Source organism: Ptychodera flava, chromosome 20 (assembly GCF_041260155.1).
Source record: "Ptychodera flava strain L36383 chromosome 20, AS_Pfla_20210202, whole genome shotgun sequence".
NCBI classification, from domain to species: Eukaryota; Metazoa; Hemichordata; class Enteropneusta; family Ptychoderidae; genus Ptychodera; species Ptychodera flava.
In genome coordinates, this window is record NC_091947.1 from 35,845,897 (window position 1) to 35,917,985 (window position 72,089).

Below are 72,089 nucleotides of genomic sequence, written 5' to 3' on the forward strand. Positions count from 1 at the left end.
GGTTACTGTTAATTTTAACCCTAGCATTGACATGACACAGTTTACGAAGATAAGACTGCTAGAGTGTGGACTATATAATTCATGGCATAACATAACGAGGGCGAATAATGTACTAAAATATCAAGAAGGTGACCAACCGAAGAAGACTAAATCAATACGTCCAGGTAACTACAATATCGATACGTTAAACAAAGCAATCGGGTTGAAGCAAAAAATTAATTTTGAAAAACATCTGCCGACAAACCATGTTTATCTAACTTTGGCTAAAGATATTAAAGTCTATTTCAATGCCACAGGTAGCTTCGCCAACGTCGTCGGCTTTTCAGATAAGCCAGAGGACAACCCCGTGAAAAAAAGTACTATGAGTTCAGGTCGAGCGGATTTCTTAACAGTTACTAAATACATAGTTCATTCAGATGTCGTTGATGTTACTGGAAATTATGTTTCATTTGGCTCTGGTGAATACATACAGGGAAAATTATCGGACTGTTTACAATAACTTCCCGTCAGGATACAAAAGAAATAGTGAAAGGTCACCTATGATTTTAAAAACGGGGCACTTTCCATGCCATTGAGAAAAGGTTCAGACCATATGAGTTCAATGCGTATTTGGATAACAGATCAGGATGGAAACATAGTCAATTTCAATAACTGGCCAACTAGCTTTTGTATTGAATTGCTGTAGTCGTTCCGAAGGATCCTACCGGTGCGTTCCGAAGGAACCCTATCGGAAGATAAACCATCCCACGACCAATCCTCCAGCAATATAGATCATCTCATATTTCTTTTGCTCAGGACTGGGCTGATAATAATCTGAGAATTGAACTGCTTCGCTTGACGTAGAGTTGCTTTGCACCGCTTCTGCTTCTTCCAGGATTTCTGCATCTGTATCTCTTAACTCTGCCGCAGCATGTGCATCCTTTGCCTGATTTTCTCTTTCCCAGTCAGCCTGTAGTAATCTTTTTTCTGACCAGACGTTGCGATCATGTTCAAATTTTTCTAATGCTTTATCATGTCGAACTTTCTCTTCAATAAGAGCGTCACCATTACCAGAAAGCTTTTGTCCGATAATATTTCCTCCTGTGAATGCCGTTGCATTTAATACAGCACCGAGAACTGTCATTCCTATAGCTGAAGCCATGGTTGTATGTTATTACAAGGTATTATTTTAATTTTCACTGTATATAGGTCCCTACGGAGTATGTCTGGCCCAAGTAACTTCGGTCTAGGTGCAATTCATGTACAAAATCTCGAACTCGAAGATCTGAGTGATGTTAAAGTTAACAATAATACTAAGATAGCGCTAATCATAATAAGGATTACGTCCTTCGTTATAAAGACCGCGAAAAATATTTCGTTTTAGCCAATGCCGCGGTGCAATCCCACGAGCATGCTGTAGAATTTTCTGACTGAAAGACATTGATGAGTCCATAATAGATGCTACAAAGGCTTCGAATGATCCTACTCCTTTTGCTCTGACGTGGGATGGGGATAGTCAGAAATTCATGCCTTATAATGTACCGCGTAACATCTTAGATATATTAGATAGTGAAATTAGTGGTGGAGTTACTGAACTGCCAGGAACTCCAAATGTTATTTATTTTGATAGCAATGTTAACAAGTACAAGTTGTTAGATTTTCGTAGTTGGCTTACTCCTACGAATCCATACATTGCACTTCTTGGTATACCGATTCACCTTAAAATTAGTCCTCTTAATACAATAATGTCTTCAGATAATACACTAAGAAGGTGGATAAACGAGGGGGAGAATTATTGCTCATACAATGCTAGCGGGGTTCCAGTAAGATTATTTTGGGACACAACTTTAAAGAAACTGGGCTTGAAAAGTGACGGTGATGATGAGCAGCTGAATTAACTTTACAGACTGTAAATCAACAGATGACTGATAATATGAAAATACTTCAACATGGTACAGTTCTCATTAGATGTGTAAAGTTAGCTACAGGAGACGAGTTTGACGATTTGGTTGGATATTATGCTATGAAAACAGATAACAGAACAACTTGTGATATTATTATAAGTATCGATAAAGATCGCAATGAAATGAGTATTGAATGTTTTGTTGGTGGGAATAGAGTAGAGAACGACTTAGGAACTACATTTGTACGTAGAGATAAAAGAGTGAACACTTTAGATATCAGTGTTATTCATCTGAAACGTCTCATTTTATTTGAAGTAATGGTCTTCCGTCACATTTTAAGTTCAGAGGAAATTACTAAAATTTTATCTATCGGGTGAACAAGTTCGCACCGATAGGTAGCCATATCAATAACAAAGCCCGTTCTGGCTCCAGGGTTACCGCATATTGGAGCAACGAGTAGTTCTGGGGAGGGAGGTGTGAGGGAATTTTGTAGCTTTTTTAGGTAAGTGGCTCAGATATAAAGTTATCCTTACTACTACCCACAGGCTGTTTCAAGGAAAGACACTTATTTTTTTTATCCACTTGCCCTTCGGGCAAGTGGAGGGTTCGGTTCACTTGCCCAAATTGGAAAACGACTTGCCCAGTATAATTTACGTGTTTGAAAACAGCTAAAACATTGGTTTTTCATTTCACGCACTTAATTATGAAAATTATCATGTTATCATGAGAAAATGTCAGACATTCTCATAGGGTTCTCCTCACACTTCTAGGAGTGCTGGATGGCTCATTTATATTAAATTAATTATTAAAGCCCCACTAGCTGTATCATTTAGCATTCTTTATGTGATTTTACTTCTGAATTAAGACAAGTTTTCGGGAATGTGCTCTTTGAGGGGTTGGAATACAAGTATTGTTAACTGCCCAGTGAGACTGCATGTGCAATTTTGAACAAGAAAAATAATAAATGTGTGCCCCAAACGTAAAATGGCACCCATGCAAATATAGAAAAAACAGCGTACACCGTACATATATGCATTTGAATATTCACGGAAACAACAGAGTAGTCTAATGTAATGCATAGTGTTGGATGTTTTCAACTGGGACAAAAACGCTTTGTTTTCTTTGAAGTATGGTGGGAAATCAAAATGATGGTTAAAATGTAAATTTACTTTTCCAATTTTTCACTAAAGAATGTTTTGTAAATCTGTAAAAGACTATATCCTGTAAATGGGTAGAGTTTAAAGAAAACCAGAGAAAATAGGAAGCCTTCTTTAGGTCCACAAATTTCAAGATTTACAGCAAGTGGGGCTTTCATATTCATAGAAAAAATTCTAAAAATTCATATGTTTGTATGTTTACTTTCTTGGGGCTTAATGTACAAATAATAACATTCATTTTAATTGTACCTTCAAGGTATTTTTGCAGTTAAAAGTTTTATCTTATCTATACAGAAAGAAAAAAATCTGTAGCTATAAAGGAATGTTTTGAAGCTTCTGAAAAATAATGTACTTCTTTGTCATGTATTTACTGCGCTGATATCATACACAAGCCCTATGAAGCTTGGATTACCATTGCACTATACCAGTATCCTATGTATTTCTAATAACCTCGGTGGTCTTTTTAATGCTCATGCGCAGACAAAATAGAATTTAAACCGACAACCTAAGGCGTCGGTCGTTTTCAATGTGTCTTGAAAGCTGAATTTCTCGATGTCAAACTCGCTCCAATTGCTTCTTGACAGTCATTTTAGAATGGGAAAGTTCACAAACAGAGAGGTTGGTCGCCACGGACAAGTAACTTTTGGCTTATTGACCTGAGAATTAAGTAAGTGTTCATTGAAAATTCAAAGACTGGACCCATTAACACAAAAGCTTGCTCATGACTTTCATTGCTAGTCCAGTCAAAATAGGGCTAGACCCACCACAAATTGCAGCAGAATTTTTTTCTTCAGAATGCATTTTGGAGAGGTACCCAGAACAACCTATCAAAAGTTTACTCGAATCTACCTCGGGGAAATATGTCAAATTTGCATAAATCAAATATGGCTGCCAGCCGTCCTACAAAATAACATAATTGGTCATATATCACACGTTAAAAAAGCTATTTCAGTGATTTCAAAGTCTGACACTACCTATTTGGCACGGGTGATCATTTTGGAGATATAATGTTGTGTATAGGCAGTTCGTTAATTTGCATAATTCCAATATGGCGGCTTACATTCCTAAAAAATACATTTTTGGTCCTATAGCACGTATTAAACAAGCTATTTAAGTGATTTTAAAGTTAAAAGTATATTTATTTGGCATGGACAAACAGTTTTGGATATACGATGTTCTAGACAGGCACTTTGTTAATTTGCATAAATCCAATATGGCGGCCAACATTTATACAAAGTACACTTGAGTTCATACACCACGTATTAAATAAGCTATTTCAGTGATTTTAAAGTCTAAATATATTTCTTGGACATGAAGAAACAATTTTTCGCGATTCGTCGTTTTGAAAGATTGTTTGACAATTTGCATAAATTAAATATGGCTGCCAAATTGATGCCCAATTGCCTAATAGCTTTTAATATAAGTAAGGTTCTGGTATAGTTTATAGCACTAGGAACCTATCAAAAAGAAACTGTAAAGTCCTTGGACATTTTTGATTAGTTAAAATGGTGTTCTTTCTATATATATGACGACTGTTAATGATTTTTAACCGACTGAATGATACTTTTCCTGAATAACATAGAATTCACCTGTATACGACATTATTTGTAAGTTGTATGGGTGTTTAACACTATAGAGTGTTAAAACACGTAATCTGTTATGTTAACTGTTTTAAGAAAAGACCTTTACTAAATGTTTAGTTTTTAAATTAGACCGGACCTCCTTCTTATGGACGAGTTCATGTGGAAGTACATCTGGAAAAATGACACTTCTGTGTATTATGTCACTTAAATAAACGGTCTGATAGTAATTTTGTTTGTTCATTTTATATTAAGTTAAGGCATTCGGAGGGATTGTGAGTTCTGGTGATTTCTGAGTGTATTGTCTGTATTATAATTAGTTGTTTTGGAAATAGATTCTTTAAACTTTCTTAACTTTTTCTTAAATTCAAACCACTTTTCAGCCAGGGCTTGTTTGATCCTCTTAGTTCTGATGTATGGACTTCATTGTTGTTCAAAAAAGACTCTCTTCTTCGGTTTCATTTGATTCTTTTCGGTCGACTTGCTTTCTTGCTTAATGCACTTTTCCTCCGATGACATGTTCTATTTTCCGTTTTTCGTTGTGTCGGTCTTGTCCGTTTTTCACTACAGTATGTCACTTTCTGTGTAAGGCATTTTTGTTTTTGCATGTTCTAATGTTCCCCAATGTTTCACTTTTAATGAGGCCCTTCAATATTGTCCTAGCGTGATATGGATTTCTGTGTTATAACTGGATTGTATCAGTTGCTTTTGTGTATTCCGCTCGCGAGAATTTTCTTTGTTGTGTCGGTGACCTTTATAATAGACAATTTGGCCCGAATATGTTATTTCTTGATAATACGGCTAGTTTTCAATCGGGTTCGAACCCACAACATACGGCATCAGTCGCCTAGCGGAGAGGCCACAGAGATAAGATTTACAACCGAAAGTTTAACAGTTGATGCATTTTGTTGAAGATGTTCAATTTAAATCCATTGAGCTTGTGTTGCATTCGAATAAAGAAATATTCCATCTCAGAATGTGAGCTAAAAGATATTTGTTACGTATTTTGCTGTATTATTCTTATTTCTGTATCGCGAAATGCGATATCAGCTATATATCCTGTAAAACTGGAGATCCCATACAGCACCGTCCCAAATATTTTTTTTCCAGAATTCATTGTTAAATTCAAACCTGTTGTTTCTATAATTTATTTCCAGCATGATCATGCAATCGTTTCGTAACGTTAATGCCCTGTTGACTGAGTCAAATGCTTCATTATGTGATGTACTAGTACTTCCATTTACTCTTCGTCTAATGTTACCAAACTCGCATTGCTTAGAACTTTGATTTTCTCAATTTTCTGTCTAAATATATTTGTGTATGTTATGTATTTTGTTGTTTCTAAATGTGTAAAGTTAAGACTTCAGAGTCCACTTATCGAGCGTTGTTTGAACTTTATGCCTCGTGATCGAGTTTTGTGTATTTTTGGCAGGAAGTATGAAATTGGTGTCTGTATTTACTGTTTAATAGACTAAGATATTTAGGTGATAATCGATGTGTTTTTTATCGTACATTTTGTTGTAGGTTGTTTATTTCTTCTATTGTTCGTTTTGTGCCTTCTGTTGTTAACTTTGTGTAGTATCGCTGCTCTTCCAGTTGTTGCTGACATTTCCTTATGTTATCATCAGCATTTAGAGCTGCTGTTCTCCTATGTGTATCAAATGTTTAATTGCTATCTTCTTATTCTCAGGTAGAATTTTCAATGCCTTGCGTTCTGTAAATATCATGTGATCTTCACAAATGTCAGAAACTCAGCTTTCAAGTAGTTTTCTAAACACTATGTTTTCTCTTGTCCTGCAGTGTGAGGTTCATTTTGATTTCAGTATGAATGGGAATTTCATGATTTGTTTAAGTCTCATAATATACCGAAGTGTCATTTTCAGATGTACATGTTTGCATCGCGTAACGGTTGGATTTTGTTGGACTGAATAGGTGTTTGAATGAATTTTAAGCCTTTGCTAAACATGCAGTTTTCATTTTTTTAAGTTTGTGAATTGATAAGAATTTTATGAGTCTGAAATTGTTTGCAACAATGCTAAGTTTAAATTGTGTGTATTGTGGCCTTTGTTATTTTTGATCAAATTATTTTTGTATATGCATTTTTATTAGCGCTATCTTGTTTATTGTAGTTTTGCTATTATATGCGATGACTCCTTGCCTATCATCTAGGGGGTCTTCTAAAGATGCACTCGTCCATAAGGAGTTCAGTATAAATAAAAAACTAAAGATTTGCAAACGTCTTTGTAAATAAAAACCCAGTAAACATTATATACAGATTGCATGTTTTGACAAAGTACAATATTAAACATCCATACAAATTACAAATAATGCCGCACACAGATGAATCCAATGTTACTTTCAGTAACAGAGTATATTCGGACGACTAACAATCATTTACTGTTTCCATATACAGAAAAATCACAAAATTATTAAATCTCATGACTTTCTGTCAACTCAATTGTAAAAGCGCATCAGCATATTCTTATGTAAATCAATTTTAAGTCATAAAAGTAAGTCTGCAAATTGGCTTTCACGTTTTTTTTTCAAAATACAGTATATTTATGGAGTATTTTAACACATTCAGGTACCACAAAACACCTATTACAATAAACTTTAATTCTCAAATTGATCGTTATTATAACTTAATTTATGGCATACTTTTCACATTTTTTAAAAATAAATGTCTGAGGACTTAACAGTTCCTTCTTTATAGATTCGCAGTGCTGAAAATTATACCAAAATCTTATTTATATTAAAACCTATTAAACAATGGGACATTAATTTGGCAGCCATATTGGATTTATGCAAATTACCAAAGTGCCTACTCAAACCATTGTATCTCCAAAATTGTTTGTCCGTGCCAAAAAAATATACTTTTAACCTTGAAATCACTGAAATAGCTTGTTTAATCAGTGCTATAGGACCAAAAATGTATTTTTTAGGAATGTTAGCCGCCATATTGGAATTATGCAAATTAACGAACTGCCTATACACAACATTATATCTCCAAAATGATCCCCCGTGCCAAATAGGTAGTGTCAGACTTTGAAATCACTGAAATAGCTTTTTTAACGTGTGATACATGGCCAATTATGTTATTTTGTAGGTCGGCTGGCAGCCATATTTGATTTATGTAAATTAAACATATTTCTCCAAGGTAGATTCGAGTAAACTTTTGATATGTCATTCTGGGTACCTCTTCAAAATGCATTCTGAAGAAAAAAAATTCTGTTGCAATTTGTGGTGGGTTGGTTGCCAAAATCTCGTAGATTGACTGGACTATGCATGCGGTCTTGCCACGATGCCACTCACTGTCACTCAACAAGTTTACATTGAAGAGTACAAAAGTCCCTTTTTGTGGTGATTTTTCACCACTGGACTTTATTTTTACACCATTATAAACGTTTATACATAGCACATAAAACGCTATCTGTTTCTTTTTTTTACCGTATCGACATATTGTGAGACACCGTAACCTCACAGTCAATGCAATGAACTTTGGTGAACGTACGCTCCACCAGCTGAACAGCTTTTTCATATGCAAAATCAGCGAACGGTATTTAACCGGTGGTATTGTTTGAACTGCATTTTATTGAAAGCGATTACATGATTCTTTTCGTCAACTCTTCATGCAATTTTATGAAAAATCTTATGGAAATGTTCACAATGACATAATATGATTATTTTTTGTTGTGTAAGTCCGTGTTCCCTCACCAGAAAATCGCTCTTGTAAATTCGATTTCTGGGTATTATTTTTTTCACTTATCCCGTCGGGCAAGTGGCATCGGAGGTGCACTTGCCCAAACGCGACTTTCACTTGCCCTGGGCAATCGGGCAACCCTTAGTGTCTTTCCCTGTTTTTCTGAACCACACCTTTGATGATGGTTCGTATTTGCACAGGGGTTGCAGGTAGACTCCTTTCTTTTTCCCTTAAGGTAATGATATGCACCTCGAAAGTGAAAGACTTAAACTTTTGCTCAAACTTTCCTCAGTGAAACTTTCAAGCATTCTCTTACCAAAGCATGAATAAAATCAGGGGTCACCGTGCAAACTTTGGTACTAGAGAGACAAATAACTTGCGATTTCTCGATATTTGAAATTCAAAATGGCCGCCATCCCTGTGTTAACTCTATGGGAAAGAAAAATTTCTATTTTCGAAAAACTAAGACGGTGAAAACTTTTCTTTTGTCAAGAGCTTCAAAATGAGTACCCACAAGTGGTAGGTCAGAAGAAAATTGATAAAATTTGAAGGCCCGAATTTCTGTCCCCGAGGCGCGTTCTACCTTAAGGTGGACACGGCGAAACTTTTTTATATAGCAAACATGACATCTCGCTGGATTATCGGTATTTAGTATACATAATGTTTCACTTCCTTGCGACGTACTTTCATGTGTTTCAGTACGCCTAGATTGCTCTTTGACATGTCTTCGATGTATCTGTGTATATACGGAGTGTCGCTATCAGGTTCATGCAAAGTAATCGGAGGTTGGTCAAAGCGAAGCGCTCCGTGTTCCTGTCCACTTCCGAGGACAATTTTTTCCCATTCAAGAATACCATTGTGCGAACAAGAACTCCAGGCGAATGGTCACCTTGTAGTTTCATTTTCCACAGTATATCGATTTGCTCAGTTGATATTGCCTCCCAAGCCTGTTTCTGTGTTCTTTGTATTTGTCGGCAAGAAAGTTTATCCGGGAGTGTCTTATGAAACAAACAATGAGAGTAAAGTTTTTGGTGGGTGCGGGTGCCCGTTGACTTTCCTCACTTCCAGAACGAACTTGCCCATCCAATAATGCAAATCGTCTGTTGCCATCGTTTCTATACTATGGCTAGTTATCATAAGTCCGTACCGCCCTCATATTACGGCGTTGAATATTCCTGGGAAAGGAATTTTTGCAACTTTCTGTACGCAGAAGTCCGACACTGGGTCAGCAAACCGCCCTCTCGGGACATCCTTCAATGAAATAAAACAAATATTCAATATACATTCTTACTTGCATGTTCAATGACAAGGTACGTATAAAAAGGTGGAAAAGGCGGAAATTACTAATTAATGACTCACCGAAGGGATGCTGGTCACTGCTACATCAATAGTTTCGAAGCCAAGCTCGTTCAGATATGCTTGCTTGTGAGGCTTCACGTAACTCTTCATCAGAGATATCAGAAAAATCTGGATACACTTCCTATGCCATGCTGCCACTATAACACGATGATCAAAACATAATTGTGCCTCTTGGCCGTGCATTTACATCAGTCCACATGTCACTATACACGTGTAAAACATAGGGCCTACACAGCAAATAAAATTGGAAAGTAATATTGCGCATGAGCTCATTACTGAGCAATAATTAGTGGCGTTTAGTAATATATACATCCCAGGTGCAAAACGTTGAATAATCAATACTTCTGCAAGTAGGATCACACCATTTTGAAAGTTAGGCAGATATCAACCGCTTCGGGTGTGCACGAAAGATTTTCAAACACTGTACTGTCGTTTAGCCTAATTGACGTTTAGATGTAGAGGGGTTTGCACCACTCACTCGTTATGTCAAATATCGTATGACTACCTCGGTGATGCCTGTGTTATTACACCTCACTCATTCAGCGTGCACTGCCATTGGTTAAACATGACTCACGTGACATGTAAAAGAACGTGATGATATAATATTTAAAGCCCAATCACTCCGCTCATGAATATAGCCTATTGTTAAGGATTGGGGGATGCGGGTATTGTGGAGGCTACATCCATGCGAAGATTAAACCATCTTAAGGGCGGGTGGGTGGGCAGCACATCTTTATCTCTTGCTTGTACCTTTACTGCTCTGTCGTCGTATACGTTATTATACCATTCCTGCAGCAGCCTGGCCCTTATCTGTGCGAGGAATGACACATGTCTTGGTACTTCTTCTTTCTTTTATACTTCTCTCCATTTGATGAATATTCATGGAACTTAACACCTGGCGTAATTATATCGCTGTGTGATTGGGCTTTGAATAATATAATATTTAAAGCCCAATCACTCCGCTCATGAATATAGCCTATTGTTAAGGATTGGGGGATGCGGGTATTGTTCCGGCCGTCCATTTTCACACATTAACCATGTATATAATTATATATCCCCCTCACTACTTAACCCCATTCCTATAAACCCTTGCCTATAACTCTCCTCTTCCTCATCCAAACCCCCACTCATACATGCGTGCTACAACCATCAGTTATTCATGAAACCAGTTTTCCTATCAAAACAGGACATAAGATAAACTATGCCAATTGTTTTTCTCTTCTTTAATATTTATACAACGGTTATTAATCGACACTTCACATATGCACATACTATGGCTCAAAGGCTATCGTAAAACTCGTTCATAACTTTGCAAGGTGTCTAGATTTTCATTCACAGCTTCAACAAACTAATGTGCTGGGTCCTGACTGACATCATATATGACAATTGTGTATAATAATTGACCATCTCTTCCGACCGCCAACCAAGGTGACGCACCAGGCTTTTGATATCCGTATCTGCCATGGCTAATGTTACAGCGCATGCGCTTCTACAACTGTGAGGAGTATCCATGTCTAATTCTTTGAGGTAGTTTAGGCGCTGATAAGAAACTTGTGATGCTAGAGGGCGTTGTTCAATGTCTCCACTTGAGGTTGTCGGTCGGAAGAGATGCCCTCTCCTCAGATCCATACCTAAATCCTTTGCTAAACAAATATATTGTTCTACGGTGTTCACCGGACATAAAAACTTGTATTCACATCTTTTAATCGCAAACAAATTAGATGAGCCTCCCCTCAGTGTCTTTTCCCAAAAGTGTGATTAAACAAAAAACCGGAGTTGGCTGGAAAACTATATCTCTTGTGTTTCTACATTTCCCAAACCCCCAGCCCTATCACCCGAGAAGTAAATCACCTTAAAAAATGCTGGATCCCTTGCCAGAATGTATATGTGTGGGGACTTTGCGACACCAATCTTCTGCATGATATGAAATAAAAATTTCATTAATTTTGTATAAAGAGTAGAGGGCTTGTTTGGGTTACATGTGCTTTTACTGCCCCTCAGACAATTTTTTTTTCATGTATCTGACCACAATGTATGCTTCTACTGGTTTTGTCTTGAAATAGAGCGTTCCTTGTATACAATGCGATAAAATGTTTTTAATTTGGATACCATATTTATTAGCGTAGCAGCTTTTTAAACGTTTTGGACACTGGCAGGGAGACACCGGAATGCCCAAATACTGACACGTATCAGTGTGAACATGGGTTTTTGTGTCCGTATCTTTAAATAAAAACCGTACAATGCCTTCTGAGTTCGCCATTGTTAAATCTATTGGGACAGGTAGTGAAGCTAGAAATTTCTCGAGCTGCTGAACAAGCCAATCTTTTTGTCTCTCGTATGCGGATTTCTCTCCCAACAGTTGATGCATACGTTGATGGATATCTTCAAATATTTGGTGGTAATTTTCTCTGAGTGGGTTCTGCCGTCTCTCATCCGGCTTCACGAGTTTTGTGTTACACATTCGACAGTGGTGCATTCACTGTCATAGGAACAACCACAGATCCAACTGTTCACTGTCATAGGAACAACCACAGATCCAACTGAGAGTGCCTAGGGGGAGAAGACAGGAGTTTCTGCAATCGCTCCGCGAGGTGGATTTTTTTTGGTCATGTCTGTTATGAAAATGTGTTTGTCTTGTGTTTGTGTGTGCGTGTCATTGGGTTTAAATTGCACCTACTCTGGCGTTCTTTGTCATGTTCTTTTAAGCGAGCAGGGTCCAATATAGTGCTTCGGGTTCCTTGACTACGATATGCTCCTGTTGCCAAGTATTTTCTCACATGTCACCTATCACTTCAACATCGTCGCGACCTTATGCTAAGGGTCGCCCATCTGAAAGAGCTAGAGTCCGTATGGATACGTAACCTGATATGATACTCTAGAAGCCAACACAACATGCCTGCTAAATCACATTGTTTCATATCTTTTGTTTTTGGAAATGACCTAGTAACAGTATTTGCTGTAAAACAGAGCATCACAATGGATGTTACGGGATTAGAATACTTTTCTCGAGAGCAATAAAATATCCAGCGTCAATACATAATTTGGCTAGTATGAAAGCAGCAAACTCTGCCAATTCTTGACGACTAAACAGCGGGCTTGCTAGTTTTTTAATGTCGCAGTTGGCCACCATGTCCGTCATCGATATATTGTATACATGGGACGCCAAGGGATCTAGCATAGCTGGTGATACAATACCCAATTTGTGATACACGTATGCTGAAGGTTTCCAACTATAAGGCAAAGTATTACATAACACGTACCACACCCAGCCCAATGAAACCCCAGAAAGCCCCTGTCGCGTTTAGACATTTTCACGTGGTCGTAACCACTTTTATCATCATACTTGACTTGTAAATCCCCCTGATCAAGATATCGACAGACTTCCACAAAGTGATCTAACTTAAAATTTACGTTCCAAATCCAAAGATTCATATAACGCATATCAATAATGCACAATCTAGGCTTCTTTGGTTCAATTGTGATGGGCATCACTAATTTTGAAGGGGGGTCAATACCCACTTTTCCCCATACAGAAATCGCCCCAGATTCTAATTTACTTTCCGGTGTGGAGGATATAAAACTCTCCAAACTGTTGACAAGAGGGTGATTTTTGAAGACCGTAATAGTATTGGCGGGACTTATGGTCGTACACAAAATCTTTAAACTCTCCCTAGAAATGCCTTATAGGCCTATACGGAGAAATACTGACACCAATGGTAATCCATTCCATGATTAATTTTTGTTGTCAAGTGGGTCTGTGACAATTTTCCAAAAATCAAGATGGTTGTGAATTTCCCCACTATAAAGGTCTTAGGATTTATAAAAGCTGGATGTGCAGGGGAGGCCATTATCGTCCCTTGAGCCATCGTGGATACACTCGAGTAAGGGCAGGACCATGTCTGGGGGTGCCCTCTAAGGACATCCAAGATAAAGTTTGCAGGCCTTGATGTCTGTATTGACTTGGTGTTCAAAGTCCCAATGATGGGTAATACGCTGAAGAGAAATGTACATTCCTGAAGAGGGCACCCCCAGACAGGACCTGCAAGGCAGGCAGCCATAACGGCAAAGGGCTTTGATGATCGCCCTCCCCGTCTAGGAGTACAGTGTCGCAACATAACAGGAACACATTACATATATGTATGCAAATAATATCTCTTGAATTCATTTTATCATATTCGTATATACATGGGCTTCAACAATATTGCCATCTGGCAACTTCGGGTGCGCCATGTTGGTTACTCTGTCCACCAATATTCTGAGTGCATCGAGTAGCTGTGGTCTGGAATTCCACGATGCGTTGTTGGCCATTTCGATCACTTTTTACAGAGCCTCCTCTTTAATCGATGCATTGCCAGCCGACTTCTCGAGCATGTCAAACTTCTTATGTAACTCTGCCAATTGTTTTTGCATCTGTAATGCAATGAAACACCGTATTACTACCTCTAGTGTAGCCAATCCGTTTTCTGTAATTAACAGTGTCGCTTACACAATCACCTGCTCACCACGACCCCTCATCCACCCACGCACCCGCACTCATATACGATACCCGTACTCGCATGTGACCACGGGCCGCGCAGGTGAAGAGCAGAAAACAAGCGAACAAGTGACAGTGTCCCTCATAGACATCACATCATCACACATTTCATTGTGTATACAAATATTGCATACTCCCACCAGAACAACACACGTAACAACTGAAATTGCATATGCATAATTCTCATAAGCCCCCGCATGGGCGACTGTGTAGCAACTCAACTCAAATCGCGTGTATATTGATACTCGTACGCTCCACATGGGCAACATAATGTAACGCCTCGACGCCCTTATACATACTACTAATATTCCCCCTCATGGGCAACACAACATAACGCCTTGACTCGCGTATACGTAGTTCTCATAAGCCCCACATGGGCAACACAACGCCTTGACTCGCGTATACGTAATTCTCATGAGCCCCACATGGGCAACACAACGTAACGCCTTGACTCGCGTATACGTAATTTTCATAAGCCCCACATGGGCAACACAACGTAACGCCTTGACTCGCGTATACGTAATTCTCATAAGCCCCGCATGGGCAACAACGTAACGCCTTGACTCGCGTATACGTAATTCTCATAAGCCCCGCATGGGCAACAACGTAACGCCTTGACTCGCGTATACGTAATTCTCATAAGCCCCGCATGGGCAACACAACGTAACGCCTTGACTCGCGTATACGTAGTTCTCATAAGCCCCGCATGGGCAACACGACGTAACGCCTTGACTCGCGTATACGTAATTCTCATAAGCCCCGCATGGGCAACAACGTAACGCCTTGACTCGCGTATACGTAATTCTCATAAGCCCCGCATGGGCAACAACGTAACGCCTTGACTCGCGTATATGTAATTCTCATAAGTACCGCATGGGCAACAACGTAACGCCTTGACTCGCGTATACGTAATTCTCATAAGCCCCACATGGCAACAACGTAACGCCTTGACTCGCGTATACGTAATTCTCATAAGCCCCACATGGGCAACACAACGTAACGCCTTGACTCGCGTATACGTAATTCTCATAAGCCCCGCATGGGCAACAACGTAACGCCTTGACTCGCGTATACGTAATTCTCATAAGCCCCACATGGGCAACACAACGTAACGCCTTGACTCGCGTATACGTAATTCTCATAAGCCCCGCATGGGCAACACAACGTAACGCCTTGACTCGCGTATACGTAATTCTCATAAGCCCCGCATGGGCAACAACGTAACGCCTTGATTCGCGTATACGTAATTCTCATAAGCCCCGTATGGGTAACACAACGTAACGCCTTGACTCTCGTATACATAATACTCTGTATCCCGTGTGGGTAACAACGTAATGCCTTGACTCGCGTATACGTGAATCTGTACACAAATACTTGGTGCTGAATACAAGGAGGCCCTATCTAAGAACTTCTTGTCACTGTTAACGTTGTGCTAAATACTCCTCTAAAACCCCTAGGAGGGCTACATGAAATACGGGACAGTAGCACGGAGGGAAGCGAAACATGAAACAAAGTGATGAAAAACAAATTCGTTTGCCTCGAAAAATAATACAAGCGACAGCAGCATACCATGTGTATCTCATATTTCCCCAGAAAAAGCTTCAGTGTTGCACACTTACAACGAATTCAAACGCCCTGCATCACACGTAACTTGCAAAGTATCAACACGAGAAATGGAAACGGTGAAACTATCGATTTGGTAGACTGAACCACGGCCCTCCACAGAACTGAACGTGCACACACAGTACAAAATATCAAACTACCAAAGTACTAGCCAGCAAAGGTGAAAAATACATTCAGAATAAAGTGATGAGCTACATACGCAGTGGGCTTGAATTCGTACTTTTCCATTGAAAACGGAAATGTGTTACGTACACAAGGGGAATGGCACAAACGAATCTGCTCAACATACCTCATTGTGCCCCATTGTTTTTGGTGTAGACTGGGCGTTGGTTGCGGCACTGCTGGTTCCCGCCACTCCTTCAGTCGGTTGTTGAGCAACGCTGGCGAGTACTGGGCGAGTGACTGCGATGGGCTGGCCATCCTAGGCGATGAGCTTCCACGAAATTTCGAAGTCATTGTAGTATCATTCGTCGCAGAAACCGTCTGAGCAACAGCGTGGGGATGAGCCACTGAAGAAGTTTCAGTGGAGATGGTAGCGGTAGTGGGTGTAGAGGTGGAAGCCAACGTGAATCTGCCAAGACTGCGTTGCACAGGGCCCGGTCTGTGCGAGGAATGACACATGTCTTGGTACTTCTTCTTTCTTTTATACTTCTCTCCATTTGATGAATATTCATGGACCTTAACACCTGGCGTAATTATATCGCTGTGTGATTGGGCTTTGAATAATGCCCTCTGCAAACGTGATAATGCCCTCTGCGAACTTGATGATGCCCTCTGCATTTGATATTACATGGATGACGTCATTTTACCTACTGCGCGTCCTTTCTGCGCATAACAAATTGTCGTTCGCTTGTAAGCAGTCAGCAACTATGGCTGCGAAACGTCATGCACAGCTGTCACCGGCACAGTTAGACGATATTTTGATGCGAGTAAACAGCAAACGAACGAAAATGGCAACAAGGAATGCAATTTCTGTGTTCAGCGACTATGCAAGCCACAAATGTGGATACGCCACCGAGGAGATCGGCAAACTTTCAGCGGCAACCCTGTACCTGGCAACCCTAGACTCGGCACTGACAACATTTTACGCTGAGGTCCGGACTCAGAAAGGCGAACTGTACTCGACGAAGTCTTTGCATGTTTGCTTGTTCGGTGTAATAAAATTAATAACACACGCCAGCACGGGCAAGATCACGATTTGTTGCCCGCCCTCGGGCTGGTGCTCATGACGGTAATATTGATGATACCCTCGCCTTCGGCTCGGGCATCATCAATATTACCGTCATGAGCACCATCCCTTGGGCGGGCAACAAATCGTGATCTTGCCCTTGCTGGCGTGTGTTATTATTTAAATATCAACCGGACAAAGTCCGAGGTTGATATCACAGACATCGCCGAGGTAGTCATACGATATTTATACTTATATCATATCAGTATATTGATGTTCCAAATACAGCGATCTGATTGGTCGAGACGCGAAAAGAACCGTGGTATATTGGCGATATACCACGGCCGGCATACGCTCGAGCTCTCAGCTTGAGCAAAAATCCGTTTATGACGTTCCAGGGCAGAATTTCAATATACTGTTATGATATAATAGCAATAAATCACACCTAGCGACGGTATACCACTCGATTTTGACCAGTTCACTTCATATATGCACTCGCGTGTAAAAAAATCGCTCGTGCAATGTCGTGAACTGATCAAAATCTCGTGGTATACTGTCGCTGGGTCTACTTTATTGCTTACGGCGATACCGAAGGATTCAAATTGCTATGCAACGGTTGCTAAGGGTAAATTTCCAACATCAATCAAAATGCAGTTTTCATGGTTTTCTTTTCATAATAAAGATTTATAGAACCATACAATTCCAAAAGACGCAGGTTTGTCTCGCGATTGATCAGTGACGTCACTCATATACAAATTTTCACAGCTCTATTTTAAAACGTTTCAGCTCCTACAAATTTGCACCAAATTTTTCAAAATTTCAGAATGTAACACATGAGATACCTGTTTAGAGTCCCTAGCGTGGATTAGGTTATCTGTTCAGGTACAAATGAATTTTGAACAGGAAAATATCTACTGTGTCATTTTGTGAAATTTTGAAGGGTTTTACGGTGATATCTCATAGGGCCTAAACTGTCCGGAATTTTTAGAAACGCATGCTTATCTATATTCTCACCCATGACTTCAATAATCCTACAAAAAATCAGCTTAATTGGTTTACAATTGAGAGAGTTGAAAGATTTTGAGCATTTTCAAAATACCAGGAGTCGAATATCCATAGAAAACAACACAACGGTAAGATTTTGCACGTGCAAAAGTGCGCGTTCACAAAACGATTGCTACGCCCAAGTCACCCAAGGGTGTTGGTGTAAATGTTTATTAGGAATAGCCTATAACAGTCAAAATTATAAAACAAGAATTTGAAAAATAAAAACAAGCATCGAGAAACTCATGCTGACAGAGACCCGGTACCCGCCTTCCCACAAACTCCGGGTGTGGACCTGTTCGCTATAAAAAGAATATCGCAACTTCGACGCTCATGGCGTACTTCATGCGAGACTGCGCGAGAACCGACGGTATTTATCGTCTTCGAGTATACCACCGTTGTATGACTTCACCGAACTTTCCAGTACTTTCCGCTGATATCCGAAAATTTGTGCCGTGCACTTTCTGAAGAGTGCTGCTATTTAATTTTTGACATGTATTTATCCCTAAATAAAGCAATTTTTTTATATGGATGGATACCACACGCCTTTCGTCCGGCGCTACCGACCTAGATCCGTCTCGGACTAAGCTTGCTGCGAATCCGTAGCCTCTACCACTCGGGTAGGTTGGTCATGGCCCAACTCCCAACAGAACACGTCAAGGAGTGGAAGGGCTCGTTTTCGCAGCAAGGACTAAGCATGAATCATCTGTGTTCAAGGAATGGATCTCTACAGGGCCAGGGCAGGGTACCTAGAAGTCGTGTCTCGGTAAGTTTTGCATCCAACCTACAGTTTTGATAATACGGCATACCTTCTCTTGAAAACATTCATGGGTAGCTCTATCTGTCGCTCCTCCTAAACTGAGGCTGTCGTCGGAACTACGCGTGTGGGACTTTCTTGTATATATACAAACAATGGACCCTTGCAGGCGGCAGAAGTTGCAATTGAAAAATGACCTGAGGGCATGCGCGCTGCCCTCTGGGCAGTTCAGTGAGGCGACAAGATATGGTATGCTTTCGTCAACGACCAGGCTAACATTTTTATCTCGCATTTGGTATATGTATATATACCGAAGAGAGGTTATCAAGAAGTGACAGTGGGAACTTTAGGTACTGAAGCATCAGAAATATGGGCTACTATGCATGTTGTACACACGTATACACAGCTGCTTGTAAGAATGCAGGTGGATACACAGACCAACCAAATGCCAGACAGATGCAAAAGCAAACACACACACATACACAAACACACATCCTTTAATTTGGCATTGTTTGCCACTGGGTCCAAAGAATACTTTCCAGCATATGGTATATTATGTTGAGATACCATTTTCATATTTATTGAGTGGTACAATAGTCTGTGTTTCAATATCATACACTAGGTGGTACTTGAATGTATTCACAGCTTTTCTAAAATTGCTGAAATAATCATCTGGAATCTTGAGCTGGCGTCTCAAATAATAACACACCCTTTGGATAGCCTGTGTGAAAATAAAAATATTTTGAGTGTGATAGGATAGTCTTAATTGACAGATAAAACAAGTGTTGGTCAAAAACAATAGTCGGTGAACATTTCAAATGTCACAATATTCGTTGCCAAAGACAGAAATTAGTACATTATTACTACAGCATACATTCAAACAAACACCATATAGTGAGCAGAAGTGGGAATCTCATTTGTAAGTTTTCGGTCATTTATGAACTACCTTTTGAGAAGAACAATAAAGTATGGAACTTAAATGTTCTAATAATGTCTTCAAGTGACCTCAGAGGACCTCAATCATATGTTTCCTATCAACTGTCAACTGAGACGAATGTAAATAGGAAAAAAAGCCTCTACCTGAAAGATGTCTTCTTCTTTAATAATTTTGACAAAGTCCACAGCTCATTTTATTCCAATGCCATGAATAGATGGTAATCACATCCTGCTATGATACATATGTACATGAACTTCAAAAAAGACCAATTATCCAAACCAAAGCAGAGGTGAAACTCATTTGCCTCAACCAAAAATGCTCTACCATCATACTGGTATTCCTAAGAATCTGAACAAAAATTCTTCAGAAAATTAATGATGATTAATGGTTGTTTGCAATATCAAAACAACTGAGTAAGTAGGTGGACTGCAAACTATTGTCTACTCCCTATAGCATCCTCAAATCCCTGTAGTGTTCTGCTTGTCTGTACAGCCTGTATACATGCTTGATGAACATTTCATTATTGCCAATTGAATTCTAGTCCAGACTTGAATTCACTTTTCAGGAATATTAGCTGATTGTACCCATACAGGTTGTGTTGATAAGCCAAATACTGGGTATTTCATCATGCTTCAGGTATTCAAACTAGAAACTAAAGTTGATAACCAAAAAAACCCAAAAATATTGAAAAAATAACTAAAGTTACAGATAATGGGGCTTTAACTCAGCATGGTATATGAATATTACACAATACATAGAATAGCAAAAGCCAAAAATGTGTTTCCATCAATTCAGCCTTGCCAAAGACTGTACTCCACTGCAACAAATGAACCATTTTGTTGCAAGAAACTACACTTCTACAACATGATAATTTTTTTCAGATATTGTTAATGAGACAATTCCAATGTATTACAATACCACACACCAATACCACAACAATCACAGACTTCAGTACCTTTGCAACTGCTTGAATCATTTCTTCTGTTATGTTCACTCCTGCCATAAAATGTACCATGGCTTCCTTGTACTTTTACTGTGACCACAGAGCAATTCCCCTTTCAACATGTATGGTCCATTGCCAAACATATACAAAAAGTTACATGTTTTGCATTGGTCAATTGCCTCTACTTGTATATCTCTTGTCATACTTTGCACCTGGAGTCTTTGAATTCATTTATGTTTCATACAAAGTCAAATACAAGCATCAAAATATCAAAAGTGAATGTCGTCATATGGAAAGCTAGTTAGGGCCGAACCGTCATTCACAGTAATTTTATTTAAGCATTATCTATAGTTTCGCTCTTTTTGAAGTCAATAAAATGAGGAGAAACTATACAATGGATTACGTAGTAAGCCAAGGGTACATACTTTGGATACATCATGCAATCGAAGTAAAAATTGTCGGATTTCTTACCTTTAAGAACGGTAAATGAGCGTATCACCATCACGCTCCGCATCGATGGGAACCTGTTGACTGCACAACTGAAAATTTTGTGTGAAGACAGCACCAAAAATTATCCAATCTGCTTTGCCTGGTGTCTTCCTAGGCCCCCCCCCCCCCTTCAGTAGGAACCAGCGCAGCGCGACTTGGTAGAGATCTAAAACTTTCAACGAATCAGTACGAAGCTGACAATACAGGACGCGTCGATTTTCTTACGAGGACAGCCGGCATCGACTATCAGCATGCCCTGGATAAATCCTGCCCACCTCCACCCCCAAACGGCGAACTACATGTAGTCCAGTGATCCGAGAATACACAAAAACCATATACCTTCTTTCAAAAATATTGAATTTGGAAAAAGGAAGGATTTGACACGGTTCTACCCTCTGGCACACCATATTCCATACAGTATGAATTTCACGGTCATAATACTTACTCCTAATCAATAGGCGACCAAAATTGTGACCTTTATAATATTGAAAAATTACTCTAGCCATGTCTTCAGCCCCGGTCTTACATGTACGGTAATCGAAGTTCATGTCATTCATTTCGTGTTCACTCATTACACAGCCGTGCAATATATGTCCAGCGGAATTGTTCAGAGTTCAGAATCGGCGACGGTCCTGTTGCTATCGTTGCAAATTCCATTGGTAACAGTAATAGCTGCAGTTACTGTCGTCTGTAGGCCGTGACCCAGCTTTTTCTGCCGTGTTCGCTGTGTAGCGCCGGACGGTGGTTGTGTAGCGCTGTACGGGCCGGCGCTGCGCTACACAGCCAACAAGGCTCGAAAAAAGCCGGCGCACAGCCCGTCGGCTACAACTATTGCAGCTTCATGTAACTTTAACCGATCCGACCGTGAAAATCAAACACACAACTTCGTCAGACAGTCCTCCCTTGGGATTGCGCCGGGCTTCCGGCTTCTCAGAGGACGCTTTCTTAACCCCAGTCGCGGTCTTACCGTAAAAAGTGTATTATACCAACGATGCTATATTTCGAGTGGTTATAATTTCAGTTATTTAAACGTACCAGGTGGTGATATACCTAATTCTTAGTTTATATGATATTGTATCATATGCCAAGCTACCGTTTAGAATTCAAGTTTCATTATTCTAAACGTTTCTTGAATACACAAATATTTATTTGCATCTCAAAAATAGGCGTTGTATGGTCCTCATCAAATAATGAAAAGTCCACAGCACAACATGATGAACCCACATCACAATATAAAGAATGCCCATCACCATATAAAGAATGGTCATCATAATATAACGATGGCGCATCACAATATAAAGAATGCGCGTCACAACATAAGGAATGGCCATCACAATATGAGGAATACACAGCACAATATGAGGAATGCACATTACAATATAACAAATGCCAGTCGCAAAATAAAAAATGTCCATTCTAATTTTAAAAATGCCTATCACAATATAACAAATACTCATTATAATATTACAAGTACCCATCATTATATCACAAATGTGCATCATCGTACAACAAATGTGCATCACTATGTAACAAACTCGCATCACCGCTTAAAAAATGCGGATTACCATATAACAAATAACCATCACTATATAACAAATGCAAATCACTATATAACAAGAGCACATCACCATATAACAAATGCTCATCACCATATAACGAATGTGTATCACCATATAAAAATGCGCATCACCATATAACAAATGTGCATCACAATATAACAAATGTACATCACTATATAACAAATCGGCATCACAATATAACAAATGTGCATCACTATATAACAAATGCGCATCTCAATATAACAAGTGTGCATAACCATATAACAAATGGGCATCACTGTATAACAAATGTGCATCACCATATAACAAATGTGGCATCACCATATAACAAATGGGCATCACTATATAACAAATGGGCATCACTATATAACAAATGTGCATCACTATATAACAAGTGCACATCACAATATAATGAATGCTCATCACCATATAACAAATGCTAATCACCATATAACGAATGCGCATCACCATATAACAATGTGCACCACCATATAAAGAATGTGCATCACTATAGAAGAAATGTGCATCACTATGAATGTGCATCACTATAGAACAAATGCACATCACCATATAACAAATGCACATCACTATATAACAAGTGCACATCACCTTATAACGAATGCTCATCACTACATAACAAATGGGCATCACTTTATAAGAAATGGGCATCACTTTATAATAAATGTGCATCACTATCTAACAAATGCACATTAAATAACCATTTTCCTTCACTTAAGACAGCTACGGCTTTCCATAGGTGTCAATTTTCAATCAAATCATACAGATACTGCGCGTGTGTGGGCTTGGACTTGACTGTATATGGGGCGTCTTGGTGGTAAATTGCCTGGGTGTTTTATTTTATGAATTTTACCAAGAATTTGCATGGCCGTAGTCTGACCAAATCGCCAAGAAGGCAGAACCTAGCTTAGCTAGGACTTGAGTAATTTGCATGAATTTACATATTTTGCATATTATTTACATTTAATTAGCAAAGTCAACTTTAACCTTGCTAAATAAATGGCCGTTTTGCAAGTATTTATCAAATGGCCAACATTGTTACGAAGAGACTCAAAAAGTATTCTTCGACTGTTCGCTGATATTTAAGTTCATCAGCGCAGAATGATCATGACTCACCGTGAATTTGTCTTGTATTTTCTTTGCACTTTTATTTGTTGGTCACAAGAAATATGCGCGTTCCTTCAGAAACATACGATTATATATGATAACGAAATAGAAATGTTAGTTCTTTGAAAAATGCAATCTGTGTTTTTCGATGATTTGTCAATAATTACGTTTCGTTTTTATTAATTTTCTGAACCATTCTATATGTTTTTAGATGAATTTTTAAAAGTGAATTCACATGTTTGCAAAACTATCGTACAATATTGAATACTTACTGGTGCACTTTATTTACAAACAATGAGTATAATGCAAAGAGACAGTGTCATCGAAAACACAACGGTTACAAAACAAATACATCCATTGATAATTTATATTAATAAGATAAAAGGGAAACCAGAATTAAAATAATGATGAAACATTAATATGTTGTCTATAAAAAGACTTAATCTGGATATAAAAGAGCAAAATGAGAGCAAAAAGCAACTGAAATGACACTAGATTACAATGAACAGGTACATAAGATATACTTGACAGAAGGAATGTCAAAATCACAAAAAGTTACACATTCACATAATTAAAGTTATTTATCCGCTATTGTACATTACGTACTCGGCACAAAATAGGTCCAGCTGGTTTCGTTTTCATCGACCCATCTGGGAAAACAAGTCATAAATTTGGTGACAGCTTACCTGTTTTTTCGAATAAGTATAACTTTTACATAGTAATTATACTGGTCAAGTGGATACAGTTTAATTACGTTCTGATTCTTCATCAGTAAACACTTTGTATTTGGATCACACATAGCGGCCATTCTTGTACATCAAATTTGAATTAAAACCATTACATAAAACTTTGCCCCAATAGAATTAAATGTTACTATGAATGAAATGATTAAAACCATGTGATTTGACTCGCTAATAACGGTATAAAATGTAAACATAATATCTTCGTCGAGAAGTAGTGAGATGTTCGCCATGGCTGCGATGCCTAGATTAAGCTAGAATTGAGTAATAACTGACTGATATACGTTAAGTATGTAATAGGATGTCAACGATATATCGATCTTTTGAATTGACAGCGTACTGAACACACTTATCAAATTGTCTTGCATTACAGTACACTAGACATTTCTATGGGTACAAATTTACACTACTTCCAGCAGTCTCAGTTTTGCATTCTTATGAAACTGTATTCATACAATCTCTTCACAAACCTTGATTATGAAGCTAGTGATTGCCAAGAATTTTAACGACAGCCATCGATATAGTGATGATGTTGTCAGTTAAAATAATGCTTGTAAGTCTGATGAACATATATATCCATCAAGAATACGAATCAACTGAATGGCAAAAACTGAGAACCCAGCCTCATGTCATTATTTGTTTCTCAAAATTACACGAAATGTTCGTCGTATAACATATATAAGAAGAGGAAAGATTTAATTATAAATTGGTCATTCATAGTTTGAAATCTTGAAAAATAAACTATCACTATTTGCTAAAAATAAGCCATTAGCTCCTGCTTATGATGAATACATTTTTACAACTTCTGAAATACTAAAGAGTTTGTGATTTACATGCCGACTCTTGAGTGAGCTACAACTTGGTATTGAAGCTAAGTCCAACATGACTGCTAAGAACATCGATAAGACATACCGTTAAAATGGTCTACCGTCGGATTTTTACATGTTGTACCACCTCTTATCAGTGGTGCTATTTTCCGTGTTAACTGCTTTCATGGACAGGAATTTTGTTACCTTGAAGCCTTGAAGGGATACGATTGTTGGATAAGTTTCGACGTTACATTGTGAAAGTTAATATGCTGAAGCTTAAGCTATGACTTATCATGTAAAAGGCGGCATGCGAAAAAAATATCGGCCTTTATTTCATCTGAACTTTATGATTTCTCTGAAAGGATGCAGTGATGATATTTGTGATCTACGATAGCAATCATTCCTTCAGTAGTATGCCAACGTATGTTACACATTTTGCGTGATTTTTAAAAGTTACAAAATTATCTGTCAAATATGAGAGGGAAGTCTAGACTCGTCAGAAACGTGTTCACGCATGTGCATTACGTTTAAAGCGGTGCAAATGTGTGCCATAGTTACCCCTTTAGCTCCATGTCTGCGTAGCCAGGCTTTACGAATAATTAAATAATGATTTTCATTGCTAGCATTTCTCTTGCTTTATAAACCAAGTTTTTTGATGGTTGGCATTTCTACTGCAGTACAGAAGTACACGCGAGCAAATAACCGCATTCGCCTCACACCTGCAAATATCATTTACTTAAAATCATTCATATCATTTTATGTGTTATTAGACCTCATGGTGCAATTGATATTAGTCGTAGATTAGCTTTGCTAGATGTCGGTTGGAGACTTGTAAAACTTTGAATTTACTGCATTGTATTGCCCTGTAAGTATTTCTTCATTGATGGTGCATTTCTATAGAATGTCCATTACTTCGACTAATGGTACAGATGTCATGACGATCGGCGAACTTGATAGCTAGTTGGTCATATTTCCATTCACATAGGCGTATCCGTGGTATTGGCAAGATATGATGACGTAGCATTTGCAATATCATCGATAATGTCTGATGAGTCAAATAGTCGGCGGCCATCATCGTACAGGAGCCCTGAAAGAAACATAATAAGAAAAATGTTTTAAAAGATTTAGAGATTATTTTACACTCCTGCGTCTGTAACCTATGAAGTGTCTTTGTACAGTTAGTTTCGGTATCAGAGGACGCGAAGTCCGATAACTTTGGCACCGGGTACAATATAACTTTAGGTGTTATTGGACGCTATTTGACCTTTTACCTCATAGCACCATTACGTCAATACGGAGAAAACGAGCTCATTCAACATAAATCTGCCAATACAAAATAAATGATAATAATGATACTGATAGTGTATTCTAATATGAATTATGAAACGAAGTTATAACTGGTAGGCTTTTTCTTTAATTATTCATTTGATAAATACTTCTTGGTCGATGTGACTCAAGCTATGCACTTTAAAAAGATGAGCATAAATGTTTGACGTCATGGAATGTTCTTTCCGATTATGCTTTTTGTGATCAAAGATTCTTTCATAAATATAATAATTACGGTAACAAAGTTTTGTTCGATAAGCAACGTTCAAGATAAAGCTGTGGAAAGGATTGGAAAAGATAAATGTACTTTGTTGACTCAATGGGCAGGTGTTTTATGCAGCGTGACAAAAGACTTAAATTTAAGACAAACATTTCGACTCGTTTTTTTATTGTCGACGTATGTGAGAGAAGTGTGCAATCAATTAACAGACGATATATTAATCAAAAACGAATCAATTCCTCGAAATATGACGAATGCGTCATACAGAGCTAAAACTTTGTTTTTTGAAATTACAATTCTACAAATATATAAGTTTCGTCTTTTGGAAGTTACTGTTTTTGTTCAAGTTACACATGCGGACCAGCGTACCCTAGAGTTGGTCGGAAGTCATTTTATATCCAAATCAATACTTCTCGATTCGTTATCTTAATGTCAACAAACATCCCGAAAAACATTTTGATAGCTCCAGAGACAGCTCTTGTCACTCATCGAACTCCATATGCATGTGACTTTTGTCGCGTCTCATCCAGCGTGGTTTTACTGTTCATATCCTACATGTAGGCGGCGGTCTCAACGTTGTTCAAAGCAAATTTGGGTACGAATATCTGCATAGTACGAGCTGGTCTAACAAAGGGCATACCATTCTGGCGATTGTCGTATGAGTGTGAATGTTAAAATCTAGAAACGAGTATAAAAATACAAGTTTGGCAAATATAGCCATGAGTATGAGGGAGAGTGATCAATATTCAAATGCAGAAATCAATATCAAATTGAAGAATGACGAGTTCTCAATTATGTTTGTCGCGACTAGGTTTTTATGTGTTATTTTTATCTTTGATACTATGTGAAAGGAATCCACTTTGAATTTAGTTATCAGCTACGAGAGGAAATGCAATACAGAGAGCAAAAACATCACCAACTGGACATAAATTATATCTTACTACACCGAATTCTAGCTTTAACAGAAAGCACTCACCGGCAACGCAAGCTGTCATACAACAAGCTATGGTGGCTGCGAAGATAGCTCTGATACATGTCAACGCCAACTCGCCCTTTCTCTCCGGCATCATGGGTCCCAGCGCTCCAATCATAATTCCAAGGCTTCCAAGATTGGAAAAGCCGCAAAGTGCATAAGTAGCTATGACTTGAGATCGGACCTGTGAAGTAAAAATCGATAAAATAAGTGTAGCAACTGGCCCTTTAAAGGAGATATATCTAGCATGTAATTAGCTGTGACTAGTTATAATGCTCTTGCTGGATTATTTCAAAAAATTATAGATTTGCAGGATCTGTTTACGCCTTTTGAAAGACTACATTTGTAATTTTTGAGATGAAGTGTCACGATCGATTTGGAAGTTTGCAAAGGTACTATGCACAGCATGTAGGGCTGATTGCTGTGTCAGAAATGTGATTATATGGGTGTGAATACATTTTACTAATTTCAATTAAGTGAAGATGTTTGTGATGACATCTTGTATTCTCCTGCGTAGTTTACTTTAACCAAATAATGAAAGGCTTGATCTACACGATGACAAAGGAAAACACTTGTGTCAATGTAAGTTACAAACTATTGTCTATAGACCAAATATACATTTTCTTGCTTATTTTTTTCTCCTTATCACGTTGTCTTTTAGGTTTATGGAAATAAGTGCAGCTGATCTCGATTCCCCTAAACGCACTGTTTTCATGTAACACACACGTTTTTTATTACGCTGACAACAGTGATCCAATGAAAAGGTGTTGCTTCAATAAACTAATTACTGAGTGGAGGCCCTAATGTGTGGAAGAGGCATCTTGTATCTCAATATTGAACATGCAAGGTGCCATTCGTTAGCTCTCATCGACAACCCTATGAAGGGTCTATTTTGTCTTTATAAAAGCAGAATTTCTGACTGCATCAAGTAGGCTTGATCAACAGTTAAGGGGCCACGGGTGTGAGGTAGATTTCTCTGATTGAAATGCATACCGATATTGCTCCATTCTTGATAAGATCTGCCAACTGCAAGTATGCGACAAATTCGTTTAGGAAAGTCTTGACACCTATCAGTTCAGCAACAATCTCGCAGTCAGCGGTTTCCACTCCCATCAACCAAGCAAGTGGATACAATAGATATCGACAAATGAGCTACAAAACAAAAATGATAAGTATTCTCGCATAAGGAAACACTTAACACAATGAATACAGAGCAATATAATAGCTTCAACTGCAAACAATTGAATTTAATAACTTTATTTTGTGCATAAATTTCATAGGCTCAAATGATAAATTCAATTATTCTCTTTCTGGGATTGAACAAACGTGACTTGAATACGAGGAACTTGTCATTGAACTTTAAACAGGCGAACCACTATCAAGACGCGCCATGCTAATCTCATTCAAGATTCGTTTAACTAAAAATCCTGTTTGGCTGCACACACAGAGATCAAGGCACACACACACACACACACACACATATAATATATATATATGTGTATATATATATATATATATATATATATATATATATATATATATATATATATATATATATATATATATATATATTACACTGAAAATCTAGGAACTTGTAGTTGTCGCTCTACAGTCTGTTTCATGCGCAATCATCAGGAGTGAGGAGTGAGGATATATATATATATATATATATATATATATATATATATATATATATATATATATATATTATATATATATATATATATATATATATATATATATATATAACCGTACTCTCTGTGCCCAAGTTCAGAGGTTGCCATAAAGCCATTATGGTGATAACCGGGAGGGCACATTGTAGACTTTTGTGTGTTATATATATATAATATATATTATATATAGATTATATATATATATATATATATATATATATATATATATATATATATATATATATATATATATATATATATATATATATATATATATATATATATATATATATATTGTTCTGACGACAAATCAGCTCTGTTGAGTTTAAACCAGGATTAAAAATTACATTTTGCTGGTCGTCGATTTCTTGAAGTACCGTATTAAGTCAAAAGTCATTTTTACTTGCCTGAAATGTAAGCTGTGGACAGTTTACCATCGATCCAAGCCATGCTAACACTGCGTTAATAAAAGCCAATGTTGCTAAGATTGCAATGAGTTGACATACAATAGCCCCACAGATCATTAAACCGTCTTGAGCTGCGTTAACCATTGCTTCCAAAACGTTCTTCTCCTTCCTATGAAAGGAAGAAGAGTCGAACATTGGTGTTAACTGTGCCTTACTGAGTAGATGCTGACTGGTTTTCGTCAAATTAATTTGGCGTGCACTAATTCTTCAAAACTGAAAACATTGATGATTTGAGCAATGCAGTATGGGTCTGTGACATTATAAAGCCAATCCCATACCATTGTCTGCTGCGATCTTACTGACAACCATTTCGAGAAGAGGAAACTTGAAATCTTGATACATAGTAAAATGGCGTAACGTTCAGCCTACTTGGTTTGGAAGTCACGGAAATTCACAAAAGTCCATTTTGTGCAAATTATACGCAAGATGTTTTCTTGACATTGCTGATCAAATGATATATGTTACAGCTTTATCAATACCAATGAATTTTGTGACGTCATCCTCAAGATTATTACTACATTATCCAGCAATGTGGCCCCAAGATATTTTCTACCTTCTACAAATTCACCGGCATTGCCAAAACTATAAAATAATAGCAATAATGTACCCCCTCCTGGCCCATAATGGACTAGCAGTGACATATACGACAAGCAGTAACAGTACCCCTTTTCAATGATAACATTGCTTTCCGTCAACGTCTTCGGTCGTCTCGTCTCAGGATGGAATATTTTAGCGACGGCTAACGCAGCTGGGGCGGATATGACAGATGCTGAAATCAGATGTGCAGCACTAATTCCAAAGCTAATGTAGGCACCAAGTACGCTACCAGCAATGGTTGCCAGTCCACCAACTACCACACAGTGCAACTCTGATGGTGTCAGATCAGGTAAATAATTTTTCACCATGACGGGTGCAATGGTCTGTAAGAATGTAAAAAGAAAAAACTCAAAGAGGTATTGTATTAAACTTTTAGTGACAGATATATGAAGTTGAACAGAAATAACATGTTTTCACGAACTGAAAGTATGGTGCATCGAAATTATAATTCATAGATTTTTTCTATTAGCAACCTACGGTACCAAATCTGCTTGCAATGCGAAGATGTCAAAGATCAAGTGATATTTCAAGTAATGTTTTAACTATTTGACTGTGTGTGTGTGTGTGTGTGTGTGTGTGTGAGAGAGAGAGAGAGAGAGAGAGAGAGAGATATTGTACACCTATGTACACTATTTAGTTAATCAGACACACTTTATTGATAATGATGATGGTAATGGTTATTACGACGAAGATTGAAAATAAAAGATGACCTAAACATGATACACGATTATCAGTCTTTCAACCCGTGCCATTTTAGAAAGAGGGTACATAGTGCAAAATAAAATAGTCGCTTTTTTCTTTAAATATCTTGTTTCAAGTAAAATATTACATTTCAGAAAAATTTACCAAGTTTTTGATTAATTTTTATCGTTAATACCAAAATTGATGTTTTTTACCCAAAATATACTCCCCTTCATCCTTCGAGTAAACTACTGCTACCATACTAAACTTTACAAATCTCTGATTTTTGAAATATATAGTATGAGGGGGTCCTTGTCACCTTAGATGAGAAAAATAATCGCAATCATACCAATCCATAATCCAATTACAGTAGGTCGGAATTCGGAAGACAATAGTTGTAAACACAGACACAAAACAGCACAGAACAGACAGTAAATAGACGGTACACAAACAAAGTCGCATTCATGAAAGAAAGATATATGGACCTCTGGCCAGAAGACCAAGAAGTGATGTCAGGTGTTTCGAAAATAGTAAGCGCATCCTGCCCCACATGTGGCACCCGCCATATATCAATCTATAAGTCAGATAGGTAGTGGTCACTAACTAAGGCCCAATGTCACCGATGCCATCAGTGATCATTTGTTGAAATATTCCTTTGAATAATCGGTGTTGGAAAAGTGCACCTCCACCTTAACCCTACCTTTACTTAGCGTCGGCTTGATGACAGTTACAATAATCTTATATCTCCGTACTGGTAAAATTTCTCGAGGAGACAACAATTCTCCGTTCTGACAACAATTTATCCGTTCTGGCAAAATTTTCTCCGCTGGGAGACAGTTCTCCATTCCGACAAAAATGTCCCAGTTCTGACAAATATTTCTCCGTTCTGCCAAATCTCTCGCTTCTAGGAGATAATTCTATGTTCTGACAAAAATGATATAAAGGAAATGAAGGCAACTTCACACATCGGATCTACCGTTGTTGGTGCTACGATATAATTAATGAGTGGATCGATATCGATATTGTAGTTATTTGTGTGGAATACACGGCGAGACACCAGTGAATCGATAGTGCTTTGACCCTGGTCATGTGACCTGGATTATATTTTAGTGATTCGTCCCATCGGTGTTTCGGGACCAAAATGGGATCCCTTTATCAATCGCTCTCCCCTCAATTCCCTAAAAGAACATCATTATGATCTTTCTTTAGTTGAATAGCATACATCACGGATGCTTTGTTGTTTCTGGCGAATACAGATTTATTATTATTATTATTATTATTGTACTTGGGCCTCAGCCCAAGTACATTTGTTTTCATTCCGTGGGAAAAAACTCTGTAAGGTATAACCATTTCTGGCTGAGACCAGGGAGGGCAAAATGTCTTGGCTTCATCTTTCTTGGCATAATAAATGGCGTAATGATGTTAACTGAATGGAAGTGCTGCTCTCAGCCAGTCTTGAATAAGTGAGATGTGAATATTAATGCTTCTCTATCTGAGTTTTTGCCACAAAATCTTCTGAATATAATCAAAATGTGCATCGAAATGCAACAATTAATGCACCCTCCGTTTCCTAGGCGATGCACGACCCTTGCTACACCCACTGGACCAGCCAAAGTGGGAGGGGTAATTTCAGTTTGGTCGAACAGGAGGGCTCGAGACCAGAATTTAACATTTAAACTTGAAACATGTTTAATCACTGACAAGATGTGGATTAGTGTTAATCAAAGAGAAAGTTTGAAAAGGAAAGGTTTTATATCCCGGACACAATGAAAAACATTACGACTGGAAACTGTACCCCCAGTTGAGAATAGTAATGCCCACAGCGATGGAGAACAGTTATCCTTGAGCTGAGAAAACTAGACCATCATTTCGAAATAGAGCTGCAGATTCGAGAAGCTCGTTAAAAATAGCTAGGTACACCCTGTAAGGGGTGGTTTTGCGTCTTGAGGGCAAATTTCGCCTCCTTCATTTAGAAATCGTACGTTTGTTTTTCCAGGGGAACACATCATTTGACACAAAATTTGCATGAAAAGGGGTCGCCAGTAAGCACGTGGTCAAATCTGGCATAAGAAACAATATGAAATGTTGGGTAAAGCCAGTCCAAAATAAACTGATTTGAACTTTTGTGTTTTGTAATTTATACACTGCAGTAACATGACTTTTTTTTGACAACATCACACAATGTAATACGTTTTGAAACTGAATACTCCGACGTATTCTGTGTCCCCTTTGCTAAAAAATACGGTATGCCGATTACCATGTAAGGAGATGATGACGTCAAGACAGATTTGTAGTGCGTTTGGTCTTGGATGGTGCACGAAGTTTGTCGAGGTAGCTTGTGTATTTATTTCCTAAATGGGAGATATTAGGGTCGATCTAAAAGAAGGCCGAAAAATGTTATGATACTCTAAGCGAGCTGAACTCCAATGCGAATGGTTGGATAATTTGGAGGATGTCTAGACTGATCTCGTCTCATTAAGATTATTTGGCGGTCAGTATTGAATTTCAACTGCGTCACAAGTTTGCGTCAAACGGTCAACGAACGATATTTTAGAAATCTGGAGACATGGCACATCGCAGTTTTATTTTAGTATTTATATTTTACAAAAGATGTAAGAAGCAATGATTTTGTTGAAAATTCTGAAAAAATATAGGAAGATTTGATCGCGAACACATTTTCACTTGGGGGTCAACTAGCCTGCGTACGATGCTGTGTGTTCCGCTACAGCTAACCGCCCCGCTCACCACAGCCCTGCAAAGACCCGTACGTTGGGTCGGTGACTTCAAATCCATTTTGGGACTTGACGTAAAAAGCCAAATTACTGCCGAAATTCAGCGTTCTTGGGCCCAAGTCGTATCCCAGCCTACCTCAGCTACTCGATCGCTTCCAAAAATGACAGTCTTTTATTCACTTCTCGTAAATAACCGTCGATGTCGGCAACTCTCTCGCTGGCCCTGCGTACGATGCTGTGTGTCTATTTTTTACATCCATGGTTAGCTGTAGCACATAGCATCATACGCAGGCTAGGGGTCAACATGGGGTCGCAGCCATGTTGCCTCAAAACTTATTTCTGTCTGCACTCAAAACTCAAAAATGTCGCATATGAACCTGAAAAATCGATGTAATTTTGTCAAACTTCGGCGAAATTTCAGCCTATAGACAAAATTTCATCTAGGTAAGGTAAATTTACTGAAATTTGATCGACAAATAATCCTGAGCTCGAACGTGACAGCTCGCCTTCTCCGGGAAGTCATGCATCCGGCCAGCTGCCCATATGGCCGGGTGCATGAGATTGTTTTCAAGCGACGGCGGCAGACCGTACGGGGCTCTGGATATGAACCTACCGCCGGTGTAGCTGTAATAACTGTTGCGTTGTTTTTAATCACCACGGACGAAGTCCGAGGGGACTTATAGGTTTGGTCATGTCCGTGCGTCCGTTCACGCCTAGTACCCAACCCCATACAGATGCACGTCGATTTGTTTCACAATGCTTTCAAATTTGGCCGTGTTAGAGGACTTTTTAGTTTACACCTCCATAGACTCCCATGTATAAGGCAGTTCTCCATAGATTCGCATGTATGATGCCAAGAAAAATAAAAATTTAGTTTCTCATCGTATTCATATTGCCTAAAGGATGCAGTGACACAGTTTTTTGTCCCCACGGATAAAGTCCAGGGGGCTTATAGATTGGGTCATATCCGTCCGTGAGTCCATCAGTGAGTCCATCGGTTCACGCAGATATCTCAGACATTTTGACAAAATATCATGTGACCTTGGTGACCTTTGACCTCAAATATACATTATTGTCCATCACTCAGTAACCACAAGTGCTAAACCTTTCATATTTGGTATGATGGGACACCTTATGACGCCACATATTGTACCCCATTAATTATGTGCATATCTAATTGTGAGCGAGCCAATAGAGCAAGAGGTCTGATTTCTGGTATATAGGGATAAGTTAACAATATAATTTGTTTGACAAAACTTCACGTGACCTCAATGACCTTTGACCTAAAATATACATATTTGTCCACAACTCAGTAACCACAAGTGCTACACCCTTCATATTTGGTATGAAAGGACACCTTATGACACCACATATTGTACCTCATTAATTATGTGCATATCTTATTTTGAGCGAGCCAATAGAGCTAGAGGTCTGATTTTTGGTATATAGGAATAACTTAGCAATACAATTATTATGACAAAATGTGACGTGACCTCAATGACCTTTGACCTCAAATATATATATTTGTCCACAACTCAGTAACCACAAGTGCTACACCCTTCATAAATGGTATGATGGGACACCTTATGACACCACATATTGTACCTCATTAATTATGCGCATATCTAATTCTGAGCAAGCCAATAGAGCTGGATGTCCGATTTTTGGTATATAGGGATAACTATAGGGTAGAAATCTAAATATGCCCATCTAAATATTAGACATCTACCATCGAGAACAAAAGAAATTTGCTGTAATTTGAACATTTAAGGAGTTTAAGCAATTCCCGCTATAAATAAAGAACCCCTGCCTCAAACTCCACAAAAGTTGCTAGACATATTTTGCCGTTGTCATGCCATTGCTTCGTTTAATAACCAGTTAATCAAATGCCTCATTGACAGGAGGAAATTCAAGACCATATTTGAATAGTAGTATATATTGTCCTCAAAATTACTCTATCACGGCCCAAGTACTCATTGCCTTCAGCAATACTGCCTTGTTATTATTATTATTATTATTATTATTATTATTATTATTATTATTATTATTATTATTGTACTTGGGCCTCAGCCCAAGTACATTTGTTTTCATTCCGTGGGAAAAAACTCTGTAAGGTATAACCATTTCTGGCTGAGACCAGGGAGGGCAAAATGTCTTGGCTTCATCTTTCTTGGCATAATAAATGGCGTAATGATGTTAACTGAATGGAAGTGCTGCTCTCAGCCAGTCTTGAATAAGTGAGATGTGAATATTAATGCTTCTCTATCTGAGTTTTGCCACAAAATCTTCTGAATATAATCAAATGTGCATCGAAATGCAACAATTAATGCACCCTCCGTTTCCTAGGCGATGGCACGACCCTTGCTACACCCACTGGACCAGCCAAAGTGGAGGGGTAATTTCAGTTTGGTCGAACAAGAGGGCTCGAGACCAGAATTTAACATTTAAACTTGAAACATGGTTAATCGCTGACAAGATGTGGACTAGTGTTAATCAAAGTAAAAGTGTAAAAAGGAAGGTTTTATATCCCGGACACAATGAAAAACATAACGACTGGAAACTGTACCCCCAGTTGAGAATAGTAATGCCACAGCGATGGAGAACACTTATCCTTGAGCTGAGAAAACCAGACCATCATTTCGAAATAGAGCTGCAGATTCGAGAAGCTCGTTCAAAATAGCTAGGTACACCCCATAAAGGGGTGGTTTCGAGTTTTGAGGGCAAATTTCGCCTCCTTCATTTAGAAATCGTACGTTTGTTTTTCCAGGAGAACACACCATTTGACACAAAATTTGCATGTAAAGGGGTCGCCAGTAAGCACGTGGTCAAATCTGGCATAAGAAACAATATGAAATGTTGGGTAAAGCCAGTCCAAAATAAACTGATTTGAACTTTTGTGTGTTGTAATTTATACCACTGCAGTAACATTACCTTTTTTTGACAACATCACACAATGTAATACGTTTTGAAACTGAATACTCCGACGTATTCTGTGTCTCCTTTGCTAAAAAATACGGTATGCCGATTACCATGTAAGGAGATGATGACGCCAAGACAGATTTACGTGCGTTTGGTCCTGGATGGTGCACGAAGTTTTGTCAAGGTAGCTTGTGTATTTATTTCCTAAATGGGAGAGATTAGGGTCGATCTAAACGAAGGCCGAAGAATGTTATGATACTCTAAGCGAGCTGAACTCTAACGCGAATGGCTGGATAATTTGGAGGATGTCTAGAATGATCTCGTCTCATTAAGATTATTTGGCGGTCAGTATTGAATTTCAACTGCGTCACAAGTTTGCGAAATGAGTATTCCGTCGAACTGTCAACGAACGATATTTTAGAAATCTGGAGACATGGCACATCGCATTTTTATTTTAGTACTTTATACTTTACAAAAGATTTAAGAAGCAATGATTTTGTCGAAAATTCTGAAAAAAAATATAGGAAGATTTGATCGCGAACACATTTTCACTTGGGGTCAACTAGCCCTGCGTACGATGCTGTGTGTTCCGCTACAGCTAATCGCCCCGCTCACCACAGCCCTGCAAAGACCCGTACGTAGGGTCGGTGACTTCAAATCCATTTTGGGACTTGACGTTAAAAGCCAAATTACTGCCGAAATTCAGCGTTCTTGGGCCCAAGTCGTATCCCAGCCTACCTCAGCTACTCGATCGCTTCCAAATATGACAGTCTTTTATTCACTTCTCGTAAATAACCGTCGATGTCGGCAACTCTCTCGCTAGCCCTGCGTACAATGCTGTGTGTTAGCTGTAGCACATAGCATCGTACGCAGGGCTAGGGGTCAACATGGGGTCGCAGCCATATGCATGTTGCCTCAAAACTTATTTCTGTCTGCACTCAAAACTCAAAAATGTCAGATATGAACCTGAAAAATCGATGCAATTTTGTCAAACTTCGGCGAAATTTCAGCCTATAGACAAAATTTCATCTAAGTAAGGTAAATTTACTGAAATTTGATCGACAAATAATCCTGAGCTTGAACGTGACAGCTCGCCTTCTCCAGGAAGTCAAGCATCCAGCTGCCCATACACAGTTGCCCATATGGCCAGGTTTATGAGATTGTTTTCAAGCGACGGCGGCAGACCGTACGGGGCTCTGAATGAACCTACCGCCGGTGTAGCTGTAATAACTGTTGCGTTGTTTTAGTGTCCACGGACGAAGTCCTGGGGGAGTTATAGGTTTGGTCATGTCAGTCCGTCCGTCCGTCCGTTCACGCAGATATCTCAGACATGCCCTGGTCAATTTCTTTCAAACTTTGCACAAGAATAGTACCCAACCCCATACAGATGCACGTCGATTTGTTTCACAATGCGATCGAATTTGGCCGTGTTAGAGGACTTTTTAGTTTACACCTCCATAGACTCCCATGTATAAGGCAGTTCTCCATAGACTCCCATGTATAAGGCCAAGAAAAATAAAAATTTAGTTTCTCATCGTATTCATATTGCCTAAAGGATGCAGTGACACAGATTTTTGTCCCCAAAGATAAAGTCCAGGGGGCTTATAGATTGGGTCATATCCGTCCGTGAGTCCATCAGTGAGTCCATCGGTTCACACAGATATCTCAGACATTTTGACAAAATATCATGTGACCTTGGTGACCTTTGACCTCAAATATACATTATTGTCCATAACTCAGTAACCACAAGTGCTACACCCTTCATATTTGGTATGATAGGACACCTTATAACACCATATATTGTACCTCATTAATTATGCGCATATCTTATTTTGAGCGAGCCAATAGAGCTAGAGGTCTGATTTTTGGTATATAGGAATAACTTAGCAATACAATTATTATGACAAAATGTGACGTGACCTCAATGACCTTTGACCTCAAATATATATATTTGTCCACAACTCAGTAACCACAAGTGCTACACCCTTCATAAATGGTATGATGGGACACCTTATGACACCACATATTGTACCTCATTAATTATGCGCATATCTAATTCTGAGCAAGCCAATAGAGCTGGATGTCCGATTTTTGGTATATAGGGATAACTATAGGGTAGAAATCTAAATATGCCCATCTAAATATTAGACATCTACCATCGAGAACAAAAGAAATTTGCTGTAATTTGAACATTTAAGGAGTTTAAGCAATTCCCGCTATAAATAAAGAACCCCTGCCTCAAACTCCACAAAAGTTGCTAGACATATTTTGCCGTTGTCATGCCATTGCTTCGTTTAATAACCAGTTAATCAAATGCCTCATTGACAGGAGGAAATTCAAGACCATATTTGAATGTAGTATATATATTGTCCTCAAAATTACTCTATCACGGCCAAGTACTCATTGCCTTCAGCAATACTGCCTTGTTATTATTATTATTATTATTATAATTATATTATTATTATTATTATTATTACAAGTTTAGGGGCTATAAGTATTATATAGAAATCTAATAACAGTTCATTGAAGCTGTGGAAATTCTGAAAAAGAGGTGTTGTTTATTTTAATTTTGTCAATAGGGGTGGACTTGTCGTACGTGCAGCACCGAATTATGCATCATACTGTACGGAGAGAGGGGGGATATCATTAAGCCAAGGGGTAATGCTTGTCGGAAAAGTGACACTAAGCAGTTTAAGCGATACCAGCAGGTATTGACGCGACGCGAATCGCGACGCGATTCCCAGGGTCTGGACGTTCTTGCAAGCGACCGGTCGGATTTCAGCCTGATCCAGGTACTTTATAGAAATGCACACATCCGTTAATCAAAAAGAAATGACAAGTACCATAGCCAAATAAAATTGAAAATGAAAAATAAAAACATACCGCGTATACTATAGGTCTACCAGCTAGTATATATTCTCTCTGCCCAGTTAGATAGGTGTTTCTTTTGACGTCACTACCCTTATGAATATTCATATCTTGCAAAAACCGACAGTCGCTGTGTCTGGCAGCGCGTGCTCACATGCACAGCGTAGCCTTCAAATGCAGGCCCACCGTGGGCGCGCACAAAACAAGGCACAGCGCTAGCGACTGTGGAGAGTCTATGCCAGTGCAGCTGACAATATGAGCATGCGCAATTGAGTCTCCGTGCGCGTGAACGTTCAGTCTGGAACTTCTTTGTCTCGTGCGTGAAAAACTGGTAATTTTTACTACTGAATGCTTGCCATTGAAACGTCTCACATTAAAATGAGTGTGATTTTTTTGTGTGTGCTAACCAGAAAAACCCTTATGATCAATTTTTACATCAATCAATAGTTCTTAATAGGAATTAGGGAAAAAGTAACATTTTAAATCCAAAATAGTTACCATGGCAACTTGAAACATTAAGATAAGTCTGGTTTTGAGGTTCTCTGACCTGAACTTCCCCACTATATAATTTTCATATCAATCAAAGTAACTTTTCATGGGATATTAGAAAAACTGAAATTTTCAACCCCTAAAATGGTTACCATGGAAACATGGGGCAGTGAAATCGATATCATATTTGGTCTTTTCGACCCAAAATACCCTTATGGTGAAATTTTCACGGAAATTTAACCTATTATTATTCGCGTTATTATTTCTATATAACACTTATTTCTATATAATACTTATATTAATTATTCTCTACAACGTGTTGAAAGGTCTCAGTCAGAAAAATGTAACAACTTAGCTGGCTATTGAACCACTCTTTTTTGGAGTGGAGATTTAGCCGACTGGTTCTGTCTCAGGCCTCTCAGCTAGGCGACTGATGCCGTATGTTGTGGGTTCGAATCCGATTGAAAACTATCCGTATTTTCTATCCTGGGTCGGTAACACTGCTGGTGGACAGAATTGTCCCCGAGGTTATCGTTCGCCCAGTTTAAAGCGATGAAATTCGTTTCTTCGCTTCGATAAAGTGTGTACGTGCGATGTATGATAGTGAGCATGCGTGCGTGAGTGCTTCACGAACTCTACAACGTGTTGAAAGGTCTCAGTCAGAAAAATGTAACAACTTAGCCGGCTATTGAACCACTCTTTTTGGGAGTGGAGATTTAGCCGACTGGTTCTGTCTCAGGCCTCTCAGCTAGGCGACTGATGCCGTATGTTGTGGGTTCGAATCCGATTGAAATCTATCCGTATTTTCTATCCTGGGTCGGTAACACTGCTGGTGGACAGAATTGTCCCCGAGGTTATCGTTCGCCCAGTTAAAGCGATGAAATTCGTTTCTTCGCTTCGATAAAGTGTGTATGTGCGATGTATGATAGTGAGCATGCGTGCGTGAGTGCTTCACGAACTCTACAACGTGTTGAAAGGTCTCAGTCAGAAAAATGTAACAACTTAGCCGGCTATTGAACCACTCTTTTTTGGGAGTGGAGATTTAGCCGACTGGTTCTGTCTCAGGCCTCTCAGCTAGGCGACTGATGCCGTATGTTGTGGGTTCGAATCCGATTGAAAACTATCCGTATTTTCTATCCTGGGTCGGTAACACTGCTGGTGGACAGAATTGTCCCCGAGGTTATCGTTCGCCCAGTTAAAGCGATGAAATTCGTTTCTTCTTCGCTTCGATAAAGTGTGTATGTGCGATGTATGATAGTGAGCATGCGTGCGTGAGTGCTTCATGAACTCTACAACGTGTTGAAAGGTCTCAGTCAGAAAAATGTAACAACTTAGCCGGCTATTGAACCACTCTTTTTTGGGAGTGGAGATTTAGCCGACTGGTTCTGTCTCAGGCCTCTCAGCTAGGCGACTGATGCCGTATGTTGTGGGTTCGAATCCGATTGAAATCTATCCGTATTTTCTATCCTGGGTCGGTAACACTGCTGGTGGACAGAATTGTCCCCGAGGTTATCGTTCGCCCAGTTAAAGCGATGAAATTCGTTTCTTCACTTCGATAAAGTGTGTATGTGCGATGTATGATAGTGAGCATGCGTGCGTGAGTGCTTCACGAACTCTACAACGTGTTGAAAGGTCTCAGTCAGAAAAATGTAACAACTTAGCCGGCTATTGAACCACTCTTTTTTGGGAGTGGAGATTTAGCCGACTGGTTCTGTCTCAGGCCTCTCAGCTAGGCGACTGATGCCGTATGTTGTGGGTTCGAATCCGATTGAAATCTATCCGTATTATTATTATTATTACATGTAATAGAAGCCACATTCATTAGTGACAAAGTTGGTCACCGTGCGTGCGCGATCCGGTGTGTTGTCATAATTCACATATCATCGACCGGAGCTCTTGACGCTCTTCGTTTTCACATTCGGGAATTTTTTAAGATAGCCTGAACCCCATTCTCCGCTTTTGGCCTGCGTCCATAAATGAGCTGTTTTTATTCTACGGCGCTAAAAGTAGCTCTCGAGGCCAGGCTAATTTTAAACTTCAATAGTGCTCATTTTCTCAATGTTAGAGAAGTTTGTTGTCAAAGGCTGTTTCAAAAAAAATTATGTTCATTTCATTGTTTTAACCTTTCACTGGTTCGTGTGTTAACAGTAAATGCTTTTACTACTAATCTGTCAATGATTAATTTGTCCTTGACAGTGATATCAATTACGGAACTTTTGGTTTTGTGATGAAAGTCATCTTCACTCTACGGGGAGAAGCCAGATTCGTTGGTGATAGGGCGAATCATAATTGTTGACTGTATTTACGCGATCCGGTGTGTAGTGTCATAATTGACCAATTTTCGACCGGAGTTCTGGACTCTTTTCTGCATTGAAATAGAATTCGGGTAAATACTAGTGCCTGCTTTCCAGTGTTTAAAAAACATGGTGAGTAAGGTTGTTTCGAGAAATTCAACGATGTATTTCTTTCGTTTTTAACCTTTCGCCGGTTTCATGTGTTCTGTTAACAATACTTTAGCAACATTAATTTGCCGTGGTGTCCCTGTAGTTTATGCCACTACCATAAATTGTTTAAAGGGTTTTAGCAATGTAGGCAAATGGGCTTTGATATTTACTCACCGGAATTTTAGGTTTTCGGTCCGGGTATCGACGTAAAATGTTCACTCATTCACATGTTGGTCAAAGTTAGGGAATGATCAGTTTCTTCAGCCGGGGGGTTCCTTGGATACATAGGGTCACCCTGTTTTTGACTTTGGTGATTTGGGGGTCACCATGTTTTTGAAATTGTTATGATATCAATCTGACGTTGGATAGGGGCTGTTGTTATATCAAAATTCAGGCCAAATTCTAACTTGCATACACATAAACTTCCCACTAACAATGTTTTCTTTAAAACACTACTTCTAATGTGCTTTCTGTCCTCTCAAAACAACGAGAGAGGAGGATTTTTATCATTTTTAATATAAATTCAGTACAGGCAACACTTAAAAGACGAGTACCAGTCCAGTGATACAATCCATTCGCAACCATACATAAGACGGCACAAAGACATCAGTTAAGTTAGCTTTGTTGCTTCAACATGTATATTTTACTTCTTTCATGGAGTGAGGCCACGCCATCAGTTGAGGAACGACCATGTTACTATATCAATTTGACGTTGGATGTATATCAAAATTCAAACCAAAATCTAACTTGCACACAAATAAGATTCCAAATGCTGGTGTTAAACGACGCAGACGCCACAGCCCACACTAATTAAGTATTCATAACATGACTGGCCGAAACTTACGGGGTATAAATAATAGGTGAGAATAAGGATAAAAAGGGTTTAGAGAAAGAGAAAGGTAGGGAATCGACTTTGGAGAAAATCTCTTGACGACCTGAAGACCACCCAGGACCAAACAACTGCTCGGCACTCCCCTCCTCCACGTTTTAGACATTTTGGTTCCCGCTACCCCTGCACCGTTTGTTCACAAGGCCATTTTCATCTAGACAGTAGTTAGAACGTAAGTGCTCGAGTTGGCTTATTTTATTAAATTTTCAGTTTTTAGTCAAAAAATCTTTTCTATAACATTTTGTTCGATTGCTTTGAAAGATGGCATCCATGTTCTTCGGGATGATATCAGTCAAGCTTTTACAAATTATGGTGAAATTTTCATATTTGTAATTTTGGGGCAAATTTTCCAATATTTGGTCAAAATTTTTTTCTCCAAAAACTACTCACCTAATAGCTTTGATATTTGGTATACAGGTTCATACGGTTGCTCAAAATGTGATGTATTCAAATTCTGATGAAATCTGCAATTTTGTATTTTGGGGGCAATTTTGGTTATTTTTGGTCATAAAATTGCTTCTCAAAAACTACTCATCTGATAGCTTGTATATTTAGTGTACAGGTTCCTAGAGTTTATCTTAATACAATATATTGAAATTAGGATGAAATCTACTACTTTGTATCTTTTGGGCAATTTTTGCAATTTTTGGTCCAAAAAATTGTTTCTCAAAACCTACTTATCTGATAGCTGTGATATTGAGTACTCATGTCCCTATGGACGATCTTAATTTAGTATGTTCAAATTATGATGCAATCTTAAATTACGTATTTTTGCAGCTATTTTTTGCAATTTTGGTCAGGTCGACCTGAGGATGGCTATCAAAGATTTTCTCCTTCATCAACACATGTGTCCAAAAAGTTATTCTCTACATAACATAAAGAAGCTCTAGCGACTGCTAGGTCGCTTGTTTTAAATTTTTAGCAAAATTATCTTCAATTTTGTATTTTTGTAAAGTTTTTCCTTATTTTTGACTAAAAAACGGAAAATTTTTGTCACAGCGGAGAATTGTCTCCTGGAAGAGAATTTTTTGTCAGAACGGGAAGATTTTTGTCAGAACGGAATTTTTTGTCTGAACGGAGAATTGTTCTCTCCCAGCAGAGAATTTTTTAACAGTGCGGACATTGTCGTCTTCGTGCACCGTATTTAACGCATTACTTTTAGCAGTTTGTCTTTTATCCTTCAGTTATTTCCATCGGCACCGTGTACGCCATTTTTCTTTCATGCACATCAGAGGCAATGAAACTCATTTACACTTACCAGACCAACAAAAATGTTTGCAGCGGCGCAAAGGGCCTCCACTCCTGAGACTCCCATAGTGTACTGCATGACCCAGGCAAAAACTTTTATTATCCATCCCATAATACCAACGTAATCCAGAAAGCCAATGATGTAGCAGCAGAATATTATTACCGGTAGAACCTAAGCATAAAAGAAAATGCTCGATTTACTCGTTTTCGGGTCAGGAACGTCTCCTTTGTATCAACGAAATCAATTTTGGCTGAGATGGAAAGTCTTCAGCAACATCTTGGCCTCAATAAGTGTAAACCATATATAAATTACCTGTGACATCTTTCGATTATTTGATAATTTGGAGGGTTCACGTTCAGATATATTAAGAATGTAGTATATCACGAGTATTCTTTACTAAGTTCTAAACATAAGTATCCCGTAGGTGAGTACATCATTGTTTTGGAACATGCACAAACCTTAAAGAGAAAGAAATGCACTTCCAGTGGGGCACTGAAGACAAACTCTGAACCGACATCAGTGTACTCCAGAAAAGTCTGAACTTGGTCACCGAGAAAGTTGAAAGTCACGTAGCCCGCCGTGGATCGAAGTATAAAAATACCAAGGGCCAACTGTAAGCCGACACCCCAAAAGACAGCTGACCATTGTACCTAAGAACAACAAAAAGACACGTTACCTATGAGAGTCGCCGTATCGATGCCCTTTCATGATATTTGCACGTTTGACAATCTGTATTCTGTTTGTGTCGTTTTTATTTGCCTTTTTTGTTATCGCTTATTAACAGCATTATGGATATCTCGCATTCCGTACAGTAATGCCAAAATACATTATGTAATCCCAATAATTGTCGCGAAACATCGACCGACTACTCGTTTTTATGAATGATTCTATCTAAATATATTTTATTTCCTCGCATCCACATCACGGAGACCGAATACGAGGCAAAATGTACATGGAACGTTTGAGAAAAGTTAAAATTGAATATAAATATATTATATCAATACTTGTATGTAACATTGGAATCGATCCTCTTTGAAAGCAAGAATTTGTGCAACAAATGGTGTCTGAATCCTTTCAATTGTTGTCGTCTGAAATCATATCAATGTGATATTTCTCCAACATAGCGTTTTATGAATCTTTTAACGTTAACATAGGATGCCCCTAAGAAACAGATTCTATAGTTCGAGAAACAGATTCTATAATTCAAACGTTTCCACAATTTTTTTACATTTTGCGGTAAAGCAAATTAAGGTTTCGCCTTTGATTTTCGCAAAACTTGAAAATTAAATTTCACCATGAAGTTAATACAGGATAGAGACTAACTTGAAATTTATATATATGTAAGTTTTAGGTAGTTTGATTCTGTGGATCTACAGCTGTTATTCTTGATTTTAAAAGAGAGCGGTTGAAAGTGTCCTTAAATTGTCTGAGCAAAAGTCTGAGTCTTTCAGTTTCGATGTGCGTGCTTCCTTTCTATAAACAATCCCTAATGTCAATCTATATTCAAATTGGATAGCTATTTACAATAATACGATCTAGGAAAGGCTTGCTTTATCGTGTATCTGCCTTCAACTGCACTTCAATCTTGTTTTGGAACTTATGATTAGCTGTAACGTCTGCCATCTTATCCGATTTAAATTCGAATCACTCTAAATGCTTTCACTTCAAAACATGACAAATCGTGCTCGGTGCTAATTCTGTCTCATTGTATTTTGCTTCTGCAGTTACTTCAACGTTATCTTATACATGGAATCGTTTTAACACTATCAAAACGTAGAAAGTTTAAATTGGCATTACAGGACTGGTATTTACTAATCAAGTCTTACCATAAATAAGATAAAAGAGAGTTTACATTGTCTTTATGAAAAGTGTATAGACAGACAACATGCAAGCTATCATCAAAGTTTTCAATTGGTTATTGTCGGTTAACACTTACTCTGCCTCGTCGCTTGGAACACAGCCAACTGAACAGAATAAAAACGATAAGACCTAAACCAGAGATCATCTGATGAGGTCTTTCACGGAAGATTTTGAAGACATCCATCCACCAGGCGAAGAGTACGAGGAGTACGATCAAGATCAGTGGGACTAACCTGAAAATTTGATGAATTTATATATAATATATATATATATATATATATATATATATATATATATATATATATATATATATATATATATATTATATATATATGTATGTATGTATAGGATAGCCCGAGTACGAGGGCTCTTCTGGTTTATAAAGTCCAACCCAACGATAAAATGTCGAGGGCCGCAGGCCGAGACATTTTATCGTAGGGTTGGACTTTATAAACCAGAAGAGCCCGAGTACGAGTGTTTTATCCGACTTAAAAACTATCGCCCCTAACTGATATATTTTCGTTTTCAATGTGTTACGTCAACCGTCCCCTTTGTCAATGTAACATGTTTAGGATATGAATTAAAACTTTTATTTGTGAAATAGCCTTCCAATGTAATGGAACACTTACATTAGTTTAAATGCCCTATAGGGCATATTAGTTTATGTTTGTACCACAGCAGATTTTGTGTTGCAGTTGGTTTCCGCAGTGTTACCAAATTTGAATATTAAAACGTACCAGATGTCTACAGATTATGACATGTTCACTTTTGATTGGACAGTACTTTACTATGGCGCTGTCATTCGTTTCTGGAATTTGGTGACCAAGGCTTTACGAGTAGATAAAACACCCTTAATTGAGCACTCTGATTGGTCAATTTAACAGTAGATAGTTTTTAAATATATATAATTCAGACAATAGTGCAAGGTCAAAATTTAGAGGTAGACTTCTAAACATAACAAAGTGAAATATATATATATATATATATATATATATATATATATATATATATATATATTCTGATATTTTTGATAAATCAGGTTTTAATCTTGGCCAATAAAGATAAAATGCATCACTGGTATTTAAACCGTGAATTTCTACGCAATTGAAAGATATACATGCTGTAAATAAACTCGAGACGCAACTTAGTGTTAAAGTAGTGATATCAATTGTTTAGACTTCATGGATTGACTTTCTTTCATAGTGTGTAATTTTTAATCAGATTTCTCAGCCTTTGCCACCTAGAGTTCGTTTCTCAGATTTATGTTCTCAAAATCTTCGTCGTTATAATTATTACCATCATTTTCATCGAAAAGTATAGCTGATTTTACAAATAGTGAACATAAGTCTCTCTCTCTCTCTCTCTCTCTCTCTCTCTCTCTCTCTCTCTCTCTCTCTCTCTCTCTCTCTCTCTCTCTCTCTCTCTCTCTCTCTCTCTGACACAGTTTTGACTGTTAATCGAGGGAAGATCATAATAGATCTCAGGTCAAATTTCTCACCATTACTAAAAGCGTCCTATACAAATGCGAAATGACAAAAAGATCAATAATGTCATGAATGTAGTTAAGCTTATAGTAACGCAATTTAGCACAGGCTTACCATCGCCAAATACGCCAGTGTTTCCTGACATGGCCTAGGGGTGGAGCACAGATATGGAGATAGATAACGTCACCCCATCTATGTTGTATGAACTTGTAAATGGCTAGGACTACGAAACAAATGGTGATGATCCACAGTCCTTGGGCTCGCCACAGATCGAGAGACAGAGCCCAGCAGAAGTACCCGGCATAAAGTACCAAAAAGAAGATACCAATGCCATACCAAATACCAGTTTTGTGTTCGCGGCATGCCTGCATTATGTCTCGCTCCACTTTATCAATGGTCTGCGAAGTGATTAATTTATAATTGAGAAAAAAATTCAAACAATAGTGCAAGGTCAAAATTTAGAGGTGGACTGATAAGCATAACAACGTGAAATTTGCACATTGGACTTCTCAAAATATTGCCGCTCCTTTTCGGCTTCGATTGGTATGCCGCTAAAATGGTCAGACTGTCTACCCGTCTCAAAAACATGAATAAACTATGCCTTTTTCATTCAATGGAAATTGACGAACTGTGCACAACTTTCAAAGGAGAACAAAGGACTAAAATCACATAAGGGGAGAACCATTTGATTTCTGGGGGTATGGAGGATTTTGAGGAAAAAAAATTGTCACCAGGTGAGAGAGAAGGAAAAAAATTGATTCTGTCATGGCCTGAGAAAAAAAATTGTCATAACAGACAGAAGTGAAAAAAAATTGTCACAATGCACCAGAAATTAGCAAAATTTGGAAACCTTATTCTCATGTATTCTTTGCTGGCGCGCCGCCATAGGCGTCGCAAATGTTTTTACCACAAGCAATTCTTATGTTTTTCCCCAGCACTCATGATATAAGCATGCACTTCATAGGTCTACTTTACACCTCAGTACACTCTGACCCAAGAAATCATATTTCAGGATTGCTGTTGCAATATCTCGATGGCATAGGCACTATCTAAAGAGGACTATTTGACTTCTGTAAATTGTGAAAATTTAAAACACAAGACAAGAGTCAATAAACTAGTGTTAAAACCAATATATTATTCTCTCAATATAAATATGTTAGAAAGATGTACCAGTTGACAATGAAAACTTGAGGAACAACAAATATAATGAAATACAATGTGTGAGCCTTGTTTCTCTGACCACAAAAGATATCATCTTCCCTGAGAACTTACATTGATGCTTGGTCATGTTAATTATAATATGACACCACACACCGGATTGCTCACTATAGAGTCCGTCGATAGTGGCGAACTCTCTCAATAACTAATCTGGCTTCACCTCTTTGAGGACGAAGATGACTTAATAATCACACAATCAAGCAGAGGGGATACAAAACAAGAGAGCGACTGATGAAGGAACCCCATTTTTGGTTCTTAAACACCGTTAAGACGAATCACTCAATCAACAAACCGGTTTACCGGGGACTGAGATCACATGACCAGGGTCAAAGCACTATCGATTCACCGGTGTCTCGCCAAGTATTCGGAGGAATGTGAGGGGGGAGGGGGTCACTAAAAAATTAAAAACTTCAAAATGTGGAGAGAGGAAGAAGGGGGTGGGGTTACTCAATTTTTTTGTGCAAAATAAATTGAAACACATCTCAGATTGCACCATTGCACACATCCATTTCTCAAAATTTTCAATGCGAGAGGGGGCACCCCCTCTCGTGCTCTCCCCCTTGGGTCTTCTAACAGTTTTACTGATAAAAGACAAATTGAAAATATCTCTCGGACTGCACTACACTGCACCGTGGCGCACATCAATTTCTCAAAATTTTCACAGGATCTAGGACAAAACTGAACTGTTGTGAATTCATCCTTTATTATCACAGAAACATGTTTTCATTTACCTCAGTTCAATGACCATTTTGACAGTTAAACATACCATATTCCCGCTTTTCATTAGAAGCTGGCAGCTGGAGAAATGACACAAGAGGGGCACAGATTTTCCGTTCCTGTATATTCATTTGTCTTCAGTCTCTGGCAAACAGAACTGTTTTTCACAAATTGTATTGTCATTGTTTGGTTGTTGAATATTGTGACTCAAACACTGATCATGCAAAAAATGTAAAAAATATCAGTGTTCAATGTCATTTTCAAACAGTTTTACCGAGTGCAAAATAAACTGAAACTCCTCTCAGATTGCACCATCAAACATATCAATTTCTGAAAATTTTCAATACGAGAGGGGGAACCCCCCTCTCGTGCTCTCCCCCTTGGGATATTCTAACAGTGTCACTTAGTAAAAAAATTAAAAAACACCTCTCAGATTGCACCAGACTGCACTATTGCACACATCAATATCACAAAAATTTCCATGCAAGAAAGGGGAAAGCCCCTGTGACACTTCCCCCTAAGCCTCTCGCGTGTTCTCGCCCTGTACTTTCAAATTCTGCCCGGTCAGATATCCTAGTGAAAACCCTGTCATAATACCCATCCAAATTAAACAATATACTATATAGTTAGATACTGCGTGAGCTTTTATATCTTTATTTTATTGTGACTTTGAATTTCATTTTGATGGGTTCGTCTTTTTTTGAACCATCATGAGATAACTGATGATAGTCTAGCAGGGTACATCAGGATTTGAAAGGTCTTTACTGTTGCTGTATTTTGTAAATTTTGCAATTACATGTATTGGTATTTAACTCTTCTAAGTGGGGCAATCAGTCAAAATTTTAGAGTTAGAGAGGGAGGTTTCTCAAATTCATCATGGTTGGCGAGGGGGGGGGGCACTCGAAATTTCGGAGTTTCAGGCCGTAAATAATGACGACTCCCTTATATACAACGCATTACAAACTTGGTGACCAATAAAAAAAAAATTTGCACTGCTACTCCATTTGGAAAAAAAATTGATGCAGGTCTGACGATAGAAAAAAAATTGCTGTCACTCTGACAGGAAAAAAAATTGCTCCCATACCCACTTCCTCCATACCCCCCCCCCGAAAGCAAATGGTTCTCCCCTAAACTCATCGTCAACAGCCACTGATGCGAGGACCAGGGATTGAAGACTATCCCTTTCAGCATATATTATTGTCCTATTTCTACTGGCTCGAATGTTGTATCAATCACTTTTAATTCTAGAGTGCTCACAGGCAGACGGAGCGTAGATACTGGACAATCTGCACGTTTAGAAATGCTGATGATAATTACCAGGACCTGCAAGCAGTGTTGTTACATTAAGAGAACGTTACTATTTTTATATTTATCTTGCACCTTGTCGTTCTGTAATTCCCTAAATAGTGTATTAAGAAGGATTTACATGATCGCCACATCGCGGTGTCGCTGATTGCTAGAGAGAAGTTCACTAATTAACCAAAACAGCCATGTTTTACGGCAACATTTCCGAACGATGTTTGAAAAAGAAAGTGTGACTGTAATGATGGCCGCTAACATACAGCTCGCAAGTACCCATGAACTTCACGCATGCCTTCCATACTCGTTGGTTTGTTTATTTTTGAATAAACAGTAGAGCTGTGGTCTCATAAAACACTGTAATCGTGATATTTGACCAACCTTAGTGAATTGGTTACCAGGAAGATTGAAATCCCCGTCATCATCTTCAATTTCAACGTGGACTTCCTCTGATTCTGCGAGAATAGCCCTATCATCAGCTTCAAGAGGGTTTTGTTTTGATTTGGAGTGATTTGACAACTCATCAAGTTCCACTTCATCGCCCTACAAGCAATCAAAGAAAACAAGGGTAAATAGATATACAAAGAATGAAGTATGTAAGTCAATGAATTAGTAAATAAGTCAGCGAGTAAATACGTTAGGGAGCCGTCATTATTTATTGCAGAGGGCAGGGCCGAAAGAATCGCCGACGGCATTTCGATATTTTTAGCTGTCCCCCTTCCTTACGTGCGAATTTTGAACACACACAACTTAGGCCTAAAAAAATTGTGCTGTTCCGATAACCAGACGTACCCTATTTTTTTTACCTGCCGACCCTTAACTTTTTAGAGCTACGTAAACACGGAAGTAAAAAAATAAACAAATCCCATAAAATCACGCGTTCGTTACTTGGCATTTGATTTTTGCTTGAACGAGGATGTCTTTTATGTTTTTTCCCTTTTATATGTATGATACGTTTTTCTGGAAATGTTGTGGCCGGTGTTTGACCACCCTGAACCCCTGAAAAATTAATATTTAAAAATAAAAATATCTTGGGAAAAAAATTCCTGCCAACCTACCTACCCTATTTTTGAAAACCATGTTATCCGAACAGCACAATTTATTTTTTTTACTTACCGAAAATTTTGCATTAACCCACTTTCCATAATAACATACATGCACTTTCGCGCACTCATTCATAATATATATATATATATATATATATATATATATATATATATATATATATATATATATATATATATATATATATATATATATATATAACTTTAACACCACCTATACAAATAGAATGGTACATCCCAAACATATAAATGAGAGTGTTGCTAAGAATCCTTTCACTTCTTTACGTTTTACATTTTCCAAGTTTTTGTAGGTAATTCAATGAGAAATGAATACTATTTTTATGTCATCCAATTGTTGTAATCTTTTTAATAGTTTAACGAAATCTAGAACCATTTTGTCACATTTGATGACTTTTAATTTAAAATAATCTAAACTTATATGATTTGTCGTAAAAAAAAAACTTGAGCCTCGTAACAGGGCAGAAGATGCAACTGTTGATGATGTTTGCAATATTTCTGTGCAATATAACAACTACAGTTTCTTGCTGTTTCCCGACAGCATCCTCAAACACACAATATTCAGTCTGTCGACAAAGCCCGTATACAAATATGTATTAGGTGATAATTTAATGAGAGTCCAGAATGACAGTCATTCGCCAGTAATACAAATGCATAGTACACATGCACAGGCTGTGTTAGCAAGCTTAGTACTGGACAGTGCAACATGCTTCAGGGGAGAAAAACAAGAACACAGTTGTTTAAACTCAACAAAAATATTATCAAAGTTGATCCAGCTACTCCCTGTCAGGTACCGCCTTGCTACTGCAGTGTCACTGTCACCGCATACCTGAGCAGTGACAGTAGTTGAAGAAGAGTTTTGGTCTTGTGATAGTTGGGGGACTTGAAAAATTTTGATCATATGGAGGGGCAGATTTGATTTTTTTTCGGTTTTCGGGTATTGAGAGGAATCTGAAAAAAAAAAAGATTTCAATCGCAATTCCTCCAGCCCCCCCCCCCCCCCCAATCGTTATTTGTGAACGTAGCCCAACTTGAGAAGAACCAGAAAAATCGATTAATACTATACAGCTGGGCCAGCCTTGGATCTGACTCAGATGAAAGCTGTTAGGAACGATTTTGTCCTTCAACTGTTGTCTTGTATCTGGGAGCATATCTACCACAGCATGTTTGAAGGCTTTAGCGATTTCCGTTTGACGCCCACACTCACTTAACGTCGCTTTTTATTATGTAAATAGGTCAAGGTATCGTAAACATTGTCATGCTGTCACACCTGATTGCCATTTCAGGTCACACTATGAGCACAGTTTACCTCAAATCTTAACAAAAGAAGGGTCAGGTAATAGTGAGCAAATTGGCAATTGTGTTTTTGCTGGGAAAGAAAGCTACTTATGTTTACTACTTATTGTGCACTGTAGAATAAACTTCATATTTATATAGTTGATGCGGGTGAACTGAAAGTGGTGCGCGATTCACAATCAGGTGGCGTCAAAAGTGTCTCTCGAGTCAAAGGTGTGATAATCATGGCGTCTTCGCCAATTCTACTACCATCCTTAGGGTTTGCTCTAGGCATTGTGATAATAATGGCGTCTTCGCCAATTCTACTACCATCCTTAGGGTTTGCTCTAGGCATTGTTCTCTCTATTGATTCTTTATACCTAGAGGGTTGACACAATTATTTATTGTAAAGAGAGAGTGGATGAGTGACATTTTACAACCTGAGTTCGTCCTTATCTGAGGGGCAACTTCCGTCATTTGGTCACTTGGGTCATTAAAATCTAGCGTGACTTAGAGATACAGTGTTACTTTTGTGCACAGAAGGTTAAAAATTTCTACTTGTGCTCGGCCAGTAATGTCCATGAAAGGTGAGCGATCCAGTGAACGAACACCTGAACACTCAGACAGAGGGACGGAGCTGATTTAAGTCATTATGGTTTTCAATATTTTTTTATTGAAAGAACAGCCATTATGTTACGTTCAATAGCCGTAACAAATGTATTACTCGGGAAGATTGGTCGATGTCTCATTCGATTTATCAATCTTTTAAGCCTTAGACAACAGAAAGGTTGTCCTTAGAGTCGCCATTATTTGTGCCATAAAGTAGGTTATGACAATATTTGCACTCACCAAGCTTCTTGGATATGTTCATGTGAACGACTCATATACACCGTGAGGGGATGAAAGGAAATCCTGCCCGAAAGACACACCTTGTTCATGTGTGCAATGCGAATTTTTTAAAACTTGTTTTCCTGTGTACAAATGCTTCTTACCTTTGCCGTTCGGCTTGGTTTTATTGAACCATGGTGACCTTCGCCACTTTCGAGGGGATCTTTGTCAAGTTCGTTCTGTTCGCTGACGAAGGCAAAATTTTTATGACCTAGGTCGTTCATGTTCACGGATTCTGCGAGTTTTAGCGGTCACCGTTGTGGATTTTTCCGATGGCTAGTGTCCAGAATCCTGTATCTGAACCGATTAATAGGTGATATAGATTAGTTCCCTCGCTGTTGCACTCGGAGGCTGTTGTCTTCTGATTTTATTCACGATGAAATAACCTTGCTCTCAGAGAAAACACTGCTAAGTACACTCCCGAACAAAGCTGTCGGCACATTATGACCTTTCTATACAGGTCATTTAAATGTTATAGTCATTGATCTTTTGTTCTCTTCATGCATCAGGATACATGAACACAGACACAACCACGAAATAGCGCCGCGTTCGTTACGAATAGTAGTCGTGCGTAGTTCAGTCCTCACCAAACATGAGTACCACGCGATCGCAATTCTTGACGTGTGTAGAATTGAGATCGATGGCTTTATTTACTCAGCCCGATTTACAACTGCAGCTTGCTGATATTGTTTCCCCCAGAATGAATTTCTGTCTACCCCATAGATTCTCATGTATCGTGAAATGACACTATTGGGTAAAATTCCAAAGTCAATTTTCTTGCACACACGCGCATTTCTAATAGTTATATTTTACCTTATGTACACACGCAGAACAAGACAAGCATATGTGCAATAAAGTTTGAAATTGCTTCGATCATTGGAAGATAATATTTGACACTCAGTGGCAAAGTTTTGACTATCATATATCATCGTGTAAGAGGTCGTGTGGGGTCATGACTCAGAAACAATCCCGGTCAAAGGTTTGTTTGTTCACAAATTTCAACCTCTGTTTTAGATTTGGTTCGACACGTTGAAACGATGCTCGTTTCCACAAGGTTGGCTAAAGATTATGTGCAAAGATCAGGCGAAGTTCCTCCATGTAGCCTTCGTTGTATACCAATTTACGGCAGTTCAAGAGCAAAATAAATTAAAGGCCCAATAGCTACGAATTGTTTGCATTATTTTAGTTATTTTATTTTCTAAACCAAAGTTCGTTCGTGTAAATGCGCTAAATGGAGGACATGTATAGAAGTATCACTGCTCGCTGATTTGGACCATGCCTACGTGTTGATAAACAGGTGACGCACTCATAAAATGGCGCCCCATGGAAAAGCACAAAACGGTATTTCATTATTGTATTATTGTATTGCAGTATTTCCTGCACATACACATCGTGATCATATAAGAAACAAGCATGATGCCATTTACTTGAATGCACAACACATGATGGCCAACAATTTGCTGTTGTAATCTTTATTTTGTCTTTCACTTGATTATTTTTTGAAAATGGTAAGAAATCTAAAATTATGTTAAAACGTTTGAATTTAGGGAGCCGTCATTATTTATGGTCTGGGGAGGAATCTGAGGGGGTCACTCAAATAATCGAAAGCTACAAAGGGGGGGGGTTGCTCAAAAGCGGAGAACAAGAAAGGGGCGGGGCTACTCAATTTTGTTAGTATGTACTGAAGCATTTAGTTGAGTTATGAATTAATACAACAATAATAGTAAAGATATGTATATTCATACCCCGTATACGTACACACACACACACACACACACACACACACACACACACACACACACACACACACATAATAATAGCGCCGTGTTCTGTCGCGATCGATGCCGTGATCTACGTGAGCTTATGCGATAACTTCAGACATGGAAACAAGGAAGACATGTCCAACGAAATTTCGAGTCTCTATAGCTTTTGTAGCTATTCTAAAGAATGGAATGGAGGTGCCGTCGCGACTAGCGCTCGATCTCGGACGGACGGCTCAGCGTCACCGTGACACGTTGAACCTGGCGTGGCGATAAACACAAAGCTGCACCTCAACGTAAGGGAGCGTTCAGTTTTTACGGCTGGGGGGGGGCGGCAAAATCTTGTCGCCGGTGTTCAAAAAAATATAGACCCCCCCTGCATTTTTCGTGAAAAAAAGATGACCCCCCCCTTTGTCAGACGAAAAAATTGATGACCCCCCCCCCCCCCGCTTAAAAATAACTAAAACCCATACGTCAAATTTACCCGCATGGTTTGGATTTGAACTCCGGTACGCCGCGCACTTTATTCGTGTAGCAGAGATGCCAGTGCACAAACTTCTCAGCCACATCCATTGAAACATCTGTTAATTAGGATGACTGTAAGGCAATTTTTAACTTCATTTCAATAGACAACTCATGTCCATGGACATTGTATAAAGTAAACCTTATTGGAGTGATTCGCCAAAGGCAGCCCTCCGGTTAAGAGGGTCATGGGCCATTACGTAAAGTCAACTTTATTCTAGTGGGCCACCGGTACCACCGGTAAAGAGGGTCGATCATGGCTATTGCATAAAGTAGACTTTACTGGACAGGGCTGCTGAAGGCGCACGGCCATTAAGATTGCCGTGGGGTATTACATAAAGTCAATTTATTGGAGTGGGCCGCCACAGGCGGCCCGCCGGTAAAGAGGGTGATCATGGCCATTGCATGAAGTAAACCTAATTGGAGTGGGCCGCCAAAGGCGTCTGCCTGTTAAGAGGGTCATGGGTAATACATAATGTATATATGGGCCGCCGAAGGCGGCCCGCCGGTAAAGAGGGTCGATCATGGCAATGGCATAAAGTGAACTTTATTGTTGGTATTATGTTTATGAAAATGTGGTGACCCCCCCCCTTTCTTACCAGTGAAAAAGCGATGACCCCCCCTTTGCGGATTCCAAAATTTTGATGACCCCCCCCCCCTGATTTTGCCGGCCCCCCCCCGGCCGTAAAAACTGAACGGTACGTAAGTTCAGCTGAATAAATAAGTACCATAATGATGATCTTCGGAAAGTGACATAGAAGGCAAAAAACATCAAATCATTCGACGAAAAACAATAAATTTCTTTCATCACATAAAAATTTCGTAAATTCTCGATCGGAATCGAACCTGTCTGAAGCGTAGCACTGTAGCGTAGACATCAGCTGTCAGTTATAGCTGTAGCCTGAACTCTTCAGTGCACACCGTGTGCAGCGCTATGGACGTATTATCGAAAATTGACTTGGACAATAAGAACAGTGTTTCCGTCAAGTGACAAAATTTGGGGTATCTACGGGCGAGATATGTGTCACTGCAAATAGCCTAAAACATCAAAGTTCACATAGACGACTGGGATCGGGACTGACAAGTTGAGACCGGCGGAGACCGGTACCGGTGATGATGGTCCTTTGTGGCCACGTAGATTTGGGTCACAGTAAACAGTGGGTGCACAGTCGTTTGGAGAGCTATTCAGCGCTGGGACTATTCGCCCCATAGACGAGTGTACAGAAGCGAGAAATACCTCAAGTCTGGAAACAGAATGGCTATTTCGTATAGGGATTTTGCCACCATGTCAACTTCGATGTTCGATTTTACCGTGAAAAGTAGCAAGTTCATCTATCATGTAACCGTCGACCGTTCCCTATCATTCTAAAAATTCATACCTGGTACTTGATTTGCTTCACAAACGCTCGTTTCGTGTGATTTTTGGCCGAATTCGACGGACACGTCGCTAAAACATAAGCGTGAGCAACATTCCGGGCACCTCACAGTGGACGTTGGGCACCTCCACTTTACTGACGTGAGCGCCGCGTACCCATGAGGGGTGACTGGAAGGTTGTACATGCCTTATGTTTTGGCGACGTGTCTTCTGAACTCGGCCGAAAATCACACGAAAATTCATACCTGATACTTCATCTGCTTACAAAATGCTCATTTCCTGTGATTTTCGGCCCAGTTCAAGAGACACCTGGCCAAAACATAAGCACGAGCAACATTCCAGTCATCCCTCATGGGTAGGCTGCGCCAACATCAGTAAAGTGGAGGTACCAAAGAGGTGACCGGAATGTTGCTCACCCCCAGGTTTTGGCGAGTTGTCCGTCGAATTCGGCCGAAAATCACACGAAACGAGCGTTTTTGAATCAGATAAAGTATCAGGTATGAATTTTTAGAATGATAGGGAACGATCGACGGTTGCATGATAGATGAACTTGCTAATTTTCACAGTGAAATCGGACACGGAATGTGACATGGCGTGGTTTTTATAGCCGTTCTGTTTCCAGACTTGAGGTATTTCTCGCTTCTGTACACTCGTCTATGGGGCGAATAGTCCCAGCGCTGAATAGCTCTCCAAACGACTGTGGTTTGATTGGTTGGTTAAGATGGCATTCGGTGTATCAACATTTCGACTTGATCTGATTTACGAATGAAACTATCGAGTAAATATTTGCATATCTCCAGGGCGATGGGCCAGTTTACTCATTAATTAAAAGTAATCCCGGGAAATAAAACCGAGATTGCGACAATATTTTTGCAATCCTCGACTATAATTTTGATCCATCCACATCAAGCGAAAAGTAAGAAGACTGTTCATGTGATAAATATATAATCCGATATATATATATATATATATATATATATATATATATATATATATATATATATATATATATATATATATATATCATATTTATTCAGTACTATAGGCCACCGGCCTTAATGTACAATTTTCATATTGAAAAGTTACAGTCACTTGAGGTTTCAGACAAAGTTACATTTCTAGTTTCCATTGCCAAGCAGACGTTGACGTTGTTTAGAAGCATGGAATACATATTTTGCTAAATTTTCCAAGATGCTCTCATTTTCTGATTGTAATAATCGACTAAATTTCCATTTAATAGCAGGTGTGTAGTAAAATTGAGGGATGAAACGGGCTCTGAGATTTTCATATTGAGTACAGACCAGGAGAAAGTGAAATTCGTCTTCAATACAATTACAATTAAATGGACACAATCTATCATGAAGTAGAATTCCAAGTTCTCTTCCTTTTTGAACTAGAAGATTATGGGATGATACCCGAAGACGGGCCAAAGCCTTGCGATATATAGTAGTCTGAATACATTTAAGATATTTCTCACATTTAAAAGCATTTTTAAAATTTACATATGTACGGAGACTACAGCTACTCTCTATCTCTGATTGCCATTCTTGCATTGCGATATCACAAGACCTTTCTTTAAACTGTTGAAGTAAATAAGTACAATCGATTGTTTGCTGATTTATCCAGAAGTCACCAAAACCATATTTATACAGCAAATGTTTTACATATAAAGCCCAACAGTTTACACTTTTTTCTGCTCGATCATACTGGTACTTGTAACAATCATAGACAATTTCAGGGCACTCAGGGTGAAGACATCTTATCCAATAACGTAAAATTTCCATATCAAGGTAAGTTTTAATGGGATATCTTCCCAATTCTCCTCTTACAGCAGAGTTTGTTGTATTCACATTTACACCTAACAGAAATTTGCAGAATTTATGCTGGATTTTTTCAACATCGACACAATCTCGTGTCCCCCAAATAGCACCACCATAAAGAAGGATAGGAAGTATCTTACAATCAAATATGTGAAATGCAATGTTGGGGTGGAGCCCATCTAATCTGTATAAAGTGCTCTCAAGATTGTACAAAGCCTTCCTAGCTTGATCTGCAATGTATTTTTGTGCCTGATACCAGACACCTGAACTTGAAAGGATGACCCCTAAATAATTATACTTTGAAACTACTTCAATTTCTTTACATCCCCAGTACCATTTCTCGGTCTTTTTTAGGCGACCTCCTTTTCGAAACACAATTATTTTGCTTTTACCGAGGTTTACTGTCAATCTCCAACGTTTACAATAATCATAAAGACGGTTAAGGAGTCGCTGCAAACCATTAGGGGTGCTACTAAAAAGAGACAGATCATCAGCATACAACAAATACAGAAGCTTTAACGTATAAGAGTACACAACAGTTTCTGTACCATATTTCAATGCTTCTTCTAAGTCATTAATATAAAAACAAAACAAAAGTGGAGAAATGACAGATCCCTGTTGTACACCAGTACTGATTTCAAAGAAATCACTTATACCTTGGGGAGATTTTACAGCAGCTTTCACATGTGAATACATAAAGTAAAGAGATGAAAAAAATTTGCCCCTTATCCCTTTCTTGGCCAGTTTATAAAATAATGAATAATGGTGAATCCTATCAAAAACCTTTTCAAAGTCTATGAAAGCACAGTACAAACGACTATTTAAATGAAATACATATTTTTCAATAAGAGTACGTAAAATAAAAACATTATCAATGGTACTTCTCTGTTTTCGAAAACCACTTTGCGCTTCCACCAACTTACTGTATTTGTCAAACCAACTTATATATATAACTTATATATATATATATTTGTGTGTGTGTGTTTGTGTGTGTGTGTGTGTGTGTGTGTGTGATAAGAAAGTCACGCGCAAAAAGGGCGTGCTGAAAAGTATGTCTGATTACCTAAGTTACGCGACCGAAGGGTGCGCCGAAAAATGCAACTGAATGATGAAATTCGTGATTGGCACGATGCACTTTTGGTAAGTATGAGTCCGTGTCGAAATTCAAAAAAAACACTGACCCCCCCCCCCCCCCCCCTCCCCCCCATATTGGGCATTTCAAAGACATGATGATCTCCCCCATCACCAAAGTCAAAAACAGCGTGACACCCCATGGATCCACCGGCCCCCCAGGCCTAAGAAACTTACCAGTTCCTTACATAGTGCACTTGGCGTACGATTTCTCACGATTTAATAAAATACTCATCGTAATGCCATGAGTCACTGACGATACTTCTCTACAATGCCCAAAATCATGAAAAATTTCTCGCCTAAAACTAGTTCATTAGAGGGCTCATTAAAGTGTTTTGACAAACACTTCGAGAGGGCGGGAGAAATGACCGGGGGGGATTTGACAAAAAAGTTTGATGGTATGTCGGGACTGTATCGAAAAATACTGAGATGGTATTGGGGGAACTTGAAATTGTATCGGCGTCCGTCTTAGAATGCACAAAAAGCACCATTTTGTCTAACAATTAAATAAATTTGACAGAAGTAACCGTGACAGCCTCCTCCCATATCCACCCCTACTCACACACCATGTGTACCCCTTTCACCTATTACAGAACGAGAGATGCCGGATAATCAAAAGCCCCAACCTACTCATGCCACGTTCATCATATTCATTTTGTGATTGACCAGAAGCTCGCCCAAGCTGTCTGTAATATTGTTCACTTTTCAATACAGAAGATAGGAAATAAGTCACCGCAATATTTGGGACAGTTGCTTCAATTTTTTCGCATTTTTTCAGTATTTCAAAGTTATGGAGGGAATGGAGTTCGGGAATAGCGCACTATCGCTGAAATTCCCCGTTTAGTTGGATGTCGGGCTGATAATTAGTCCAGTCAATCTACGAGATTTTGGAATAAACAGATAGCTGATCTCGGCGGGAGAAGTGCCTTGTAGCGTCGACTACCTTTAGAAAACTCCATAATCAGCAACGATGTAGTCGTCTGCAGACCTTTCCTTCGCTACGAGTCCAAACGTTACAAGAGAAGGTCACAAGGGCAAGAGAAGTTCCGGTCGGGAAACCTGTTGCCATGACAACTCGGCAGACAGACCATGTAACATTTGTAACGTTTTGCTTTAATCTTCGCTACACTGTAGATACCAATTACCGAGAGACACCCTAGCATCCAAAAGAAAGTTACGATTGATTCGCCAATTTCAGGAAATATTAGAATTTCTTTTGGCCGTCATTAGCCACGGACCATATATATATATATATATATATATATATATATATATATATATATATATATATATATATATATATATATATATATATATATATATATATTATATATATATATATATATAATTATATATATAGAGAGAGAGAGAGATAGATAGATAGATAGATAGATAGATAGATAGATAGATAGATAGATAGATAGAAAGATAGATACATGTAGAAAGATAGATAGATATAGATATAGATATATCATAATACAGGTGGTTTCAAGTAGAAACTAAAATCTCATTGCACTATGTGTTTCACGTTATTGTGATCTTCAGATGAGAATGATCAGCTATTCGACGTGGCAAACCTTATGTTAGAGGCTAGCACTGAGTACATTTTTCAGTATTTCTTGATTAAAGATTGATATACTTGCCTGATCATTAATGAGAAACGTCTGCTTTCTATATTCTACATTGTATAGGTTACCGATAGGGGAAAATGTGTAAAGCAAGCTAATTCTGATTCTATAAAGTTTAAAACCGGTGGAATGCCTTGACTACAAACCCATCTTTTATTGCAGGAAAATAATAATAAATAATAAGTGTGAATAAATGTATGTCTGTCGCATTTTTTCGTTTTCAAAAAATGTAATCTTCATTGAAATTAGTGAACTGGAATATAAGTTTTGGAATACTGTTTCAGATTTCTGTTCCTTTGAGTTTTTTATACGAAAAAAAATTTGAAAAAAAATACTCCCGAAGTGCCACCAAATAGCACCTTTTTAATCTTTATTTTTTTCAAAAGCTCCGTCAGGAGGGGGGACACCCCCCTCCTGGGCGACCCCCCCCCCCGCGACTGCTTGTGCGGTCGCTTATGGTTCGAAAGCACCACATCTTCGCCCTCTTGTAAAAAAATGCTACGGAGAACACTGCATGTCATCATAGCACTGAATACAGACCTGTACATCAGCCCCTGTCACAGCAATGGAACCTCTTTCTGACACAGACCTGTACCACAGGATTTAATCAGGGTCTGTACTGGGCCTGTCGCAGCAGCAATCCATTTTACTGTATAGATATTTAACTTTCCCAATGTTTTTCAAAATTTCTGTAGCAGAGAGCCTGGGGGGTTACTCAAACACGTCATGGTTGGCAGGGGGTGGGTTCTCGAGATTTTGGAGTTTCTAAAGCAATTCCTCCGACCCCCCAGGCCGTAAATAATGACGGCTCCCTTACATGCCACTTTCGACACTTTACACCGTTACACACTTTTTCAATCTTTATTGGGTCTTATTCAAAGAAAACCAGGGACACTTTGAATTCGGTTTATTACACATTCGCAGCTATTGAGGCTTTCAAGTTTTAAAACTGTCGTGACTGGAAATTTTAGACTATCAAGTTTTGAAGTCATGTAAATTGTTTATGCCTGAGGCGAATTCAGTTCACCATAAAGCAGTTGTTCGTCACACAACCCTCAGTGTCCATAAGTAAATAAATAGATAGATAAATAGATAAATACCATGTACATAACTGGTGAGTTTGATATTGCCTCGTTCTTCACAGTTCGCAATCTTTGTATGGTACTGAATCAAGATGGCTGGATATCCGACCATATCAGTCACATCTGCAGTCCTGGACTGGTTCTTACGCGCTATGTAGAACGGACAAGATCCGTCACGTGTTGGACAAACCCGCTACGGGAAAACTGGTTCACTCTTTTACATGTATGACGTCTAAGCTGGATTATAGCAACACTCTTTTGTACGTCATTGGAAGTTCAGTTTCGACGCCTTCAATAATTTCAGAATGCTACAGCTCGCCTTTTTTCTAGGACTCGTAAATTCGACCGCAATCAATCAACCAATTTCCATTCAATACTATAATTAGTAGAGTTGAAGGGTCACTATTTTTTCTGCGTTATTTTTAACTTCAACTTCATTTTACCCTGTAGATTTTTCAGCATTTCTACCTACTTTAAATCTGCATGTTTTTATAATTTTGACCCCTTTAACACTGTAAGTTTCAGTTTGATTTTGAACAGAAACAAAGGCCTACGTGTTGTGCGTTTTATATAAATTAATCATCATCATCATCATCATCATGATTATCATCAACGGAAATAGAATACAATATTTTTGTCAAGTAATGTCGTCATTTTTATTTCAATCATTAGCGGCGCCTTTTTATATTTGAAATATCACACCTGCGTTGTGTTCTATTAATCAAAAGTTTGATCTTTGCCACTGTGAACCAATGCATTAGGCATATGTCTGCCTAGTGTACCAACAATATCGTCCCAATAGTGACCTTCATTGAACTGTTCGAAGTAAGTGTTTATGTTTATGAATCAGCCACGAGGACACGTTTGTTTGCACTGGTAAAGGCAAAATGCACACACGACACTTCCTGTCAACATCATGTAATTCAGCACGACTTGGAAAAATTCCTGTTTGGACTTACACATTGCTTGATTTGTTGGCTGGTCAAGAAAGGAATACCACCAAGAAATGAAATAAAGATATTTTTTGACAATCTAATAAGTTCTCTATTTATTCTAGCAAAACGAATAGGCGAGAATCAAAGTAATTAAAATCAAACGTAGGGATATATTGATTTTTTGCGCAATTGTTCTGAGGTTTTACTTTCACGGTCCTGCACCTTTGGAGGGACATGTCCAGAGAGGTGTGAAGAAAAGACCAATACAGTTCTATATCAGATTTTAATCAGATCAAGTTGAGATACACACTAAAAACAAACATAAATACGTTTCAAGCATAAAGAGAATTTGTCGATATTATCTGAAGAAGCATAGATTTGATCTTCAACTGATACATATCAGAACTTTCGCAATCAACCGGAATGAGAATTACCATGTCAAGGCATTTCAAAATGGCTCTTGATTTGGCGCTGATCTCAAATCAATAAAAACGCAACAGATATATATCCACGCTGAGTGCCTTCAAGGTGTTCCGCAAGTCGCTACAACTACATTTTGAATATCCAAACAGTGGATGGAACCCTCGAGATCTAATAATTTGTACAGATGAATTTTAACAAATTCTTTCACGAAAGTTCTAGGAAGTATTGCTTGCATTGCTATCATTATCTGCATTGACATTGTACGTTGAACCTCCGACAAGTGTGGTACTTATATGAGGTTCCAACAATTTAATCCAAAATACAAAGACAAATGTTTTGTCAAGTCAATAATACACTGTTTCCTAAAACAGAACATCATTCCTACTGATGGAACTAGGAGTACACTAAGGTTACACAACTTAGAATGGCAAATAATGTTTTGGGCGACACGTTTATAATTTGATTTCAACTTTCTCTGGAACAATTTTAAAGTTTGAATTATTACATCTTTAACGGTACCATAAATTAGCCTTAACGGGTCATAGCCAATTCTTTCCGAAGTTGCGCCTCTTCCTGAAAGAGATCGACCTAGTTTTTCATCGCTATAGTTGTGTTCACGGTATTCCATTAACATTTCAAGTGGGCGATCTTAAAGACAATCTATTACAATACCATGGCGGAGCGTTGGTATTATAGCAGTAATGAGATTGCATGAAATTTTACTGCAGCCTATCTATCAAGCTGGTCAGAGGAAAAATAACAGGTGACTATGCAAAATACTATTTAGTCGGCGTTCTCGTCTACAAACTTAATGCGAACAACAGTCGGAGTTGTTTTCAACTACATTGCAATGACCACTTTCAAAATATACAAAACTAATATGTTGGCAGCATCGTGCACCCTTCGCCTGTATTAACATAATTTCGTGCTACCCATTGTCGGTTCTGTGATAACAGATGGAACTTCAGTAAGTGTAAGTGCTGTTGACGATATCCAGAGCAGTGATGTTAGTCGTCACGTCTGGTAGGGACTCGAAAAACTTCGGGCCAGATTCGTCGTAAAGTACACCTTAAACATAAAGAGATAAAAAAGATTGTAAATGAAAATATCTTAAAAACAGAATATCAAGTCCTGTATGTAGGATATGATCAAAGTACGAATATGAAATTGCATAAAATGAATTCACAACACTATTTTTGCAACGAAAAATGCTGGGAATAACCATTGCTTTATATTACTCTAATGGCACTATATATTCTCAGGGATGTTATTTCTCTACTTTTGGTGATAATGGAATCTTCTAAAATCCGAGTAAACGTATTAAATGACCGTAGATTTTCTTGTTAGACTAACAAACAGGTAAATTAAAATTCGGGTGGCGATGTGACAAAACAGCGAAATAAAATAACAGCACCGAAACAGAAAATCCCTGAAGAAAAATCATGCTTATACAGTACTGTACTGGACTTGTGTTCCCTCAATTTCTAAAACTTCATCCACAGTTATGAAGCTTCTGTCATGTTTATTAAGGATGGCGAGGCATGAGATTGGAAAATGCTGTCAAATGTAGAACTTTAAGAGATCAAGGAAAAACTTGATATGATGGAGCAGTAGTTGCAACTACAAGATTCATACCGTTGCTTTACAACGGGAGTTGCATGTTGTTCATTTAATTGAAACATGAAAATGAATCATGAAATGTGAAAGGACCGTAATAAAGTTACAGAAAACTTGCAAAATAACTGAAAGTACGATGGATCAAAACAAAAAGAGAATTCGTTTGAAAATAAGACACAGCCATATTTTATTATTAAGTGTATCTAATTCCGAATTCTCATGTGGTTTGACAAACGCACTGCTTTAAAATGTGAGTTATGCTTTGCATTTGTTCGATACCGATGAAGCTTAAGGTTTCTATCGTTTTTATTGTTGTTGTTGTTGTTGTTGTTGTTGTTGCTGCTGCTGCTGCTGCTGCTGTTGTTGTTGTCTAAGTGTTTGTCGAGTTGTTTGGTTTTTGTCGTTGTTAAGGCTTCATTTATGTTAATGCACTCCCATCAGATATCGAAAGCATGCAGGACAAAATAAGCTCAGCTTACCAGCCACACAGGCAGTCATAAGACAAGCCACAGACCCAGCCAACAAAGATTTCAGAGATAAAATGGCTACCTCGCCCTTTCGATGAGGCGGTAACAAAGGCGACAGTCCTCCTATATAGATGGCCACGCCACCAAAATTGGCGAAACCACACAGAGCGTAGGTTGCAATGACTTCGGAGCGTACCTGTATCAAGTCGACAGTGCAAAGTAGATTAAAAGGGTGGTTTAGACAAGTTTACTTCGACTGAAACGACAAACGTCAAACGACAGGAAAATTTGCATGACAACTCGACTTTGTCCGTAATTTGGCACTGATGAAAATACAAGTTGATTGGTGCTAGGAGTATATACAGAAACATTTCAAGTGGTATCATACGTTCATTAGAACAGTTGTGTATCGATCTCACACTCTGGCAAGCTGTGGAATATTTTTTGGAGACTACTGTTACCCAGAATGAAACACATTCAGCTGTGCAATATTATCGCTCACAATACATGACACTAATGAAATCTTAATTTTCTATCTCATTAAACAAAAGATATTATCTACTCTGAAAATTGAATTGCCTGGCGCGAGAACTTTACCGAAATAGTCGGTCCAAAGCCAGTACTTCTGTTTTTTATATATTCAGCCAATCGACTGTATGCTACGAATTCGTTGAGGAATGTCTTGATGCCAACAAGTTCAGCAACGATATGACAATCTTCCGAGTCTACTCCCATCAGCCAAGCAACAGGATACAACACATATCGACATATCAACTGTAGCAAAACACAGAAAGACACCGGAATGAAAAACAGCTAAGCTAAAGTGTGCTGACCTTAAATGTGTACATGCGTATTCTTGTCGAGTTAATTTAGTGAAATTTCATATTAAACCTTGCTTTTAATGAGATTTTAATCTATTTGTACACTCAGTGTCCTGACATCCATGCTGCTATCGAGTCTCTACGTCTATGACTTCAAGATACCAGTGTATCGGTGATATTAGAAGCAAATCATTCAATGTCGCATGGACCAACTCTTACATGATATTTGTACTTCAATTTACGTGGATTTATCCATTTGTTCTTTCATCTGAAATGTACCACCACACTCTCTGTTTGTGTGTGATGAACAGGCCTAAGGCCAAAAAAAAAAGAAGAAATGTTTCTGGTCAGGTCTTTCTTTAAAAAATGGTGCGGCGACGCGCATTTTTTTTTATTTTTATTTTTTTTCCCTCAAGGGAGGGAGGAGGGTCAGTTTTATAGTTTTATCAATATAGTCACATATATACTGTTCATGCAGTCACTGATCATGCCCCCCAAAGAATTTTCTCTTTCTCTTCAGCCATTTTGGTTTGGTGTCAGCCACGGCCGCCGGCCACAAACAGAAAAAAAAGGGTGACGCGCTGTTGTTCAAGTGACGCGCGCGCTGACCAGAAACATCTTCTTTTTTTTTTTTTTTTTGCCTAATAAAAGATTGTTTGTCGATATTGAGGCGGTCGATTTGAAATTTAATTGAAATTACAACACAATACCACGGTCACTGGTATTTATCCAATATGGCCTTACTAGCAATGTAATGATAATTGCAAGTCACTTCAGATTACTTCCAATACAGATTTCAATATCCTTTGTACAGTTTGCTCCGCGGAGGGCGGATTACTATAGAAATAACGGGCGACGCGCTGACCATTAACGTTTATTTGTAGGCAAGGGCGAGAGGAAAGCCAAAAATTAACGGGCGAGGCTTGCCGAGCCCGTTAATTTGGCTTTCCTCGAGCCCGCGCCCACAAATAAACGTTAATGGTCAGAGCGGAGTCTGTTATTTCCATTATATTATCAGCGAACCCAAGAAAACCGTCAAAATTTCCGAAAATTTCAGGAGCGAACGACAACTGGGCCCAGAAACTGAGCAATACGCAACGCACTGTCACGCACGCTGTAAAAATTGGCAAATCCGGAGATGTTTTCAGAAAAAAAGTATCTCAACTTGACCCACAAGTGCTCCATTTTATTTTGTGATTGATTATGATTTACGTTTGAGCTGTAAAGTTACGATACTTTGAGTTGTTAATCTTATTATTCATATTCACGTGCATGTAAACAAACCATTACTGTGTATTTGTGGTCAGTCACGTGGTTCAGATCGACCAATCAAAATGCGACGGGCAGGGCATGGTAATATATACAATATTTCAGCTGGATTTGGACACACTGGTTACAAAGTATCTGCAAGTTCAAGGATTCAAAGGGTTGACATCTCACCGTAAAGGTCAGCTCCGGGTGATCCACCATTCCACCAATCCAAGACAGAACTGCATCAATGAAAGCCAGTGCTGAAATGATTGCAATCAACTGTCCTGTTACATTGACACAGACTTTCAGACCATCTGATGCACCATTGGCTGCTGCTTCCAAGATATTTCTTTCTGTTCTGTGAGGATTGATCAAATTTAACTGAAACTTTACAAATAATTCAATTATAACGAAGTTCATCTGTATTTCCCATTACTAGAAATACTGTAGACAGTTCGGGACTTATACTCGTTTTGATTGATTGATTGATTGATTGATTTACATTTTAGCCAGCAGATTAACACGAGAGTGAAATGTTCTTTTGCGCTACCTTGACACTCGGTAAGGCATTGAGATTACAGGAAACTAGATTAAGGTAAAACACCAATAAATATGTAAGATCAAATGATATTGGAACGGTAGGCGTGCGGAAGCTTCAGAGCGACCTCTATAAATTTTGTTGGCCTTGGATCTTAGGAAAATGAAATTTTCTCAAAATAACCGCTATTTTGAAGGAAGTTGCCCAAATATGGATAGTGTTAAGGTTTAAAAGTGAAAATTGTGATAGCTTTGGTAGGTCTAGTGTTTATTTATGTATTTCTTTGATTGTACCCAGTTTAACTTAGATAAAGGTGTTAGTGTCGTGACTTGTTGACATGCATACCAGCCTCTTTAATAAAACAAGTATAAACCAGGAGAGTGTTATTTGGAGAATATCTTGTTTGACGGTATCTCTTGGCATGTGTACACCGGTATAAACCTAAGTTTTATGCATAGAACATGAACCACGTGTTACTGTTTTAAGTTTATGAAATGAACCAACCAAAATACCTGAGTCATAGTGACTATTAACAGTATCATAGACATAAGAATCAGAGTTCCCACCTCGCTGTCTTATAGGTATCACTACTGTTTAGTGTCTTGGGTCTTCCTAGCTCCGGATAAAATATCTTGGAGACAGCGAGTGCAGCTGGAGCTGAGATTATAGATGCAGATAGGAGATGGGAAGCGCTGATACCGAAGGCGATATAGGCACCCAGTACACCGCCAGCTATCGTTGCGTAACCACTGGTTAATATTGAGTGAAGTTCTGAAGCAGTCATATCTTTCAGGTACGGCTTGATTACCAGAGGTGCAGTCGTCTACATACACATGAATGACTGACGTTAGAGTCAACATATTGTACATGGAGTACGTTCATGTGATGTAACGATGATAAATGCCACTTATAACGCCTATTGAATTATTACATCTTTGTTCCTAAGAAATGTAGCTCTCAGATGTGTTGGTAGTCTGAGTAAGATAGCTGTCTGAGTTAAATCAATGCGTTTTTATTTGATATGTGTTCAGTTGCAGCGTTGCAGCCAGGACACGCCCTTGTGACAATTTCCCCAAAACAGAACCCGTTGTCGCGCATTGTCGCATACTGCGGGTCACCTCGGGCGCACTCATGAGTCGACTGTGTTCAATGGTTGAACTTGTAGTCTGCAAGTAATATGTTTCTGACGATGGCCTTTGTTTTGCATGATTATCTTGAGACTTATTTACTTTCTTTCGGAGCTATGATTATAACAAACTAAAACGCTGCACTTGATATCATAACTTGCTTTAGTCCGACTGAGCTCTGATAGGAGGCAAATACGGTATACTGCTACAATCCCGGTAGCTTGAATTTTGTTTTTGAAACTAATTTGTCACAAAAATGATACAAATTTTATTGAAAACTGACGCATGTTGTCCCCAAAATGTGCAAAATCTCCCCAAAAATAAACGGCAGTGGGGCACAGTGTCGACGTCCCCAGGTTTCAAAATCCTGACTGCAACACTGCAGTTGTGTATGGCATATTCGATATGTGCATCCAGTCAATACGTCTCATTGTGAATAACAGATAGTTGATTGACTAATCAGACATCACTCCACAAGGAGTGGTCGCACTATATATCAAGACTAACATCACTGCATCAACTTCACGAAAATAGACCAATCACCAGATTTTGTCAGACAGAAAAATACTGATTTGAGCCTTTGACGTACAAAATGTTTGCGCCTGCATCAATGATTATGTAGAAGAATACGTTTTAGCCTTATTTCTATTATAATGTTGGGCAACAGAATGGAATCTATTGTGTCGTTTTCTGTAAAAAAAGCATCTTGAAGTGATTCTAGAGGGAAACACTCATACGCCTTATAAGTAATGCTAAGTAATATATTGAGACTGTTTAATCCTTATTATACTAGAGTGACACTTATACTTGGAGAGTGGCAAGATGTGCGACACCT

The 72,089-nt window shown here is 38.6% G+C and overlaps 2 protein-coding genes and 1 long non-coding RNA gene across 3 annotated transcripts in view; all 3 read right to left on the reverse strand.

Moving 5' to 3' along the window:
• Positions 1–13,815: 13,815 nt before the first annotated feature.
• LOC139120825 (uncharacterized) lies at positions 13,816–16,850 on the reverse strand. Its single transcript, XR_011549150.1, has 2 exons — positions 16,126–16,850; positions 13,816–14,089 (listed from the first exon to the last, which is right to left on the reverse strand). It is a non-coding gene; the product is annotated as an uncharacterized lncRNA (long non-coding RNA).
• Positions 16,851–24,106: 7,256 nt separating this feature from the next.
• LOC139120826 (solute carrier family 28 member 3-like) lies at positions 24,107–55,390 on the reverse strand. The gene is made up of 11 exons (XM_070685399.1): positions 54,862–55,390; positions 51,894–52,055; positions 48,393–48,676; positions 46,871–47,027; positions 45,393–45,584; positions 44,944–45,105; positions 30,730–30,986; positions 30,007–30,175; positions 28,920–29,078; positions 27,930–28,110; positions 24,107–26,494 (listed from the first exon to the last, which is right to left on the reverse strand). The coding sequence occupies exons 1-11, from the start codon at positions 54,979–54,981 to the stop codon at positions 26,385–26,387; spliced, it is 1,953 nt and encodes a 650-aa protein (XP_070541500.1). The 5' UTR covers positions 54,982–55,390; the 3' UTR covers positions 24,107–26,384.
• Positions 55,391–65,279: 9,889 nt separating this feature from the next.
• The window catches only part of LOC139120827 (solute carrier family 28 member 3-like), a 14,224-nt gene continuing 7,414 nt past the window's right edge, over positions 65,280–72,089 (reverse strand). Inside the window, exons 7-11 of the mRNA XM_070685400.1 lie at positions 70,694–70,950; positions 69,779–69,947; positions 68,115–68,291; positions 67,530–67,713; positions 65,280–66,501 (exon numbers count right to left, since the gene is read on the reverse strand). Of these exons, the coding sequence (XP_070541501.1) occupies positions 66,398–66,501; positions 67,530–67,713; positions 68,115–68,291; positions 69,779–69,947; positions 70,694–70,950 (891 nt within the window). The 3' untranslated portion in view covers positions 65,280–66,397. The remainder of the gene's footprint in view (positions 66,502–67,529; positions 67,714–68,114; positions 68,292–69,778; positions 69,948–70,693; positions 70,951–72,089) is intronic.

Coding starts and splice junctions, on each gene's coding strand:
- LOC139120826 (XM_070685399.1), bottom strand. CDS start 54,981: ATGAACGACCTAGGTCATAAAAATTTTGCCTTCGTCAGCGAACAGAAC. Junction 45,106..45,392: donor TGCATTTCTTTCTCTTTAAG/GTTTGTGCATGT, acceptor TTTTATGCTTAG/GTTCTACCGGTAATAATATT. Junction 30,176..30,729: donor AATGTTATCATTGAAAAGGG/GTACTGTTACTG, acceptor TTCCTTTCATAG/GAAGGAGAAGAACGTTTTGG.